At 36.8% G+C, this 65000-nt stretch overlaps 4 protein-coding genes and 1 non-coding gene across 5 annotated transcripts; 1 reads left to right on the forward strand and 4 right to left on the reverse strand.

Moving 5' to 3' along the window:
• Window positions 1–304: 304 nt before the first annotated feature.
• Window positions 305–10816, reverse strand: LOC143556618 (polyadenylate-binding protein 2-like; the record flags this gene model as incomplete). The annotated part of the gene is made up of 7 exons (XM_077045893.1): window positions 10600–10816; window positions 9565–9877; window positions 9295–9462; window positions 1160–1239; window positions 800–1078; window positions 482–717; window positions 305–400 (listed from the first exon to the last, which is right to left on the reverse strand). Coding segments are annotated over exons 1-7 (1389 nt in total), but the record flags the coding sequence as incomplete, so codon positions are not given.
• Window positions 10817–18946: 8130 nt separating this feature from the next.
• LOC143556614 (protein CHUP1, chloroplastic-like) lies at window positions 18947–21170 on the reverse strand. Its single transcript, XM_077045889.1, has 3 exons — window positions 21114–21170; window positions 20329–20997; window positions 18947–19706 (listed from the first exon to the last, which is right to left on the reverse strand). Exons 1-3 carry the CDS (start codon window positions 21168–21170, stop codon window positions 18981–18983), a joined length of 1452 nt encoding a protein of 483 aa, XP_076902004.1. The 3' UTR covers window positions 18947–18980.
• A 14868-nt stretch (window positions 21171–36038) lies between these two features.
• On the reverse strand, window positions 36039–36665 carry LOC143556616 (uncharacterized). Its single transcript, XM_077045890.1, has one exon. The coding sequence runs from the start codon at window positions 36663–36665 to the stop codon at window positions 36039–36041; it is 627 nt and encodes a 208-aa protein (XP_076902005.1).
• Window positions 36666–37826: 1161 nt separating this feature from the next.
• LOC143556617 (uncharacterized) lies at window positions 37827–40397 on the reverse strand. Its single transcript, XM_077045891.1, has 3 exons — window positions 39755–40397; window positions 38939–39693; window positions 37827–38195 (listed from the first exon to the last, which is right to left on the reverse strand). Exons 1-3 carry the CDS (start codon window positions 40395–40397, stop codon window positions 37827–37829), a joined length of 1767 nt encoding a protein of 588 aa, XP_076902006.1.
• Window positions 40398–56397: 16000 nt separating this feature from the next.
• TRNAN-GUU (transfer RNA asparagine (anticodon GUU)) lies at window positions 56398–56469 on the forward strand. Its single transcript has one exon. It is a non-coding gene; the product is annotated as a tRNA-Asn (tRNA).
• The last annotated feature ends 8531 nt before the right edge of the window (window positions 56470–65000 follow it).

The raw sequence follows: 65000 nt of genomic DNA on the forward strand, positions 1-65000 counted from the left end.
CAGGTATATGTTAAAAAGTGATCAGGTATATGTTAAAAAGTTATATAAGCAAATGTATCAATTCAGATTACAAAAAACAATCTAAATCCTTAAGCAAAGATTTTGATACTTGTATAGTTGTATACATTTGGAACGGACTCTGATCAACTTTCAACATGTTGGCCTGGCCAAAATTGGTTCTTTTTGTCCATTTTGCAAAACTTGAATAAACAACTTAATAATCAAGATTAAAAAACTACAATAGTGCAGCAACTCATAACCTAAATTTTTTTACATAGCATAATTATGGCAGTTATGTACACACCTGGTAAGCCTCCTTGGCTAATGAACCTTCTGAGAAATAAGCTTTCAAGCTCTTAAATGGCTTCTGATCCTTGTAATATCCTGAGTTAACCTGTTCCTTATCACATTAGAAGTGTATTTCAGTCGTAAAAACTTAAAAAACAGCTAACAGAAACAAGCAATTTACAGTTTTGCATACCTGATGACTCCATTGTTTAAAATTTGGGAAAATTTGCATACTTCTATAAATGTTTGGCTGCCAGAATGGACCATAGATGGATGTTTTACCATATGACTGCATACCATAATACGGACTGAAATACGGGTTGTGACCAATAATCTTTGCTGATGTGATACGAGCTTGTAATTTCTGTGCACATTCTTCTTTACTCATTGCAACACTTAAATTCATGTGCTTTCCATGATAAAGTTTCCCTACATGAATTTAATGAAGCCAAAATCAAGTTTATGCCAGAAATGAAAAAAGATTTAGATTGAAGAATACATTAATAATCACCATTAAGGGAATCACAAGCTTTCTTTGCTTCATCTGCATTAGAGAAACCCACAAATCCAAACCCCTTGCTAATTCCAGTTTCATAACGAACAACTTTGGTTAAAACCACTTTCCCAAATTCACCAAAAGTGTCTTCAAGAATCTTTTCATTTACAGACGTAGCAAGATTCTTGACAAAAAAATTTGACAAGTTTATTTTGTCATTTTTATGAGAAAGTTTCAAGAACCTTTCTCTTTCCGCTTTCTTCATAGCCTTTCCAACAAACCACTCCTTAGAACCTGTTTACATACACAAATTCAATCACTGAAAACCCTATAAACTTATGAACAAGTTATGAACTTAGGATATGCTGTGTATACCGATCACTGCACCATTTAGACCTTCAATGGCCTTCTTTGCACTATGTGGTGACTCAAAGTTGACAAACCCGAAACGTTTTTGCAGGTTATCAGAAGAACCATCTTCTCAGGGTCTAACCCCTCGTGGGAAACATCTATCTAACCCCCAGGTTACCAGTAATCTGTCCGGGGTCCGGTTAGTGTTTCTTCATTGGCGCCATCCGTGCATAAAGCTAGAACTGTATTCTTCTCCAGTTTTTTCAAACTTCAAAGATGGTTAAAGAAATTCCGGTAACCACAACCCCAGCTACTGGGGGGAATACCGGTAACACAGTATTTACAAACACTACCCCGGTTACCCAAGCCGGGACAAGTGAAGTAAATTTTACGAACACTACCCCAGTTACCCAAGCTGGGGCAAGTGCAGTAAATAATCGCTCACTGGGATTCACCGATACCCAGTTTGAGAAACGAAGACTCCCCCGCCAAACTCTCGATGAAGTTAAGGCATGGGCGGAGGCACGACAAAAGGAATTCCAGGCTGAGTTGGACGAACGCTTGCGTTCCGTACAACAGGCTGACGAATTCGAATACTTGGATGACTCGGAGGAATCCGACTCCGACGCGAACCCTCGCCACAGGGCAAAAGGGAAGCGTAAGGAAACGGACTCCCAACCGAGAAGGCATTTTGAACAAGCCTTCAAACCAAAAAGCACAGGAGGTCCACGTGACTTCTCCAAAGCATTCAGACCAAACGTTGCAAATGCGGGAATGTCCAAATTTGCAAGGGACATTGCGGAAGCAATCGCCCCAAAAAGTGCCAAACAAATGTCAAGCATAGGCACATATGATGGTATCTCTGACCCCGATGATCATTTGAACAGATTCATAGCGGGGGCAACCGTCAGTAGTTGGACGGAACCTACGTGGTGTTACATGTTCCAAATGACGCTTGTGGGGGCTGCTAGAGCGTGGTTCGATCGTCTACCGGTCAACCACATCTACGACTGGGCTGACTTCCAACAGAAGTTTAGCCAACACTTCAGCCAGCAAAGAAAGTATACTGAGGAGCAATGGACAATCCTCAAGTGCATTCGAGAAAAAGATGAATCTTTGCTGGACTTCATCACTCGCTTCAACTCGAAGAAGCTAAGTCTGGGGTAATATCAGCGAAGATCTTGTTCGCGCTGCCTTTATCCAGGGCGCGAACGACCCAGAGCTCATCCGCACCTTAACGGGTAAAGATGGCATGCCATCCACATGGGATGCCATCATGACAGCAGCTAAACGCTTTGCGGAAACGGAAAAGCAACTGGGTAGAGATCTCCCACAGAGCACAAACCTCTACACCCAGAAAACAAGGGAAGAGAACGTCCTTACCGCCCGATTAAACAAAAAGCGGAAGCTAGGCATTTGGCAGTCAAGGGTAAACTTTGACACCTCATCCGGCTTGCAGCATCGGTTAGGCGGAAGGGATAACGTACAGTCCAACAAGAACTCCAGATGGACGCCGCTCACCAAAAGCGTCACCGAGATATTCGCCACCGAGGAGCTCCCATGGCCAAAGCCTCAAATAATCCGACATCGCCACAATGCTGATCGGAGCAAGTACTGTGACTTTCACAGGACAAAAGGCCACAACACCGAAGAATGCATAGACGTGAAGGACATGGTCGAAGCATTCGTCAGAGATGGGACGCTTGCGCACCTCGTGGCGCAATGAACGCTGAGCAGGCTGATGCGTGTAGAACCCCAGCTGGGGAAAACACGAATAAAATTCCAGCTTCAATGTGGAGACTACATGCTGCGTAAAGAACGAGATCCCGAACCAGGTGCGTATCGGCTCGATGGCACTCCCATCCCAACAACATGGAAGGGAGCTCATTTACACAGTTTGCATGTAAATCAATTCCAAATTTGTAAAGAAAAGGCCAAGAGCCACTTCTAATGGAAACGATTCTCCTTAAAACATTGACGCTGATTATTTTACATTTTTATGAACTATCAACACGGATATGCCGGTTTTCACCGCATAAATACGTGGAAAGTCGTTGCGTGGGGAAGGCGGCATGGCCCGCATAAACCCAAAAAACGACAAACCTTCACGCAGGTCAGTTGAAGGGGAAAAGTTCAGTTATCCCATTAAATGAAAGTGCCGGTCTATCCGCATGAATCATGAGAGGAAACTGAACACTAACCTATCAACAACCGCGCGTCGAACGGTTAATTTATTCAACACTAGTATGCCGGTTTTCACCGCATAATTACGTGAAGAGACGTTGGCTGGGGAAGGCGGCAAAGCCCGCATAAACCCAAAAAACGACAAACCTTCACGCAGGTCAGTTGAAGGGGAAAAGTTCAGTTATCCCATTAAATGAAAGTGCCGGTCTATCCGCATGAATCATGAAAGGGAACTGAACACTAACCTATCGACAACCGCGCGTCGAACGGTCCAAAACAAAATTTCTAACAAAAAGATGAGGAAAACCTACACGCAGGTCAGATGGTAAAGTTTAGCCATCCTACTACGTGCAAGTGACGGTCCTACCCGCACAATCACGGAAGAGGAAGCAAAACTTCACACCTATCTACCACGTTCAAAGGTTAACTTATCCTCAAAAGATAAAGAAAACCTACACGCAGGTCAGATGGTAAAGTTTAGCCATCCTACTACGTGCAAGTGACGGTCCTACCCGCACAATCACGGAAGAGGAAGCAAAACTTCACACCTATCTACCACGTTCAAAGGTTAAGTTATTCTAAGACACTTGGAAAATTGCTAATTTAAACTAAAGTATGCAAGTCATACAACGTTTACAAAGCAAGGAACCCAACGAAAGTAGCGGTCTTACCCGCAAAAAGATTTATATTTCACAATGGTTGATTACAAGAATGGCCGGGTAACTACCCGCCTACAAGAAAATAAATCTATACAAGCTAAATCTATCCTAGCAGCGGGAAGGGATCTTCAGGATCAGGCTTCAGGGCCACTTCCACTTGGACCAGCCGCATCAGTAGAGCGTGGCAGTTCAAGGAAAGCTTTGAGGATAGCTAGCCCATCATCAGCAGCAGCAACTTCGTTTACCTTCTCCACCACCGGATGCGGGAAGGCGGCGTATTGATTTACTGCTTGGTCATATATAGCTTCAGTATCCACATTGTATAAAGGGAAGTTGGAAGGCGGGATGCCTTTCTCAACGAACCCTAGACCAAGCAGGAAGCCGGCCTTTTCCCCATCCTCGTGAGAAGCGTTGAGGGCTGCGCTCATAGCATCGTCGTAAAATGTCTCTGAGAAGACCCGATGCACAACCTACAAAGAAAAATACAAGTGTCAAAACCTTTTGCAAAGAAAAGCGTAAAGACATGACAACTTACCTGAGACAACGCTTCTCGAAGAAGCCATTCCTTGGCAACCAGAGCTTCTTGGAGGGTAGCTTGAGCTTCGTTACGGGCGCGTTCGGCTTCATTCTTGATGAGGTTGGCAAGCAACACTTCTTTAGCCGCAGCCTCTTCGACGCCCTTTAGCTTCCGCTCAGTATGGTCAAGCACCCCCCTCTGGTCCAAGATCTCCTGGAGCTTTTTGGCGTCTTCCATCGCCAAGGCATCATGAGCCTGCTGGAGAGCCTCTAATTTGGCTTTAAGTTCTTCATTCTCCACGCGCAGAGGCTCAGCAACAGCTTCAGCCTTGGTGGCCCTCTCGGTTGCGTTCCTCGCAGTTTCCTTAGCCAGCCGAAGCTGTTCATTAACAGCTTGGGCAGCCTTGGAACGGGCCTCGAGTCGTGCCTGAACTTCAACCTCAAGGGCCTTGAAGGCCTTCTCCTTTTCCGCAGCAATAGCGGAAAGCCTTTGGTTTTCCTCCCGGATGGCCCTCGCCTGAGCAACTTCTTTAAGGCGAGCTGCTTTTAACTTGTCGTTTTCACGACAAAGCAGCTCGACGCGCGGCTGCATCCGAGCTAGGAGAACCCGAAGCTCATTGGTTAGCCTACCCTCCTGGTAGCTAGCCATGGCTTCCCCCAACGCACCACTAGGAGCAGCGTGACGAGCCCATTCCACGCACTCCACAGGGGTACGAAGGGTTGTTCCTCGGCGAATGTTCCATCGTGGAACATACACTTCATTGGAATCCGACACTGCAAAAAACAAAAAGCAGTAAGGAAAAGATGATAAAAAATACATGTAAAAAAAAAAGGGGCCAAAGGAACCCTACGCACCTGTAGGGTCAATAACAGGCCGATAGCCGCCGAACCCATCACCTGAACCCAAAGGAAATCCATCCAAGAGGTCAGGCAGATGGGAAGGTGGCAAAGATTGGCGGGAAGCCCCACGCGTACCTGATGGACCGGCCGTCGTTGCCGATGGCGGGGGCATGGTAGCAACTGCCGTGGTCGCCGCCGCGGTCGCTGCCGCAGAATCCGCAGCAATAGTAACCGCCGGCTCGGTGAATGATGCTGTAAAAATCGCACTCACAGCCGGCGGTGACGTCATCTCGGCTGGAACAGTCGGCTCAAAGGAGTGAGCAACTGATCCAGCGGAAGCAGGCGCAGGCGCCTGGGTCGACGCCTCAGGTAGGCTGACCAAGCCTACCGTCATTGGCGGAGAGGTACTACTCGGCCCTTCACCCTGGAATGCGCCAACATCCACGCCTGCGTAAAGAAGAAAAGTGTTAAAGACTATGGATTAAGCTATGAAGATAAAAGCTAAAGGAAACTTGTACTTACGGGTTTTCTTGAGCCTGAAAGTACGGACGGGCGGGGATGAACCCGATGGAGCCGGCCTCTTCACGCCGGTCACCGTTGTCATCCTGGGCTCTTCGGTGACAGTTGTCACAGCCTCAGGAATGGTGATCTTGTCACCACCGGGATTCCCCGCCACCTCTTCGCTCTCGGTCTCCGAATCAGACCGAGGCGCTGGATCGGCAGTGGAGGCCTTCTCCTTCCCCTTCCCGCCGGCAGCCTTCTTCTTCCGCACCAACGGAGGACCATCTGCGGATTCCTCATCAGAACATACGATTAGAGGAATTCCAGCAGAGGTTTCAACATTGAGGGGTCGAGGGTCGAAGAGCGCCTTACCTGGCCGACGGGCGCTGAGGATCTCATGGCCTAGCGGATAGACCTCCACGAACCGATCCGCCGTTTGTTCTAGGATGGGCAACTCGTTCTCATCGAGAGCACGAGTACCCATCCGTGCGGGACCGTCAGCCTCCCGCGGGTTTAGGAGTGACTGCAAGTCGTTCCCCTCTGAAAGAAACAAGAAAAAAGTTAGAAGAAATCCAAAATAAACAAAAGGGAAAAAGGCATACCGTAAGGAACAGAGTTCGAACCGTATTCGAGGACGATCGGAATCTTGCGCGCATCAGCCTCCTTCCACACCCGGCTCATCCCCAACATCACCATCCCGGACTCCGGAAACCGGTAAACCGGAGATTGGACCCGAGATATCTTCGCAAACCATTCCGCCTCCTGGTAGCTGGAGGCGTGAAGGCTGGGAAGTGCCTGTCCGTTCTTGAATTTCATGGCAATGGGGATGGCGCGGGCGGATATGAAGAAGAACTCCCTCTTCCACGCGCGAAGACTGCGCTCGGTCGCACAGATCTTTAAACCCTTAATCCGGGTTGTCAACGTGTACCACCCCTGGATGCACCTCCAAGTGTAGAAGGTCATCAGGCGGTCAACATAGGGCTCAACGCCCAGTATCCGGCACACCCACTCAAAATGGCGAATCTTGGCGATCGCCATGGGGTGCAACTCGGTCAAATGAACACCGTGCCTCTCAAGGACACGGTAAACAAACTTTGTCAATGGGAACCTAAGATTCCCATAAACAAAGAATGCTGCATAAACCCCGATCTTGCCTCTGGGGGCATCGTACACGGTCTGATGGGGTTCAGGAAACTCAGGCTCGAGAGACTCGAGCATGAACTTCCTGACAACATACCGGTACAGATCGCCGGGCAGAGCACACTGGCACTCGCCAGCAGTACTCTTGTCATCAGCTGTAGACTCGTGATCACGTGAAGACATCTTGCAGAAAGAAGAAAACGATTTCGGGAAAATGCTGGCCTGAAAAGGTGAGTATTTGCCGGAAATCGCTAGAAAGATGAAGAGAAGAGTGAAAGTGTGGATTACAAAGAACCCTCTCCCCCTTTATATACTAATCGCAATTAATGCGATGAATTTAATGCGGAGGAGAGAGAAATCGAAGGTGCAATGAAACTATGACATGTGGCAAAAAGAAAGCTGGCAACAGCTGTTGACAGGACGCGTACCATTAATTTCGCGGCCACGCGCCCGAAAAATAGCGCCCACGCGCCTGACAAAGCGTCTGGAATGACCATGTACTGTCACGTCACCATAACTTCCTGCACGTTCTGACACAGTCAGAAGAAACCGTCGCACGACGTTTCAGAGGTTTGGACTGTTCTTATCCTTTCACCAACCTTTCGAATTTCAAAATTCAAAATTCAAAAATATTAAAAAAGTAAGCGGGAAAATACCCATTACCTTGGCGAACAAGTAACCGTAAGACGGATGCGGGTACAGTGTTAAGGCAAAACCCTTCACATACCTAGCACCCGCAGGGAATTGAAGCCAAGTACACCTCGGCAACCAAGTAACTATAAGCCGGGTGCGGGTACAGTGTAAAGGCAAAACCCTTCACATACCGAGCACCCGCAGGGAATTGACGCTAGGAATACCTTGGAAGTAAAGTAACTGTAAGACGAGCGCAGCTACAGTGTTAAGGTAAAACCCTTCACATACCTAGCGCTCCGCTGGGAATTGAAACCAAGAAGGATCTTCTGGGCAATGCTTGCGGAAACGGAAATAATATCCCCGCATAGCGGGAACGTCGAGAACTACGTTGTTTGAAGCTCCAGGATGGAATTGGTGGTTTTAACATAATTGATCACTATGTTCAAAACTACCAAAACCTCACGGAGAATCCAAACAAGTGGGACTCAACGCTCCTGACTTGCGAAGAGGTTACAGCCTACCCGCATCATACCCAAAGACCAAGCAGGAAACTCGGGCATTTCTGCAAGTGACAAGGACTTCCGCGGGAGGAATCCCCATGGAAAACCTTAAAAAACCCTTTTCAAAACCCTTTGCTTAAGTCCAAAAGTTCACCTCACTTTATTAAACACTCATGAGAAGAACATTGGACTGGGGGGACTTGAAGAGGTAGGTCCCAGCAGAGCCCAGTTGAACCCGCAAGACTCACCTTGAAGAAGAACGTATGCGCAGAAACCAACTGGATCCGCAGGACCAACCATGCTCAGAGACGTGACGTCCTTACGCGCAGTACGCAAGCTGGTCCCGCAGGAAATGCCTCCCAATGGTGAAGGACTCCGCCTGTCCCCGCAGCCTCGGATACAAGCCATCAGGGAAGGCCACCCGCGCAGCAAGGCTACACGCACAAGGCACTTAGCTCTCAATCACTCAGTGTCACCTGAAGGAATGAGCGAAGCCGGGAACAATCCCGCACAAGGGCGGGAGGGGGAATACTCCCGCCCAAATAAGCCAGTCCGTACGATATAGGAAGATCTTCTGTACTGTACCTGACGAGGTATGGGAAAAAGATCTGACTAAAGACACGACAGCTTATGGACAACAGTACGGCGAGCAGCATGCTCCTACACTGTATGTCACTATTAGCCGCTGCCTACTCACCAACTACTGCCAGACCACGTGCGTAGCCGGCAGTTGGTGGAAAAGGAATAGTATACAGCAGGCCTGGTCGCTATCAGCCGCTGCCTACCCACCAACTACCAGCAGGGCACGTGCGTAGGCTACTGTTGGTTGAACAGGAACACTGTTGCAGCCGGCCACACCTCCTTGGAAACCTACCTTCGGCTATAAATACCACAAATGGTATGACCATCTTATCATATTATCATCATATTATACCTGATATCTGCTCTAGCAATCTCTTAATATACTTTTATATTTAAAGAGCAATCTAGTCTGATTCTCACGCCGGAGGGTGGTCACAAGGAGGAACCCCCCCCCCCCCCTTCTCAGTGACAAGCTCACGGTGTCTGTTTTGCAGGTTATCAGAAGAACCATCTTCTCAGGGTCTAACCCCTCATGGGAAACATCTATCTAACCCCCAGGTTACCAGTAATCTGTCCGGGGTCCGGTTAGTGTTTCTTCAGTTTTGATCCTCCATTAGCATCCTTCATGATCACAGCACTTGTAACATTCCCATATTCAGAAAACTTCTCTTTCAACAGATTCTCAGTAATATCCAAATCAAGATTCTTCACATACACGTTTGTGAATTTGGGCTCCTTCCTCTCACTTTTCTTCATAAACTTGGCCACATATCTAAACAAAAAACCAAGTTTAAATTAAAATGTTACTAAACCATAAATCACAAATTTATGAACAAATTGATAATATGTGAGGTTGAATAATTAAGAAACCTACATGATTTTATCATCAAGAGTAGTTCCATTTAGAGCTTTGAGTGCATTATTAGCGGACTCTTCTGAATCAAACTGAATGAATCCAAAACCCTTACTCTTTCCATTAACATCTTTAGCAATCTTACACGAAAGAGTCTTCCCGAATTCCCCAAAAACCTCTTCTAATTTCATATCAGTAACTAACAGATCCAGATTCTTCACAAACAAATTCGCGATTCCAGTCCTTCTTGTAATCGGGTCTCGTTGACACCACATGATTCTCATCGGTTTTCCCCTCAATTCAGTATGATTCAAAGTCGACATTGCCACATCGGCTGTTCAAATTAGGTCAAACTTTAAGTCAGAATCATAAATTCACAAAAGAAATTGATTCCATCAAACAATTAACTAAAGATTCCTAATTACCCAAATCATAATTTCACTTTAAATTGATTCAATCAAACAATTAACGAAAAAAGCCCTAATCATTCAAATCATAATTTCACTTTAAATTGATTCAATCAAGCAGATAAATAATAAAAAAAAAATCCTAAATCAGTGAAATCATAACTTCACAGATGAAATTGATTCAATTAAACAATCAAGGAATAAAACCTAATTACCCAAATCATAAATTCACATAAAACCAAACCAGCAACTAAAGAAACTCTAAATCCGTCAAATCATAATTTCATTCGCAGATGAAATTGATTCAATCAAACAAAATTAACAAAATAAACCTACTTACCCAAATCATAATTTCACTTGATATTGATTCAATCAAACAAACGACTAAAAAAGCCCTAATTCAGTCAAATTCAGTAAAATCATAACTTCATGGACAAAATTGATTCAATAAAATCAGTAAAATATTGTTATATCAAACAAATAACGAAAAACCCTAATCAATTAGAGCAATAATCAAATAGATTCAATTAAAGAAACAACAAAAGAAACCCTAAATCAGTCAAATCATAACTTCACTGACGAATTGACTGAATTAAACAAACAATGAAGAAACATAATAAATAAAATCAATAATAGATTAATTGATTACCGTGAGAAGGAAGTAAGAAATTGACGTAAGCATAGCAGAGGGATTTAAAGGAGAGACGGTCTCTGCAAACACGAACAGCTCGCACCGGTCCGATCATCGAGAAGACTAGAAGGAAATCGTTCTCAGTCGTGTGCGGGTCAAGGTCGCCGATGTACAGGGCGGACCGGTGGATTGACAGAGCCGGTGGTGGTAATGAAGTTGCAATCTTCATTGACATGATTGATTGATGGATGGATGGAAGCAAATTGTGAGAGGATTATTATTATTGAAGCTCAGTGGGTGTATCAATGGCGGATGAAGATTGTTATGTAGAGTGCGTTTGTATAGAGAGCGAGTTTGTTAAGTCTGTTATGTTAACCGTTTTCGTTTAAGCAAACTGATTTCCCGCCTTTTCTATACCAAATCACTATATTTCTTTATGTTATTATTATTATTATTATTATTACTAGAGAAACATTTTATAAATAATAAATTATAAATTAATTTGGTTGATGGCAACAAAATAATACCTTAAGGGTGCGTTCGGTTCGTAGAATTTGTTTTGAAGGAACTGAAATTGATATTCGAATTGGATTTGAAATTGGAACTGGAATAGAATGTTTGAAAAATCTATAATGTGTTCGCTTGGTAAGTTGCTTAATAGAATTGGAATTCTCCACATCTCCACTTAAGTCTCAACTCACCGACCCGCCCTAACAGCGCCCCCCCCCCCCCCCCACACACACACACAAGTTAAAGCAATAATATCTTTTTCTGGGATGGGGGATTGGGGTACGCCCCTCCACCAAAATTTTTTTCCTCTTGCTTAAAAGTAAAAGAAAAAAAAATCTAGTGAACTTTTAAAAGTATAAGGTACAATGTGCAATACTTAAATAAACAAGCTTTGTTTAGATTGTCATGTTTAACTAAATAAGTTGTGCTTGGTTAACCTATTCAACTCATTAAATTAAAAGAGACGACCGACCAACCCGATTACAACTCATTTAGCACATCTATTACAACTCGAAGTAATGTAATTCTAATAACTACAATTAGAATTGGGGCTAAAAATTAAAAGACATGTGTTGGATTTCCTTTTAACTACAACCGTCTTCTTCCTTTCCGTTTTCAATCTCACAAGTGACAGTTTCGGCGGTTACTTTTCTTTATTTATAACCGCAATAGTGGTATATACACATCACTTAAGTTTTTATTATTTTTTTAATTAAAGTATTAAACAGTGATATAAATGTTTCAATAAATATATAACTAAAATGAACCAGAGAATCCAGAGAGAATTTGTGTAGAATATTATTGATGATCAAGTAGTTCATACTAACCATAATGTACATATATATACATGTAAAATATAAACTAACCATCAAATGCATTTATGTGGGGTATTGTATATCTGGTTTTCAACACTCGCCATCAGATATACATTATTATACACTATCAACATTATACTACCGGATAATGTTGGCTCAGTTCTTCTGGACCGATATTAACTAATACTGCTGGATTAGTTATGTTGACTCATTAAAACCTTACTAAGAAAACCCAGTGGGACAAAACTTAGTGTAAGGAAAAAGAGTACAACATGTGTATTTCTCCCCCTCAATTGAACATAATATCTAAGTCTTTAAAAATCAATCTTCTTTCGTTGCTGCTTGACTTGATTTTAATGTAGTCATCTCCAATAAGAACTATGCAAGTTGTATTGTCTTCATATATAGTCTTTAGGTCTTTGATTTAGTCTAAACCTCACGAATCTTGTTGTGTTGGATCATTTATCTTCATGATTGAAAGCGTTTCTGAATTATAGTCAATCTCAGTGCAAGTATGGTGGATATCCTGCATAAACATAACATGGGACTTTGTATTTTCTTTATGGAACAAATCCATGTCTCGAGTCATTTAAAGGATATTAACTTATCATTTAATACACTTAATGATGTCGTCTCGTTTAAAAACCTTGCTGGGAAAACCCGGTGGGATAAAACCATAGCTAAGGAGAAAAAAACATGCATCGTGTATTGTACATAACAAACAACATGCTTCAGGATGATGTTAAATCGGTACTTCGGGACCTATAAGATAAGCTAATGCTACTGTATCAGTTATGTTGCCTCATTAAAAACCTTACTAAGAAAACCACATGGGACAAAACTTAGTGAAAGGAAAAAGAGTGCAACGTGGTAGAATATAATCAAATTTCACTAGCACATATATTAATACTGCAGTATTCAATCTCGTAATATTTACAAGATGCATTGAGGCATTGATCTCATTTAACTATGGTACTTCTGGACCAAGTACATCTTCGCCCTCTTCTTGGGGACGGTAAAGATTTATATGTGCATCTAGAGATCAAACAATCTTAAGTGTGCTTAGTGAACCAACTTTATCCGTTATTAAAATATGTTAACATCTTCTGGATGTAATTTGATTAACAAACAAATATGCAATTACACATATACTTGAACAGCTGGTCGAGGATTAATTTAATTGCATCAAGTTATTGCATATCAAAATTTTCTCTTAAATAGTTCGACAGAGTCTCTTGATGATGTAGGACATCATCACTGTAAACTGCGATTATATGAACTTTTAAGAATGAAATTATGATAAATGCATATGACTCATTTGACCAAACTCATACCCTTTATTAAGATGTCTATAGAGTTGTTCGTACCACATACGACTAGTTTTATTGAGACCGTATAAAAATCTTAGATTCATATCTCGGGGTATTGTTTTTAATGCTTCATGCATTTTTATCCATACAGGGATATTCATGTATATGTAATGTTCAATTGTCACGTACAAATATACAGTGATAACTTACATAACTTTTATCTGAAGTCCTTCTGAAATTGCGAGGCTAATTAAAACATCTAATGGTTATCGCATCCGCTAAAGGGGAATACGTTTCCTCATAATCAACTTCTGGGATTTGGGAAAACAACCATTGTGTTACAACTCGTGTCATACATCGCAAATCTCATTCTTTTCATTCCCTTTTATTTTAAGGACACCCATTTATAACTTACTGGTTTGACGTCTACGGGTGTTCGAACTATATGTTCGAAAACGCTTTGCTTGTCATACAATTCTTGTTTAGCCTTAAAGGCATCTTGCCATTTTGGCAGCATCTCTGTGTATATACCCTTACAGAGTTTTAGATTCGTAATCTTTCTCATCGATTACATATGTAGCTATAGCATATGCAAGTATTCATTAGCACGCGTTTCATGTTGGTTCCATATTGTACCTTTGTACATAATTTGTAGAATCTCATATCGATTTAGTACCGGTGTTTCTTCTGGAACTTTATAGATTATATTAGTTTCTTCTAGGAAACTTACCTCTTCCAGGGTTTTATTATTTCTTTGTAGAAATATATTAGTCTCTTCTGGGACATTTACCCAAACATGATATTATATTAATAACATCTTATATGGTTTTATAAGTAACCTCTTCTAGGGTTACACCAACTGCATTACGTTGCTCATTTGATTTTCGTGGGTTTTATCTTTGGAACCAATTTGTCTTTCACGTGATCTTTGTATTGTAATCTTATTTTGATTACTTTAATTCGAGCAAACGAATTTGATACTGGTGATGTGACATTGTCACTCTATATGTGTTTTATGAATTGCATCTAGTAACTCTTTAGTTACTTTTTATAAATGTATGACATATTTGACTTCAGATTTATATTGACCTTTTCCGGGATCTCAAATTGATATTTGTGATGCATTTCATATGATTTCATATATTACCAGGCTTTTCATTCTTATCTCCCCCTAAGACTGGGAATGCTATCATATTTAACTGACAACTAGCATACGGAGGTGCTATAAATATTTCTCCAGTCGATCTTATAAGTGATTCCATTGTGATACAATTTGGTGGCGGTATATAGATCGCACAACCAAATACCTTTATGTGGAACATATTAGATTCTCTTCTTGAGATTAGTTATGATGGGGAATATTTGCTATCAACAGTTGGGTATTGTTTGATTAGTGCGGCTATGCCCTAAAAGTTACCACATTCGCTTCAGGAAATGACCAGCACTGCTTGATAAGTTTGTATGATATCTAAGTGGAAACTTTTTGAAGGGCGACCAACTTCTGGTGGTCAAAATTATCTTTGATTTACTTATTTAATGAGGTGTCGAGGATGACAAACTTATGTCTAGAAAATTCACACTTAATTATGAAAGCTTCATATAAAAGGAGCTTTTGTGTTTCTGTATATTTTTGTAAATAAGCTTCATATATATATTTGTGTAAATGCTTGTCTATATATATACTATTAGCAGTTGGAGATGCTTGTCTTAAATCTGTATATATTTGTATAGATTCTACATTTCAAGACAACTTCCGGCCTCAGATTGTTGTTGTGGATTGATGACTAGTAGTCACGAACCACGATAGTTTACCATTTTCTGCTAAAATTCAAATCTCTATATAATTCATACTAAAACTTGCTAGAAAAACTACCAAAGTTTTAACATGCAAGTGCACTACAGAGGAACTTAAGTTGCTTTATATATTGAAATTAATTTTTTTTTTCGAAAAAAGGCAACAATTAAAAACTAATTTGATTTGAAAAATCGACATTTTTGTCTATAAACAAACTAAACAAAATTTGCCGAGAACTATAGATTATTTCAAGGCATTCATATTTTATTTAGTAAACAAATTTATCAACATGTTTTATGTAATTAAACATTAAATAAAGAAATTGTGAGTGGGGAAGCGGGGGTGGTCCGTTATACACCGGCCATCACGCGTGATGGCTTCACGAACACCGCCGCCGGTCCCCCCATCAGGCCGTGATGGCCATCACGTGGTGAATACCAAGAAATTTGAACGTTGGGGAGGGGGGTGACCGTTGGGGTTGGGGAATTAAAAAAAAAAAATTAAACAATATAAATTAACAACCATTTCAATCCAACTCAAAACACTCTCAATCTTCTCCTACAAAAACCTATTTCTTCACCACTTCAATTCAAAACAAAAAAATATGGATTTTCTGAGCAACTTGTTTCCGCTAGACACCGATAGCTCTTCATCTTCGGACAATGACATTGTTGAATGGTTCCCGTTGTTATATAACGAACTTGAAGGCCCGAGCCGTCCAAAGAAAAAAATGGTGGATCGTGATCGTATACATGCCCATGAAGTGCTAATGAACGACTATTTTGTGGAGGAGCCGAAATACAATGACGAGACGTTCAGGAATCGGTTTCGTTTGCCGAAATCTTTATTTTTAAAGATTGTAGCGGACGTCGAAGTAAGCGAAGAATGGTTTCAAGAATCTTACGACGCGAGGGGCAAACGAAGTTTTACGTCGCTACAAAAATGCACGTCCGCTATTCGTCAATTAGCGACAAGTAACCGACCCGATCAATTCGATGAATACTTACAAATGTCTCAAAGAACTTCACGTGAATGTCTGCAATTCTTTTGTAACGCGATTATTAAATTAAATGTCTGCATTCTTATTTTGGTGTTCCTGGCTCAAACAACGACATCAGTGTTCTATACACATCACCGTTGTTTCAAAGCGTGACAAATGGTACCGCACCCTTCTGTCCGTATTTTGTCAACGGGAGATATTACATACGTGGCTACTTTTTTGTCGATGGTATCTACCCGGCATGGTCTGTTTTTGTGAAAGCTTTTTCGTTTCCTGTCGAGGTTAAGGAAAAGGCGTTCAAGAAGTTGCAAGAATCGGCAAGAAAAGATGTCGAGAGAGCTTTCGGTGTCTTAAATGGTAGATGGTGCATACTTAGTCGACCGGTTCGTGCAATGAAAAAACCCATGATCTCTAGCATGTTATATGCATGCATCATATTGCACAATATGCTAATAAAAGAAGACGGACGTGCAATTTCTTCAGATTGGGTGCCGAATCCTCCTACTCAAGTTCCCGTTCCTGAGAACGTGCAATTAGACTTGCGGAACGAAGATATTCACCATCAGTTGAGATATGATATAGTTGAACTTGTAGGTTCTTTAGGTTTGGAATTTCCGAATTCGGACGAGGAGTAGATTGTTCAATGTAACTTTTATTTTATTTAATTTACTATTGTTTTTAATTTTTAAGTTGTAAAAAAATATCAAAAAAAAAATTCCATCACACCACACCACCACCCCCACCAAAATTCCATCACTAGTGATGGAAAGTGGTGGGGTGAGTTGACACACTTGTATTGGTGGGAGCAAGTGATGGTTTTTAAACCACCCCTGATGTTACGTTAACGGTGGCAGTTCCCTCTTTTTCTCTCTTATTTTTTTTTATTTTATTATTATTATTTTTTCAATGCTTTCAAAAACAAAATCCCTTGATAAAAAAAAACTTTTCTCAAATAAATTCAATTGTACAATTCATACACAATTTGTCTTGATTTGGGATTCTATTAAATGGGAAACAGATGACAAAATCAGAGTGGAGTTATATATAATAATTTAGTTTCTAATTGTTGATAGAAATTTCCATCATATTCACGATTCACATCAAAAACCTTTTTTTTTTCTTTTAAACAAGCATCCAAGGTATTCTTGTTTACTTGATGGTTAGTTTAAAGGATACAAGAATCAATTTTGCATTACGGAAACATATGAGACAAACTATGAAGATAACAATTATGTGTACCCGGATGTGATGAATAGGACGGATGAATTCATGTAGAGAGTAATTCGTGCTGATAATGTAAAATGAACCAGAGAATTCAGAAAGAATTTGTGTAGAATATTATTGATGATCAAGTAGTTCATACTAACCATAATGTACATATATATACATATAAAATATAAAACTAACCGTCAAATACATTTATGTGGGGTATTGTATATCTGGTTTACAACAATAACTAACTTTTAAGTTATGTTTATTTTGGGACTTTTCAAGACACCGTTTAAAAACTCATTTTTTTTATGTCGTTTCTCAATCCTTCAATAACCGCCTTGTAATCAAAATAACCGCTATCTGCCACCTCTCTCAAACCTATAAATACATCTCAATTCCATTCATTCTTCTCACACTCACCCAACTTCCAATATTAATACAGCTTACTATATACGTACGCTATTCGATCAATGGTGGCCGTCGTTGATCATACCCAGATCATGACATCATCTACCCCCATCGCCAACGTGAATTCTTACCATGACGAAAAAGCTTTAAATGCACATGCACAACGGATGGTGGCCAGGTATGGTACAACTGGAGCGCTGGTCGCATCAGTTGATCATTATGAATATGCAACGAAGCGTTACAAGCCCCCGGACCTTCGCCATGCGTACATTGAAGCACTTTGATAGGCCATTTTCTGCATGGATATTTTTATTCAAATGTCGTGTCGTTATGCAATATAACCATCTTTTAACCGAAAATATAAAAAGCGATCGATAGCCGTCGGCCCTCCTGAAGGCTATAAATACATCATCACATCCAACACTCCACACCCCAACTTCCGATATTATCACAACCAAATGATGATCATCATCTTCATGCACTCCTTCCGTCGCCAAAGCATTTTTGTCAAACGGCCACCAATTAACGCCATATGGCCTGTATTGTATTTGGACCAAATAATTATTTTCATGAGAAGTCGTTGACCAAGCATATTCGATGTCACTCGGCATAAGAAAATATGGTGGCCGAAACGGGATAGCAAGAACACAAGCCGCGTTGATGAACCGCCACCAAAATGTTACGGGTGATGAACCACCACCGAAATATTACGAGTCGATGAACCACAGCTGAAATGTTACAAGACACCGGACTTTTACTGGCGGGCTACCGGAAGGTGACGGAGACATTTAAGTGCCTTTGTCGAATTGGATGTATGTGAAACCAAATAAAGGCCATGTTTCTCTTAAAAAGTTGAGGGGCTATTTTATGCTTTTGTTATATGGTTGTGTATGTATCTAACATTGATTACACAATGATTTTATAATGCTGTCAACATATTTACACAATGATTTTAGTATATTTACATTTACAACTCGATTACAACCTGTCAACATGTATTTGACATCTTTTTTATATTTGCAGGGTTAAAATGTGCGTGCTTAGGTTACTGTGTTCTAAGCGTGTCTGCGTTAGGCCCAACTTCTTTTGCACAAGTAAATAGACAACTCTTTTTAGGATTCAACAATTCAACATCGCCAACTCGATACAGTTAACACCCTTAATTTAGGTTAGATACTATTACTTGGCCCCACACTATTATATAGTTATATATATACACGAGATACACTTGCTTGTTGACCTTTGACTGTTTAAACCAATATCCAAACTCCACCTATAATGAGTTTGTGGTTTCTAACACAAAATAACATTTTCACTTAACATGTACAGAACATATAACTAATCAAAAGTCAAAATGAACTAAATGACTTTGACCGCCCACGACATCGGGTCGGTGGTTTCAAATTCGAGTCCTTCAAAACTTCTGCATATTTCATGAGCTCGGATCTTTGACCGTCCGATGAAGAAAACGAACCCAAAAAACCATCATTAATATCATCGCCTTCATCGATCGAATCAATCCTGTTATGTATTCCAAAATCACTATGCCTATGAACCGATATTCGGGAATCCATCGAGTATTTAGATGAATAATAATCACTATACGAATTCATATCTTCAAACGATGAGTTCCTGCTATGACTACACTGGCTGTGATGGCGGTGATGGTGGTCGGGGGTATTTTTGTCTTTCCCTCTTATAAACTTCACGAGCTTCCCGAAAAACTTATTATTGGTTTTACGGGACGATGAGTGATCAGTAAAAGGTTCATTAAGTTCACTAGAACCCATTGACCACTGATCGGAATCGGGTTCTTGGTTAGCGTATTTGAGGATTAGTTTTTTGGCTTTTTCTTCTGATCTTGGGCTCAGTGATTTGCTGAGGTCTCGGGCCATTGTTTTGCTCGGTCCGGGCTGATAGTTTCTCAGTTCGTATCTTAAACATGCATTAACCCATCTCATGTACACGAGTTCTTCCACGTCGCTGCATCTGTCAGCTTGAAGTTGCTCGATTTCCTTGGTTAATTCTTCGTTTTGTTTCTTTAAGTGCTCACTTTCTTTTTTAAGCTTTTCCGTCTGCAAGAAAAATAAAAATAATAAAATATTACTAATAACAATAACAACAGTTAATTGTATAAGAACCAAAAGTTGAAAACGAGAATTTGATGTTCAAACTGATCGCAGAGTCAAATTGAAGCAACCCGGGGTTTGTGATAACGGTTTGGAAAAACAAATGATTTTGAAAAAAAAATATAAAAATTGGGTCAAACAATCAAAACCATCGAACCGACCCAAGCTTAAAGGAGCTCGAACCTATGCTTTACATATCGAGCTGACTAGGGTCACAATCCTATTACTTAAATAAATATAACAGTTTTCATTTAATATAATAAATATATTATTACATCTTGATGTTATTATACATACAATTATGATAAAATAACTAAATAATATATATTAGGTTATAAACAGAAGATTACATTCATAAACATATACAAAAGTAATTATATATAATATATGTATATAAGAAATAACTAAATGAGCAGAGATTTAGACACTTTCAAGCTTGAGCACGAAACGAGCCCAACTTGGCTCATTTACACTAAAAATCAACAAAAAAGTTTGATTTTCAATATCATTCTTTTTCAATTGTAGTCCGGTTCAACCTGATGCAAATAAAAATGAACGAATATCTTACTTCTTGATCTTCTAACACCGATGTAGCAAGAATCTGAGCACGCTCCAATCTCTGAGTCAACTCAGATTTTTCAACCTGCAAATCATGGTTTGTTTTTCTCAATTCACAGACTTCATCTTCCAAATCCTTCAATTTACAAAGTTTTAATTCATCTTCTTGCATCTTTTCAACCCGCTGTTGGAGATCCAAAATCCGTTCTTTGTTCTGTGCAGCTTCTGATCTTAGTTTCTGCTTAAGAACATCAATTTTAGCATGCGCAGCTTCAAGATCTGTTAAAACTTTGTTATAATCCACCACTTGTGATGCTAATCTCTTATTATCCGCCTCTAAAGACTCAATTTTCAAAGCAAGAACCTTAGCTTCCATGGTGTTTAATTTAAGACGGTTTTGAAGCTCAGTGACTGCGGTTTGTTGTTCTTTGAGACCATAATATTCAAGTAATTGAACTTCTAAATTCCGCTCACGTTCCTTAAGCATTTTGACCATGTTTTCTAGATTCTTGATTTCTTGCTCTTGGCTGTCGGTTTTGACCATTGGGTTGACTTTTGGTGGTGAGTTTGTATTTGGTATTGGGGAATCGGGATTTGGTTTTATGGCAGTTGAATCGAATTCTTTCAAGAGGTCATTAAATTCAGGCAGAAGGTAAGAATCTTGAACTGGTAAGATATTCTGCAATAGGAAACATAAAAACAATGTTGTCAAATGTGGGGTCAAACTTAATATTTTTGAGATCTAAATTAGTATCGATATTGTAATATATCAAAGGCAAGTGATTTATGACATGCCGTATATGTTATCAAATTATTTGAATCACAAAGATTTTCTTCAAAATTTTGATGCATCTGTATCTAATCAAAGTTAAAAATTAAACCATTTGACCACGAAAGTTAAATTCCACCAGACAAACAAGGTTCAAGCATGATTCATAGAGTATTAAAAGCACTAAACTTATGTTAAAACTTAATTGTTCCCATAAAAGGGTGTATTAGCAATTTAGCATTCTGTACTTATTGAAAACCGGTGTATTTCCTCTTAAGGGTAAACTTATGATTTTGAATCCATCAAGAATAACAACTTTCAAATAAACAATCTCAAAAGGACTTATATTACCCTAAAATAAGTAACTTTTCCTCATCCAAACACAAACACTAAAATCTATCTTAACATCGAATCACAATTAATAGTCTACCTTCACTTCCAAACACTCCTTAAATCAGTAAATAATATGGCTAGTTGTGGCAATTAGCATAAAACCAATCAATAATCTAAAATCATCAAAACTCAAAAGTACAATCAAGAACCTTACAAGTTTATCAGTTGCCAAAGGATCAAAAGTACAACGCTCACTATCCGAACTCCTCCGTGAAATCCCATCATTATCGCAATCTACAAAACATATGTTCACCAAACACATAACTTAATCGTACTTTTCAAACCAAGAAAGTTCAAATTCAAACGCAAACCTGCAGACTTGGACGAATCAGACGGAGACTGCGAAGGTTTGATCCTTTTGTTTATAAAAGTACAAAGCATCCCACCAATAGAAAAAGCAAAAGCAAGCCCGATTTTCAATATCACTGGGTTCATGTCTTTCTTCCCACTCCCCATTTTCAAATTCAAATTCAAATCAAAATCAACCCCTAATCACTTATAAATCTTCAAAAAGACAGAGCATAATCAACCCGATTTATGCAAACGACATCGTTTCAACTTCAAATCAAAATTAAACTGAAACCCAAATCAATTTTACATCTTTAGAACAAAACAGAGCAAAATCACCCCTTAATTTATCGTTACAAATTAAAATCAATCCCTAATCACATATAAATATTCAAAAAACAGAGCATAATCAACCCAATTTATGCAAACGACATCGTTTCAACTTCAAATTCAAATCAAACTGAAACCCAAATCAATTTTACATCTTTAGAACAAAACAGAGCAAAATCACGGCTTAATTTGTCGTCGTTATCTTCTTCTGCGTCTACTGAATACGAACAAAATTCAGGAAACCCGTGATTGTTTTTGCGTGAAAATGATGTGGATTCGATAAAAACAGAGGAGTAAGTTACGTGTGGAGAATTGATTCTGAATTGAATCGTGGGATTTGGGAGCAGAATTGAATTGAAGTGGTTTGTGGGACTGTTTGGATTTTGATAAGTGCGTGTTAATCTTTGATGCCTTTTAGCTTTGTGTAATCGATTAAGGTGTCAAGTGTTTTTGTCTTATGTCTTGCTTTTTTTTTTATTAAACACGTTCTTTTATGTTAATGCTTTTGCACCAAAAAGTCTTTTTTTTTCTTTCATTGGGACCAATTTTTTATTTGTTTATGGATAAATAATGAAGAAATAGTATAATGTGATTCACAATTGGATTTGTGAGGATTCTTAGAGTTATTGTATCTAGGTTATTAACCTGTATATTATACGGGTGGAAACTAGTAAAATCGTTAAGTAAATATGTATGCTTATTTATTTGGAAATATACAAAAATTTGTATTAATATGAATGAATAAGTGGCTAAGTTGGTATTTAAACGGGTCTAAAGAAAACATGTATTTTAAGGCTAATCATGACAATTATTAATCAGTTTTATAAGATAGTCAAAATTTTTTATGGTGAACCGACAATTTAGTTCATTCAAATCTAAATTTAAATGAATGCAATAATTATTATAATTACTCTTACAATTTAGCATTATTTAATTATCTATAAATCGTAACCGCCTTATGCTTTAACGTTACTTGAATTTTCATTTAGTTATATAAATCACTTACTCTGTAATAATCATCCAATATTACGAATAATTTTTAGAATACAAAAAATATTGAATTTAACATATTTAATTTGTTAAATTTGAAAACCACATTTTCTAATTATTAGCTCATTTAACCATTTATTAGGACTTGGAAAGAATAATGAATTAAACCGCTATTGACAATTAATGCTATATTATTAAGTCATAAGCACAAGTTTAGATAGTCTCTTATAAAAAAAACAATATTAAGTTTACAAATTTTGAAAACAAGTTTCCCTATCTAAATACTTGTATAAAAACATTAAATTTTAGGGTTTTCCAAAAATCGGAATGGCTTGGGTTTCAGGTTCAAAAATTGACGAATGTCACACTTTACAAAATCATACAATAGAATACGAATTATCAATATCAGTTTTATTAATTATCCCATATAACTAACAAACGGATCATGAAATATTAATATTAAATGGTTATGAGTTATAACATATAGTAAGGGAGTTTATTCAATAGGTTTTTTTTTTAATTTAATATATAATTATTTTAATAGTAAGAAATTCTAAGGTTACAAGTTATTTATGGAAAATAGTTAAGTTAATCAATAAGAAATGGTTATGTGTCCCAAAAAGTTCTTGTTTTAATATAATAAGTAGATGGGGAAAGTGAATACAGTGTTGTCATATACCTAAGTTTACACGTAAAACCTTTCAAAACCATGTTATTTTGATTAAAAGTTACCAAAATTAATTGGAAATCTCTATATCTTTTACTATTAGACTAACGGGAGTGGAGCTTGATATGCCGCTGAAAAGATGAGTTGGCTAGCGGTGCCGACGGCGAGCACCGCCCCAACCATCTTGCTGCCGCCAAGCGGTGAGTTTGTTGGTGAATTTTCACCGCCCAAAATGCCGCTGAATTTGTATATATCTATACTATATACAATACATAAGACAAGGGTAAATTAAGACACTTAATTTTAAGAGTTTAAAAATACCAATGAATAAAGTACATGTGTAAAAAGAGGTAAACTTGTCTTTTAAACACAATTCACCTAGCTTATAAGTTTGCCCCCTCATCTTTAACCATATGATGTTTTTAATTTTAATCTTAAACTAACTTCCCACCATGATTTTTAAACGATCATAATTTTTTCGTACGCTAATATTTTTGTAAAAAAAAGTGCACCATAAAATCGAGAATTTTATTCTTTTTAATTTGAGTATGATATTGTTATAATTCTTTCAATTTTAAAAAATTAATAAGTTACGTAGGGCTGCTTGATGTCGGTTTTTTATGGTTTGTAAGTTATACTTGTGAACCCAACCATTAGTAACGATTTTTCGTCGTCCAAACCAAAATTGAATCATTGAAAATTGAAACCGAATCGTTACCAACTCTCTTATATATAACAAAATAGGAAAAATGTTAATTTTAGCTACATAAATGGTAAAGATTAATGGAACACCTAGGATGCGAAATTATAACTAGAACGAAGATTATAAAAAATCATACTGGAATCAGGTTAATTTAAAGTTTTAATAGTTATATTTACTTGTATTAAAAAAGACTTTTTCAATTATATCCTAACTATCTATATCTATACTATATATAATACATGAGAAAAGGTTAAATTAAGACACTTAAGAGTTTTACAAATCCTAATACATAAAGTATATGTGTAAGAAGGGGTAAACTTGTCTTTTAAATATAATTCACCTAACTTACAAGTTTGCCCCCTCATCTTTAACCATATTATGTTTTTAATTTTAATCTTAAATAACTTCTCACCAAAATTTTTAAACGACCGTAATTTATTCGTACGCTAATATTTTTCTAAAAAAAGTGCACCATAAAATCGAGCATTTTATTCTTTTTAATTTGAGTATGATATTGTTATAATTCTTTCAATTTTAAAAATAAATAAGTTGCGTATGGTGCTCGATGTCGGTTTTTTATGGTTTGTAAGTTAAACTTATGAGCTCAACCATTAGTATCGATTTTTCATCATCCAAACCAAAATTGAATCATTGAAAATTGAAACCGAATCGTTAGCGACTCTCTTATATATAACAAAATAGGAAAAATGATAATTTTAGCTACATAAATGGTAGAGATTAATGGAACACCTAGGATGCGAAATTAGAACAAGAACGAAGATTATAAAAAATCATACTGGAATTAGGTTAATTTAAAATTGCAATAATCATGTTTACTTGTATTAAAAAAGACTTTGTTTATTTATATCTTAACTATATCTAATACATATAACAAAACTTGTCAAATACTAAATAATAAAAGAGATTAAAAGCATACAACATTTAAGTTTGGTCTGATTTCATATGGCCGGTTTTCAGCATAATCCGTGAACCAAACCTTTAGCTACGGTTTTAAAATTTTGGAACCAACCAAACGAGTGAAAGTAAAAAAAAAACCAACCATGAAATCAAACTGAAGACTGGTTTAAAAGGTTTAAAAGCTTTAAATCGAACTATGAACACTCTTAATTGTTATGTGATTCGCAGGGTTTGCGTTCGGACACCCGCCGCATTGCGCGGGCACCCGCCTAGTATATATTCAAAACATAAATTTGGTGTTTCTATGAAGAGAGAGTTGAAAATCTGAAGATGCTTACATGAGGTGGGTCTTGTAACTTTTAAATTAAATAAATCGGCTTAAAAAAATAAAAACGCTTTACATAAAAACCAATTTTTTTTCCATTTTTTTACACAAAATATAATATAATTAAACAGTTTTTTTATTAGTTTGGGTGCGAAAGTGTGAAAGCCTTTCGAATTACCACACATTTATTTTTTTTTATATATAAAAAATAGAAACAAGATCAAATACATTTTATTCTTAATATGAAAATAGTAAGAACCAATTTGCTGTTATTATTAGGTTTATTTTTATAAGTGTTTTTGCTATTATTTTTTGTTCGTGTTTGCTAATTTTTTATTATGAGACGTTATAAGTATTTGCTTATTTATATTTGGTTGTTATTGTTAGATTTTTTCTTTTACTGATATAAGTATTTGTTGGTATTTGTTGTTATTATTTTGTTCTTGATTTTGATTCTTTTGTTGTAATTTTTAGGTTTTTTTCTTTGTTATTGTAAATAATTGTTTATGTAGATTGGTATTGTACTTGATATTTTTTCTTACGTTCTCGTTTTTATATAAATTGATATTATTTCCTATGTTCTTATGTTAAGACTAAAATGCACATGAACATTCCCCATAAAAAATATTAAGTTTATATTTATCAATTATGTTTCAATGTTCTTAAGTCGGATTTAGCGAATCATATTTACAAGCTATCAACGAATTAGTTATGTTTTTTATTTACTATTTTAAATGTAATGTAATATTTTTAAATTTATAATATATTTTGTTATTTTCATTTAAGTATAAAATGATTTACATAAAATAAAGTTATTATTTTATTTGAAAAGGAAGGAAAGTGGTGAATTGGTGACCATTTCCATAGTATTGGAGAAGATAGTGAATTAGAGGGGGGGGATGATGTGACGTTGATGTGACATTATCAAGTGAAAGGTAAAATGGTATCCATACCCTTTAGTCTTAGAGGGGAAGGACACTCATGGGTATTACCCATGCACCGACCAATCATACACTATTATTTCATTTATACCCTTAAGTACCCACAAATCTCAAAATAACTGGAAACAACTACCCTAAAACTTTTTTTTATTTTTTTTGTTAAAATTTGAAAATAAATAAAACAATTAAATGTAATTAAAATTAAAAATATTACATAACTGAAAACCGGAAAAATAAAATATGATGATCAAAACAAAAAAAAAAATACGAACATCGGAACTAGATGATCCTTTAGCCAATTATATTTTTCCGCAATTTCTAGTTTGCGGGTTATAATGATTTTCTTCACCTCGTCCTCTAGATGATAGTGTGGCCAAGTATATGTCTTCGTCCTCTAGATGAATATCCCGAGATCATCATTTGAAAAATTTGCCATTGGGGGTTTGAGTGAATAGAAATGGTGAAAGTTGAGTGATAAAATGATGAAATGTTTGAGTAAATAAAAATGGTGAAAAGTTAATGGTATTTATATGTAATAAATTGAGTATTAATGGGTGTTTTAATTTCTTTAGAAATCTCCAATGGTCATTTAAACACATGGTAAACCTTTGCCATAGATTGTAATTTGGCAAACTGCCTGTATAGTTAGGAGTGGGTTTGCCATGTGGTAAATTACCCATAAACCTTGCCCACACTAGTGCCCCTTCCTCTCTTATGTTCTGAAACTAATAAAAACAACATATGTTAAGTAATATTATTAAGTTGGACCTTTTTTTGGGATTCGTCATGGTTCTTCCATCATAGTTGAGTTGCTAAATAATTAATGTAAACAGGAATTACGAGATCATTTAGATCTTAGACAATATAATTTTGACTACTTTCAATGAAACTGAAAAAGAACGGAAACAATAAACAACCAAACCCTACAGGAGTTAGATACGAAGTAGGAAGCCAAGTAGGACTGGAGAGTGCTCGCAGCCATAAATTTGCAATTCTTAAATTAGAAAAATATTCATACTTAATAACTGTATTAGACTATTAGTTCTTGTAGTTTCGATCGAAATTTTAGGATTTCGTTTTTAATTGTTTCCAGTTTCTATTAAAACAAAGTAATTAAAATAATTTCATTTTTTAGTTACCTTTTATTTTCTAGATTAATCAGACCAAAACAGTTAGGGAAAAGAGAGATAGACATTTCAAACTAATTTTGGTAACTATTAATCAAAACAACGTAGTTTTGAGAGGTTTTATGTGTAAAGCTAGGTGTGTGACAACACCGTATTCACTTTCCCCTAAGTAAATATCTAAAAAGTTTAGAATAATAAACATAATACCGATTATTATTATAAGAAGAGTTAACTAGATGTTTCATGCATTCATGACATATTGATTTAATGATATCGTGTCCCCTCATGCGAATACGAATGTGAAATTTGATAGGTTGTTTTGCCTGAAAATTTTGTTGTTTGCTGTTAAAAAATTAATGTTCCATGTGATTTATTCAATTGCTTCTATAGTTATATCACACCATCACTTTACTCTTTTCTTTTTGAATATAGTGTTGACTTCAAATTTTGATTAAAAGTTGGTGAACTATGAGGTGCTCCATAGTTCTAACTTTTAAATGAATATATTTGTGAACTATTGGAAGACTTTGATTAAAAATGGGTCAACTATTGCATACTTCGATTTCTAAATTATATGGTTTTTTTAACATTGTTGTTGATGCTGAGACAAACATTTTTAAACACCGGACTAAATCGTCTTGAAAAAACGTTTGCGTGAATGTTTGTGCCTGGTTATGCACCTATTAATCGCCTTCAAACATGATAACGCGTTATGATGCTCACCAATTGAGTCAGCATACTAGCTTATTACATAATAAGGTGTTATTAGAATAAGGACTATTAAGTCAATAGCATATAGTTGGAGGGTCTGATTGTACTAGTTATTAGTTGAAGGGTTTGATTGAACATGTGGTTGTTAGGTTGTTATAGCAACAGAGTATGTTTTTTATTATCCAATCTACCTATTCTATAAAGTAAAATAGTTGTTAACATTTGTCATATTTTGGTTAATTCTCACAATTCTTTTTTCTTCAAAACTAAGATCTTAATTTATCATAATACCAGTCTATATACCCGTGTGATACACAGGTTGGAAAAATTATTTTTAAAACATGTTTATAAATATAATTATAAATATTATCTGTGAAATTTTAAAAGTCAAATTATTTTTAAACTTACATGTATAAAACATTTTATGTTGTATTTGAAATATTACCAACACTATCTAAGATAACAATTTTGAGACCGTCTTGTCTTATAACTCAATAATGCAACATACAATAGATTATGTGTAAAAACTGCTTTTTTTTCATATACAAACCAACTCTTAATGGTGATTGTCCTTTACTTTTGTTTATGGTAATTGCAAAACACACTGCAAGCAAATATTGTCTTCTTTTGTAACTTAAGGTGAAGTTCTTTTGCCCGTAGGTATCAAAGTTTTTACATCAAGTATGCCCAAGATTAATAAATTAACAATCAGACTTGCATATGCTATGTTGAAACTAATAAAACTAACACACAAACTTGCATTACGTATGCATTTATTATAATATTAAAACAATAACTATTTCTATAAATAACATTTATTCTCATAATTTCTTACTAATAAAATAATTCAAAATTAAATTAAATTATATTCAACTTAATCACATTCAATATATAATTCAATATAAATTAAAACTATTAGGTTTTTCTTTTCAAAGTTTCATAATAGTTATTCTTATTTTGGTTTCATTTCGGTTTTTGGTTTTTGTTCGGTTTTAGTTTTTATAAATTTGTTTCGTTTCAGTTTCGTTTTAGACGGGTTTAACTTTATTCATTTTTTGTTTCATTTTCTACAATTTTTGTTTTTGGTTCGGTTTCAGATTTATCGGTTTTAGTTTTTCAGTTTCATTTCGGTTTTTGTTTTAGTTTTATTGGTATTTGGTTTTATTTAGGTTTTCGGTTTTAGTTTTTTTTTTCAATTTAGTTTCGTTTCAATTTTTATTTAGTTTGTTCGGTGTTTGGTTTTAATATCTATTGAAAAAAGAAATAATATGGAGGGTTCACAAATTAAATGAAAGGTTCACATGTGTTTCAACTTTCAAGTGTTTTGAAGTTATTGAATATTTATATTTTTTTGAATCTTCACAGCCACTAATAATGAATTCGCATTTGGTATAAAGAATTTCAAAAGCTAAGAACGTTGTAAGTGTTACATTTCATTTTCTTCTTAATCCGTAAGTGTGTTATTATTTTCATTCATGAAAATGGGTCATTTCAGAAAATGTTTTTTGATTTGCTTTGGCTCGGATCAAATAGGTCATTTTAAAATGGTATCAGTTTAGTTCGGGTCAACGAGTCAATATAAAAAGGCAATGATTTCATTCTGGTTTCAGCGGGTCTTTTAAAATCGCATTGATTTGGTACTGGTCATACCAAGTTAATTTAAAAGATATCGATTTGGTTCATGTTTACATGGGTCATTCTAAAAGCATAACAATTTGATTTTAGTCAAAACATGTCATTTTAAAAGAATTTAGATTTGGTTTTAGTTATTAAATGAGCTTTGAATGTGCTTCAGTTTATAAGGGTGCAGGACTTTTCACATAAAATGTAAAACCAGTTTTCGTAGTCAGTTAGTCACTATGTTTGTTAGATTGATATATGAATGTTTATGTCGTCAACTGTATTCACGGTCCAGGAATAAAAGAAACCCGAATCATTCTTGGATGCTTATCGAGAATCTTTTCTGAATGCTTATTTTCTGATTTGCTTGCTTTCCAGAATAATGTTAGTGAAGTTTATTTGTTTTATATTAATATTAGTTTTTAAAGTTTATGAAGTTTATGTTTTAAAGTTTTAAATTTTCTTCGTAGACATTCTACTATATAAAGTCATTTTTTGTAAGTTTATGTATTTAAGTACTTTGTTTGCGTATAAATATGAAATGCAATTAAAAATCATGTTGTTTTAAAAAATATATTAAAAAATAACTTGTCGTTTGATATTGTATATATGTTTACTTGACGATTTCTATATTTTCACCTGTGTCGTGCACGGGTCAATAACCTAGTAAAGCTAATAAAATTAATAAACAATAGCATGAAAAAACATAACCCTGTTTCTTGTAATATACTCATAAAAGTGATACGCCTCAAAAAGAAATTAGACTAAAAGAAGTTATTCAGGCTGGAATATTATTAATGTTATTATAAAAATACACAGTTGATAATAAAATAATCGGGGTCAACATAGTCAACCAACCCAACCTTTCTGCACGGTAAAACGTTACCTAAACTCCAGATGATTACTCAGCCTGATCCATACATATTATACTCGTATATTATTTTGGCCTCAAACAAATGGAACCTTTTTTAAAGCAACTTTGTTCAGACGACAACCAGTTACTTGACCTAATCCGAACACCATTAACCAACTAATAATTGGGTCATGTTATATAACGTAGAAGATTCATGATGAAAAAGCAAAGAGATAGGAGAAACGTCAGCAGCCTCCTTGCTTGACACATGTACATGGTTTGTGAGAGGAGGAGGACAAGCGTTCCAACAGTTCTTTTATTACACAAGAGGTTGTATAATAAACCAATAATTATTCACTTTTTAAAAATTAACAACAATCAAAGATTGAAAAGAATATAATTTCAAATGTTATTATTAACATGTTGTTATTATTAACATATTATAGTATGTATATTGTAAAAGATTGTAGAGAAAAACAAAACTCAAATATGTTTTGATTTTACAAAGTAACTTTTTTATCATTAAATTATTCATTTTTTTTTTAAATCAATCAGTTTATCTTTTATTATTGTAAATTGTCATATAAATTTATAAATTATAAATATATGCTTCAATCTATACATTTATTTTTCGGTTAATTTAGTAAACTGTATATGTGTTACAATGTAAAGAAAATATATACCAATCATTTTCAGACATAACAAAGTTTATCATATTTAATTTCTTAGTGTTTTTTTATCAAGAATTGTTTCGGGTTTTTTGTGGAACTTAAATTTGATTTTTATGGGTCAAAAGTTGGTAAATAGATTGTTTGGTACAAGTTAACTACATTTAGATCAAAATTTGTTACGGGTCAAAAATAAGAAATCTGAGTATTTTTAAAAGTTTGAGAATGCAAATACATTTATCATCAAATTTGGTACGGGTTCAAAGTGCTGTCTTGAAAATGTCAAACGGATGAAAGTTAGAATTTTAAACATGATTTGGGTTTCAAAATTATTTTCAAGGGCAATTTTGGAAATAATCAAAAGGTTTGGGGTTTGGCAAATTGACTATTTTTCACTCGACTATTAAAATTTAAGAATAGATAGCTAACGCTTTCGACATGCCACCCCAGACCTATCAATGTTTTTGACTTTTATCAAATTTGAAATATTTGTGTAAGTATTAACTTTTCCTTCAATGGTGATTAGAACGTTGTATGGGAACCATGTCATGCAAAACTATGCTCAAATGAAGCAAAATATTCACAAAATTGAATGCGTTAATATGTTATTTTTTATGTTGTTATTATGACAAAGTCGAGAAGCTCCCCGAAACTTATCAATATTTTTTTCATGTTGTAGTTCAGAAAAACATAGTTTTCTTGAAAAACATCTGTCGTTACAGTTTAATGTTCTCATTTTCTTCGATTGTGGTAAATTGATACATATATCAATAAAGGCAACACTTATTCTATATTTAGGCTGAGTGGTTAGAACTACTATTGTATGAGAAGCCTTATTCCCGAAATCGGTTAATAACCAATATTCTTTCAATTATACATATATGACACTGAGAATGAAATTTTCAATAGAAAGAACGTTCTTAGGTACGTTTCTACACATGCATTTTTTTTATTAAGTTCATTTAGAAAAAATCATTTTGTGTTATAAATAAAATTAATTTATGTACACATAGTATAGATACAAGAATAGATGTAATATACTTTTTAATATAAGTGCAATTATTTACTTTACTTATAATTTTATAATTTGGATCATCATGTGTATGACACGGACTTTAAAGCTAGTTCGATTATAAATTACTTCTCTCTTTATATCTTGTTGGATTATACACAGCTTCATATGATTAGATCAATATTGACAAGATGGACATATATAAGTGGAATAGATAGCGGTGAGAGCAAGTGGTGGCGAGAAAGAAAAGGTGACTTAGGTATCAGCAGTGGTAAAAAGGAGCAGGTGAATTAAATGCTTATTTTGATGAAATATTGGGGTTGGAGAATGTTGGGTTTATGGAGGCTTAATTGGGCCCTGGTTAGAAGACATCTTTAGTGGCAGATTAATTGAATTGAAGACTAGTGGCAAGTCTGACATGTATTATTTAATTATGGCCCATTATTAGCTTTATTAGATGGTAAGTTGTAAACCCTAGTATCTATATCTATATCTATACTTTCTAATAAAAAGCTACAAGTTTTGTCACTTGTCACTCTCACATTAAACCTCACCATTTTTAACCAATTTAGGGATTTTTACACATTTTCCCTTTCTAACTTTTGAAATTACATATTTCCCAAAAATACAAGTTTTTAATGCAAAATGTACAATGCTCTTTAAGCATGGTTTGGAGAAATATGTAATTTCAAAGTTTAGGAAGGGGAAATATGTAAATGCCCAAAATACAATTTATAATAGTAAAATAATATTTACCATTCTTAAAATTTATGCTACAAAATTTGTTAATTTTATATTTGCTTCCTATTTTTTTTTTTCAAATATTTGATATTTATAATAATCTTTTACTTTAAAGTTGTTTTTAAGACTATTGTACAACGACTGTGTATTAATAGTGTTTATTAGGTTTATTGTTTCTTATATATCGATTATTTATTAAATATTGTATTTTCAAGAACTACCCGTATAGTAGACGGGTCTCAAACTAGTGTACTATATATATACACACCAGTTTTTATCCCCCGTATTACGGGGGGTTGTTTTACATTTTTTGTTTTTTACTATTTATTTTTTTGATTTTAATTTTCTTTATTGTAAGAATGTTAATAATATACTTAGGGTTTAATGATGAAAGAGTTTCACAAATAAATGATATGTTATAACCCGTTTAAAAGCTATATGGATTTGGTGACCCATGACCCGCTTTTTTTTACTATAAAATTATTTCTTAATTATTAATAATATATTTAAAAAAAATCGGATATTAATTTTTAGTATATCCCTATTTAATAGGATTCTCATATCAAATATTTGGTAACATTAATTTTTAATTTAATGAGATGTTATACACCGTTTAAGAGCTATATGGGTTTGGTGAGACCCATACCCTTGAATTTAGGTCAAATGCATGAGAAGCCTCCATTTGTTCGAAACGGTGCTCCAAAACAACGAAACAATGCTTCAATTCGGTTGTTTGAACTTACAATTAACAAAAACAAGTCGTTTGGAGCACCATTTCGAGCTAAGTTTTACATAAATCGACTCGTATCCTCATTTCGATCAAAAGCCCTAAAACATTAGTTTGAAATTCAGAAAAAAGTATAACGCCGTTAAGTCATTTTTAACGGGGGACCATTGGGGGCCAACTTTTTTAAATTTGGGACCGCCAGCGGTGATAAAATGAATAGGGATTGTTATCGTCCAATACCAGTCAATATGGATTATTAAAATCCAATATACCAATAATATAATATGATTCACATTTGGATTTGTAAGGATTTTTTTGAGATGTATGTAATATCTCAAAAGTTTAGAATAATAAACATAATAATGATTATTATTATTAAAAGAGTTAACTAGATGTTTCATGTATTCATGACTTATTGGTTTAATGATATGGTGTCTTCTTATACACATGTAAAATTTGATAGAATGTTTTGTTTGAAAAATTTATTTGTTATTAAAAAAAATGATGTTACACGTGGTTTATTCAATTGCTTCTAGAATTCTGTCACACTGACTATGCTCTTTTCTTTTTGGATGATGTGAAAATGTAGTCTCGATTTTGAATTTTGATTAAAAGTTGGTTAAATGTGAGGTGCTCCATAGTTCTAACTTTTAAATGAATATATTTGCGAACTATTGAAGACTTTGATTAAAAGTGGGTCAACTATTGCATACTTCGATTAAAAGTGGGTCATACAATGCTCACCAATTGAATCGGCATATTAGTTTGTTACATAATAAAGAGTTACTAGAATAAGGACTAGTATGCCAATAGTCTATAGTTGGAGGGTCTGATTGCACTGGTTATTAGTTGAAGGGCTTGATTGTACATGTGGTTGTTATAGTCAATTGAGGAGGTGTTTGAGATTACTTATTTTCACCAACTTATAACTTATTAACTTTTTAAAAAGTAATAAGGTGTTTGGGATTGCTTATATTATGAAGGGAAAGTTTCATAAGTTATACTTTTATACCTTATTAACTTATTGATAAGTTACAAGGATATAAAATAAGGAATCCCAAACACCCCTTAAATCTATATCTTTTTGATTATCCGATTTGGTTATAAATTACTTATCTCGCTATAGCCTCTTTCTCTCTATATATATCATGTTGGATCATAACATAGCTTCATATGACTAGGCCAGTATTGATAAGAGGGGCGTATGGAAATGGAATAGGTAGTGGTGAGAGCAAGTGGTAAAAGAAAAGGTGACTTACGTATCAGTAATGGCAAAAAGGAGTAGGTGAATTCAAACGCTGATTTTGATGAAATACTGAGGTTTGAGAAAATGGTGAGAGTGCCGAAAGGGGAGAGATCTTGAATGTGAGGTGAGAACTAAAAGCCCGATAATCAACTAATAATTTCAAGTCTTTAATTTGTGAAAAATGTGTGTTCGAAACACTAAAAATGTGTTTGAAACAGTAAAAGAAAATTATAATGGATGCAACAACAGGTACACAATCGAACATCCTCATGCGGGAGCATGACTGGCAAATTATAAACTGCCTTTATTTAGTATGAGATAATGTCTACCGTAGCAAGACTTTAATTTAACCTAATATATCAATATATTATGTATGTAGTTGATGTGGTTTGATCGGCTAAGTAAATAGAGGGAAGCTAGAAAGAAATATAGAGAGAAGTATTGGGACAATTTTCTGCATAATTCCATAAAACAATCAAAGTCCCTTATAAAGAATACAAAGAAACTTCATCACTAATTCACTACCTACTAAAATGGAAAAAAAACATGTAAACATGGGAAACCAGACATGAGCCACGATTCCTTTTATTTCCTCACAACCTATTGACTTGAAAAAGTAACAAACAAACTGTTAAAACAAATCCCTACGTGCAACTAGTTGAATGGGCTGCATGCATGGGTTGCATGCACTCTACTCATCCATGGGCTTGTCGGGCTTAGCGGGTTTATAATAATCCACCCCGCTTGCATTCAACTTGTCCGCAAGGTTGAAATATGGATAAGCTTTGGCAAACCTCCTCTTGGTTTCCCACGTAGCCTCTTCCCGGTTTTTACCGACCCATTTGACAAGTATCTCAATTTTGGGTCTATACTTACCTTTGGCTATCACCCACTCGTCCAGAACATACTCAGGTTCCTGCACCGGAGGAGTAAGAGCAGTTTCGTCCAAAACAACCGGGTTTAACGTTAAAGCTTCGCCTTCACATCTGCGCAAAAGACTAACATGAAAGACATCATGTATAAGAGACCCCTGGGGTAGCTGAAGTTGATAAGCAACCGACCCGACCCGCTTCAAAATTTTATACGGTCCAAAATACTTCGGAGCTAGCTTGTTCGACAACCTGTTGGCAACCGAGATTTGCTTGTACGACTGTAACTTCACAAAGACAAGATCACCTTCACAAAACTCGACATCACGATGCTTCTGATCCGCCTGAATCTTCATTCGATTCTGAGCCGCCAGTAAATTTACTCGTAATTGACAAAGAAGTGCATCACGATCACATAAATATTCATCTACGGCTTGAACATTTTTCATCCCCGGAACATATGGAATAAGTTTAGGAGGTAATCAGCCATAAACGGCTTTAAACGGGGACATCTTCTTAGACGTATGGACTGATGTATTATAACTATACTCAGCCCACGGAATCTAATCCAACCACCGCTTAGGTTGATCCCCCGCAAAACACCGTAAATATTGTTCCATCGTGCAATTAACCACCTCTGTTTGCCCATCCGTTTGAGGGTGGTAACTTGAACTCATGAAAAGATTAGTGCCTTGGAGCTTGAATAATGACAGCCAAAAAGAACTAATAAATACATTGTCACGATCACTGACCACCGTTGCGGGAATACCGTGTAACTTGACCACTTGGGTGACAAACTCTTTAGCGACTGCCGCAACCGTAAATGGGTGTTTCATGGGAATAAAATGGGCATATTTTGAGAGCCTGTCTACTACCACCATAACCACCATTAACCATTTTGAGTTAGGAAGACCTTCCACAAAATCCATACTTATATCCTCCCATATCCGCTCCAGAATCGAAGCGGTTGCAATAGACTCGATGGTCGCATGCTATCCGATTTGAAGCGTTGACAAACTTGGCAACCCTTGATAAAAGCTTTCACCCGTTCCTTGAGGCCGACCCACCAAAATGTTTGCTTGACCTTTGCTAGTGTTTTAGAAAACCAAAATGGCATCCCTCAGGTGATGCATGGAATAGGTTCAAAACAGTATCTAATAAGGGTGATGCGGGGCTTTAAAGAATTGCCCTTTTTCGAAGCCAAACTCCATCACGTAAAACCAAATCCAGCTGACCCACGTGCCCTGAATCAGAAAATAAATGTTGATAATAAGGGTCAGTTAGTACCTCTTGCTGAATATCTTGCCACATTGTAGTACACGGGTGCGAAATGGCCATGAATTGGAAATCGGGAAGTCTTAAAAGAGCGTCGACACCTTTATTAGAAACACCCTTCTTGTACTCAATAGTATAATCAAACCCCAGGAGTTTGGGAAGCCACCGAGCTTGGGCCGGAGTGGTGAGACGTTGCTCAAGTAGGCACTTCAAGCTCATGTGATATGTCTTAACGACAAAAGGTCGACCAAGCAAACAGTGCCACCATTTACACATGGCTTTCACCATTGCTATCATTTCCTTTTCATATGTAGATCACGAACGCATTGAACCCTTCAACGAAGCACTAAAGTAGGCAAGAGGTTCGCACCAATCCTCACCCCGCTTGCGTCACACTCAATAGTGAAGGGTTGTGACCAATCTGGAAGACCCAAGGTAGGAGTGGTAGTAAGAGCAAGCTTCAAAGATTGAAAAGCATATTCGGCCACATCATTCCAAACGAAGGGACCTTTACCTACCATCCGATGCAATGGCGCCGCTATGCTCCTAAAACCCTTAATAAATTTTCGGTAGTATCCGGCCAACCCTAAAAATCCCCGAACACCCTTAGAACTCTTCAGAGTGGGCCATGAAAGAATCGATTGAACTTTGGATGGTTCTAATGCCACTCCTTGCACCGAAATAAGATGGCCCAAATACTGTACCTGTGAAACTCCAAAACAACACCTGGATTGCTTTGCATAAAGATGATTAGTGGCCAAAATTTCCAAAACAAGACTTAAGTGCTCCACGTGATCAGCAACTGATTTAGAGTAAACCAAAATATCGTAAAAAAACACCAAGATAAACTTACGAAGGTACGATCAAAACAAGTCATTCATCAAGCACCGGAATGTTGCCGGAGCGTTTGTGAGACCGAACGGCATAAAAACAAATTCGTAGTGGCCATCATGCATGCGAAAAGCCATCTTATGAATATCTTCATCACGAACCCGAATCTGGTGGTACCAGGAACGCAAATCCAACTTAGAATAGATACAAGAGCCATGCATTTCATCAAGTAGTTCATCAATAACCGGTATGGGATATTTATCCTTCTCTGTAATATCGTTCAAGGAACGATAATCGATACAAAGCCTCCATGATCCGTCTACCTTTTTGACAAGCAATACCGGGGAAGAAAACGGGCTATGACTTGGCGGATCAACCCCTGCTGAAGTAGCTCGGGAACTTGCCTCTCTATTTCAGACTTTTGGAGATAGGGTTGGTGATAAGGGCGGGCACTGATCGGACGAGACCCCGGTGTAATGGGAATGGAGTGGTCATGTGAACGTCGTGGTGGTAAAGAATTAGGCTCCGTAAAAACCCTAGTGTATCGGCTAAGAACCTGACGTATGGTAGCACAAGGAGTGGGCTCAAGGGTAGGTTCAGAAGACAGTAAACTGACCTGCAAAAGGAGGCCCAACCCATGCATGGCCATTGCCTTATTCATCTCGAGGGCTGCCCGTTCCGAACTACGCAGGCCTTGAAGTTTGTGCAACGATCCAGCAAGGTGGAAACCCAAGGTGAGTTTCTCATAATCAATCTCGATTGGACCGAGGGTCTTTAACCATTGGATCCCTAAGACCACCGGACAAGCCGCTACCGGTAAGACAAAAAAATCAGTGGAGATGATGTAACCTTGGATGGTGAGAGTCAGCCCGTGGACACGATCCAAACAAGAAACATGGTCACTATTAGCAATCACCACTTTGAAGGGAGTATCTTTGTCCACCGTTAGCCCGAAACGGTTCACTAATGCCTGGTCAATGAAGTTATGCGTGCTACCTCCATCGACCAAAATAACCACATCCTTATTCTTGATTTGCTTGGGCAGTCGTAGAGTTTGTGGAGTAGGGGTGCCAGTGATGGCGTGAAAAGAGATTTCAGCCGGCGGTTCATCGCTTAGAGCTTCATCTGGGTCGTCCACCTCAACGGAAGCATCTTTGATCATAAAAATTTGGGGTTTACTACACTTGCGACCCGGGGTGTAGCGTCTGTCACAGTAGTAGCAAGGACCCTTCTCTCGGCGTTCTCTAGCCTTTTGATGGGAAATCCTACGAATAGGAGTTGGGGCTGGAAGGTTTAATTTTAGTGGTTGGGCCCGGGCCCAACATGATAGCTGAAGAGGTGGGCTTGGGATAGGGAGTAGGCACATGGGACCTAGGGTAAGAATAGTTATTTCGTTGCAATTTAATTTTATCTTCCACCAGTCGTGCAATACCAATGGCTTCTGATAAGGTACGAGTTTTTTTTATCTTAACTTCCAATCGAATTTCATCTTTCAAACCATCGATAAAACAACCTAGTAGAAAAGCACCGGGCAGACCATCTACGTGGTGGGAGAGTCGCTCGAATGCTTCTTGAAAAGCTGAGACCGTGGTGGTTTGCTTGAGTCGAGAGAGGGATTCCAATGGGTCTTCGAAATCTGTTGGACCAAAACGTTGGAGTAGAGCCGTAGTAAACTCAATCCAAGAGAGCGGTCCACGAGATTTGGTGTACCATTTATGCCGCTTCAGGGCCACCCCGTCCAAGTGCAGTGAAGCAAGGTGGGTTTGTTCCGCATCAGGAACCCTTTGAAAATCGAAAGACCGTTCAGCCTGGTAGAGCCAAGACGTGGGGTCGTCGTCGCTGAATCTAGGGAAGTGAAGCTTGAGGTAGGGTTTGTTGTCGTTGCCGAAAGCAATGACGGTTCCACCCCCACCGAAACCAGAAGGGCCGACAGTGCCTGTGTCTTGTTTCGTATCCACTATCGTCTGCAAGGTCCGGAAATCCCCAAAAAGTTTCTCAAACATGGCGTGAAACTTGGCGAAGGTTTCTTGTTTATCTTGTTGGAATTGCCATGTAGTTTTCTTTCGGGTATCCATGGAGATCACCACCGCTCTGATACCACTGATGTGGTTTGATCGGCTAAGCAAATAGAGGGAAGCTAGAAAGAAATATAGAGAGAAGTATTGAGAGAATTTTTTGCATAATTCCATAAAAACAATAAAAATTCCTTTTAAAGGGTATAAAGAAACTTCACCACTAATCCACTACCTACTAAAATAGAAAAAACATGTAAACATGGAAACCATGCATTACCCATGATTCCCTTTATTTCTTCGCAACCTATTGACTTGAAAAAGTAACAAACAAACTTTTAAAACAAATCCCTATGTGCAACTAGTTGAATGGGCTGCATGCACTCTACTCACCCATGGACTTGTCGGGCTTAGCAGGTTCATAACAGTAGTATATTATTATTTTTAACTTTATGTAGTTTGTAATTTAATGTTATCAGAAGTCTTTTTAATAAATTTATATTTTTTTTTCATTTAACCCGTGTATTAAACGAGTTTCTAACATAGTCATATGATAGAACAATTAAGACATTTGTGAACGTACTTTCCTGTAAGGGGTCCATGTGGCCACCTTTATAAGTTGTTTTATTTTTATTTTTAATATCAATATTTTATTATCATAATTAATTTTAAGTATATTTTGTTTTCTACTATACAAACATATGGAATATAATTTATATAGAATCATGAATATACCGATGCGATGCTTTTTATTTTCGATGCAAGTTTCATTAATAATAGAATTGCGCGTGATAACGCACAAGTCATCTAAGTATAGACAATAAGTCATTAAAACATTTTTTAATTTTCTTCTTGGTTATTCTTTAGCATGTTAGTGTTTTACATTTTAGCCTAAATTTAGTTATTTCACTTTTTAATGTGACGTGACACGTGAGTTAATATCCTGCAATGTGCGTCCGAGGTTCAACGTTTTAACGTATGATTTTTTACGGCTTGGCGCCCCCAATGCAACACATGGTCTTAACACTGATTAGAAAACAATAGCAACTAGTTGTGTGATAGACAAAATATTCTTTTCGTTAGTCCAAGAACAATAAGAATGTGTTCTTTGTTAAAACTTAAAAGTATAATTAAATAATGTTTGACCGATACGAGAGATGCAAAGTGCCATACCATTATCGACAATTACTATCTTCGAACCAGAATAAGTAACCACGCACGTTATGAACCATGGGAAATTGACGCCATATGTTAGGGATGATAAAATGGTATTGGGTACCGGTATCGAAACAAACATTTTTGATACTGGTATCAAGTTTTTTTAAAAAATTAGGATTAGAAATATCAAGATCGATGTCGGTATGGCATCGAGGTCATCCCTACCATATACGCCTTTGCACTAGAATCAGGAGCTCAAGAGTCAACCATATCACATATACTAAAAAGAGTTAAGTACAATTTGCACCCTTATGATTAACACCCTCGTGTAGTTTGAGAATCTATGTTGGCCCTTTTGCACGAGAGCACATGAAGTCTACATTCCCTCAAAATGTGAACACAACCATTTCCCCAACATTTACAAATTGTTAGAATCCGTATGAAAAGACAATTATACACTCATACAATTTGCAACCTTGTGGTTTGATGCTATAAAAATTTCACCCTCTCTTCTTTCACTCTCTAGTATCAGTTTCCATTGTTCTTAATAACAATCAGATTGATCAACCAACCGTCAAAATGCTCAATAAAAACTTTAAATCCATCTCACAAAACAGTCTCATGTCTATATTATTCAATTGCATAGAATAATCAGGAACAAGACAATTAATTCAAATCGATCTGATGAGCATCAAGAAAGTAACCTACATATCCATATAAAACTTGTCAATAACAATATTTGAAACCGATTATAATCACACTATTGGAATTATAGACCGGTTCGGGTAAGTCAATATGGCCAACCGGGTTATGACCCGTGAGAGTTACACTATGAGGTAACGAGCCATTGACCCACTTAAGTTAGTTAACCGGGTTAGATACTTTAACGAGATGAAATTACATGGAGTGGGCTTTTGAGCAAGAAGTGGACTTGTTGGCCAATTGGGTTTATAACTAACTAAGTTAGTTAAACCTAATTAAAGGTTACATAAACACATGATGCTATTGACATAACCTTAACCCTAAGCTAATCAACAAGTCCATCTCCTTTCTTCCTCCATCCCATCGCCGGCCAACCTGCACCACCGCCGCTGCCCGACCACCGGCGCTGTCCAGCCACCGCCACTGCTCATCGCCGTCGCTCGCTGCATGCCGCTGCCGTCGCCGCCGCTTCTGCCGCTGTACGCCTCCGCTGTCTGCGGGCTGCTGTCCTCACACCACCACCGCTGCCAGGTTTCCGTCGTGCACTGCACCGTAGGTCGTTGGATCTTGTTGTGTCACCTAGCTCGGTTCGTTAGCCTTCGGTGTCTCAACCAGTTAATTATTAACCGGGGTAAACTTAAATATATTGTTAGTTTATATTTAATGTTTTGACTCGTACTCATATTGTCTGTAACCGGATCCTGTCGGGTTTTGTTTTCGGTGCTAATTAACATATATTAATTAATGTAATTAATTATTATTTGTCACGTTTATTGAACCAGATTTAATAAACAAAATTTTAACTGATCACCACTGAAACCCAACAGTGGTATCAGAGCCTTGGTTACAACATACTAGTCGAATCCAGTATTTTCATCGGTTCTGCATCATAAACTTCAATGGAGTTGACGTTTATGATCTAGATAAAATATTAGGGCAATTTTAGTTTGGTCAAAATTTTATTTATTTTATTTGACTAAAATATTGCCCGACTTATTCTTCTTTGAATATGTAAATCTTGCCTAACCTTGTTTGTTTGGTTGAATGATTTTATTTTGGCCATATGGATGGTTCGAAAGTTGTATTTAGTTTTCGATTTTATTTTATGGTTTTTAGCCACCTTGACGGTTCAAAATTATAATAGATAGGGTTTAGTTTTTCATTACTTGTATTAGTGTAATTTTGTAACGAAGAAGACCCGAAGAAAACCGAGGACGAGGACGAGCTCATGGAGTTCTTGAAGTTAGTGGGAGTCACCAAAGATGACGGGATGCACCAAGAGTCCATCCTTGTGGTTGTTTTGTGTTGTGACCCCTTGACCCGATTGATCTTGCTAATAGGCTCTAGCAAAGATCAATCACTAATCATGGCCATTTAAGATTTACATATTTTGTTTGCTATTTTGGTTGCTTGCTTGATTATAATAGGATTATAATACCACCAACCTAATACCAAATATATTAAAATAAATTAACCAATCAAGTTTTGCAAAATTAAACTAAATTTAATTTTCCATAACTAATAACTTAATAGGTAAAACTATTAACTTAAAATTTGTTGGTATTATCGCGACCAACTTAGTTTTAATAGGTCATATAAAACTAAGTGTCCTGAGAGATGAAAGGGTTCATCAAGTTGTCTCGATCAATAAAGTAAAACTGGACTTTTACTCTATTCGGTAAATATTTAAAAATTAATCCCAATTTAAATCAATAGTCTATGCCATCCTACTATAAGTCACATTTGAGGCATACTGGGAAACTTCAAGTGTTTGGAGCTACAGCACCGCACTTGATTTCTAGCCTATCCTTCAAGGTGAAAGGGTTTCGTTGACACATTCGGCTCTTTCACAAGTGACTATACTAGGGCGACTATTACTTTACTCTCTTGTTACGTGCTACAGCTGTCTGGAGGCTAAGGTGGGCATAGATGAGGCTAAACGTATCTGCTTAGGCAAATGTTGTCTTAATAGGCCTCATAAACGAGAGTTGTGCTCTATTCACAATTGGCAATTGTTGTCTGTCTGCCTAACCACTTACTAATGTTGTGTGCTACAGCTGCCATTAGTAACTGGAAGCCAGATTCTCAATTTCCTATTTACTAATGTCATTAGGTCATTAATAACATGATTAAAACATCAAAAATACTAATAAAATTTACTTTGCTTAATTGAACAGATGTCTACTGATAATAACTCCTCATTCACCCTCAAAGCTATCCTTGAAAAAGAAAAGTTGAATGACACCAACTTTCTTGAATGGCACCGCAACTTGGGACTTGTTCTCAAGATGGCAAAGAAGCACTATGTTCTCGATGGACCTGTTCCAACCGGGCCTGAAAACAATACTGCTGATGCCAGGGGGGTTCTTGAAAAACATATGGACGACTCTACTGAAGTCGCCTGCATCATGCTAGCCACCATGTCTTACGAGCTTGCTGAAGGCTTGGAAGATTTTGGTTCCTATGAGATGCTTGAGCAACTCAAGGGCATGTTCCAGAAACAAGCCCGTCAAGAACGCTATGACACCATGAAGCAGCTCATCAGCTGCAGAATGGAACAGGGGTCACCTGTTAGTGCGTATGTCATCAAGATGAAAGGGTACATCGAACAGCTAAGGAAACTTGATTATCCCCTGTCAGATGAAATGGCAACGAATTTCATCCTGAACTTTCTTCCCAGCTCTTACGACCAGTTCGTAATGAATTTCAATATGAATGGCTGGGTGAAGACAGTGTCGGAGCTTCATGGAATGCTCAAGACGGCTGAGATGAATATTCCCGCTAAAAACAATCAAGTTCTTATGGTTCGATCTGCTGGTGTCGTCAAGCCTAAACCCAAGAACCGGGGTCATAACGGTAAAGGCAAGAAGAAGGTTACTACTGCTGCCAGATCTGCCACCAACACTAACAAAGGTGTTGCAAAGGTACCACCGCTGCCTCCTGAGGAGCGCCAGTGCTACAAGTGCAACAAAATGGGACATTGGAAACGTAACCTACCTTGCTGAGCTGAAAAGTCAGAGGACCAATGGTGAAAGCTCCTCTAAAGGTATTTCTATTTAAGTTATTGAACTTTTCACTGTCTCTAGCAACACATGGGTATTTGATACCGGATGTGGCTACCACATCGTTAATGTCTTGCAGGAGCTTGAAAACTGGAAGAAGCTGAAACAAGGCAGCATGGAACTCATCGTTGGTGATGGGAAGAGAGTCCCAGTTCTTGCAACTAGAACATATCGTTTTGCTTGTCCGTTTGGCCTTGTAGTTACTTTGGATAACTGTTTGTTTGCACCTGGTTTGACCAGAAACATTATTTTAGTTTCTTTATTATTTGAACAAGGATTTAAGTACGTTTTTAATAGTAATGCTATTTCTGCCTACTTGAATGATATCTTTTATTTTGAGGCTAAACCTCGAAATGGTATTTATGAGGTTGATGTTCAAATAAACAATAATGTATATAATCTTTCTAAACGTATCAGATCTGGCATCAATGATACATTTCTATGGCATTGCCAACTTGGCCACATAAGCAAGACACGAGTTAAGAGACTCCAATCCAAAGGGATTCTTGAATCCACAGGACCGGACTCTTTTGATGACTGTGAATCCTTCTTAGCTGGCAAACTCGCCAAAGGCTCCTTCACTCATAAGAATGAACGAGCAAAGGATCTGTTGGGAATCATACATACTGATGTGTGCGATCCTTTCAGAACCATGTCTAGGAGTCATGAAAGATACTTCGTTTCTTTTATTGACTATTACAGTCGATATGCCTATGTGTATCTCATGAAACATAAGCATGAAACCTTTGAAAAGTTCAAAGAGTTTCAAAACGAAGCGGAAAACCAACTCGGGAAAACTATTAAAATGCTTCGATCAGATCGAGGCGGAGAGTATCTCAGCTCAGAATTCATACATCATCTGAAAGAGCGTGGAATTGTTTGACAGTTCACTCCACCCGGCACACCCCAACACAATGGCGTGAGCGAGAGGAGAAATCGAACCTTGCTAAACATGGTCCGATCGATAATGTGTAGAACTAACTTGCCTCACTCCTTTTGGAGCTTTGCACTTTTGATCGCCGCCCGCATTGTCAATCTGGCTCCAACTAAAAAGGTAAGCAAAACCCCATATGAGATATGGCATGGGCGAAAACCCAATTTGTCTTTCCTTAAGAGTATGGGGATGTGATGCTTATGTCACTAGTGATTCTGACGATAAGCTCGATCCTCGCGGCGTAAAAGTTGTTTTCGTTGGATACTTTAACCAAAGTGGATATGATTTCTTTCATCCTGATACAAATGTGATTTCTATCAAAAGGAAGGGCCACTTTCTCGAGAAGGAAATTATCGATCGAGGAACTGGAGATAATATTGTCGATATTGAAGAAATTCAAGAACTAAAAACTACCGCTGAGGAAGTTGGAACGTCTGATCAACAAGTTGTTGTTGCTGATACATCGGACACGAACACAAGCGTTAGCAGAAGTAATAGGACTCGCGTACCAAACTCTAAATACCTATGGCATCTAGATAGTCCCGAGGTCCTCTTAGTAGCTGAGTCAAGCGACGAACCTGCTAATTACAAGTCTGCTATCTTAGATCCGGAATCTGAGAAATGGCAAGATGCCATGAACGCCGAGATGCCATCCATGCGTACCAATCAAATCTGGAACTTGGTTGAGCTACCCCCGAGTGTCGGGCAGTAGGGAGCAAGTGGATATTCAAGAAGAATATCGACATGCATGGAAATGTACAGACTTATAAAGCACAGCTAGTCGTGAAAGGTTTTACTCAAACTCAGGGTATTGACTACGATGAAACCTTCTCGCCCGTTGCTATGACTAAGTCGATAAGGATATTACTTGCCATAGCCGCGTACTATGACTACGAGATATGACAAATGGATGTCAAAACTACTTTTCTTAATGGACATCTTTTTGAAGATGTCTATATGGTTCAGCCTGAAGGTTTTGTCGATCCTAAATATCCTAGCAGGGTGTGAAAACTAAATAAGTCCATTTGTGGACTTAAACAGGCATCTCGCTGCTGGAATCTTCATTTTGATGAGAAAATCAAAGAATTTGGTTTTATCAAAAATGAAGATGAGCCTTGTGTTTACAGAAAGGCTAGTGGGAGCACTATATCATTCCTCATCTTGTATGTTGATGATATACTGATCATTGGAAACAACATCCCTATGCTTAAGGAAGTTAAGAACTGGTTAGGATCTTGTTTCGCAATGAAACATCTTGGTGAAGCTGCTTATATTCTAGGAATTAAGATTTACCGAGATAGGTCTAAGCGGCTTCTAGGGTTGACTTAAAGTACATACATAGACAAAGTAATGGCACGCTTCTCTATGGATAACTCCAAGAAAGGAGCTCTTCCCATGGCTAAAGGAACCGTATTGAATAAATCGCAATCTCCAGCAACAGAAATTGAAATTAAGCACATGCAAGCGATTCCATATGCTTCAGCGATTGGTTCTATCATGTATGCTATGTTATGTACTAGACCTGATGTCTTGTATGCACTGAGCATGACTAGCCGTTTTCAGTAGAACCCTGGCATTGCCCACTGGACTGCTGTGAAGAACATTATGAGGTACCTGAAAAGGACGAAAGACATGTTCTTGGTGTTTGGAGGAGTGGAAGAACTCACTGTAAGGTGTTACACTGATGCTAGCTCCCAGAATAACCGAGATGTTTCTCGCTCACAATCTGCTTGGATGAAGAAATTCATAGTCCACCTCGATCTGGTTCCAAGTTTTCTGAAACCGATCGACGTAATCTGTGATAACACAGGAGCCATTGCTCAAGCCAAAGAGCTCAGATCTCATCACAGGGCCAAGCACATCCTAAGTAAGTTCCACTATATACAGGATATACTGGAATGAGGAGACATCATAATAAGCAAAGTAGACACAGATCAAAACCTAGCTGACCCGTTCACTAACCCGATGACTCAGGACAAGCATGATCATCACAGAGATGTTACCGGTCTTAGATTACTTAGTAGTTTATTTTGATTTAGTATTTGGATGTGTGAACATTTCAAACAGTTATACTTTAAGTTCTCTTTTGATTTAATGGTTAAATGCCAATGTTGAATGATATAACTGTGTTCGTTTTAATACTTGTAATCAGTGAATATTGTATTCTAAATTATCCGTAGTCGGTCAGACTCGTGGGAACGACTCTGAATTAAGACTATTCTAACTTTGGACTCAAGGAGTTGACTTCCAAACTCACAGACCTCATTATGAATGACGTTGGATGTAACTCGCATCAAATCATCTTCATGGATCTTAGTCATAAGATGTTTTGATACTGGTATACTCATTTAGTATCCTTAAACCTGAGGTACATATTAGAACTTTCGTTTACTAAAGGCTATTCTTTGATCAGTGTCAACCGCTGTCGCGTAACTGCCAGCTATAAAGGCATTGGTTGGGAATAATCTAAAGTTCAGTGGAAGTTGTAAGTATTCAAGATGGGATTCTGTACTCTTACATGATATGTAACAGTTAGACATCTTGGCGCCCTCGTTGATTCAAACTGGTAAAGTGTGAGGCCTCACCCAAACTAACTGTGTGTTTGATTGGACCACTTAAACTCTTGATCGAGAACTATAATGATTGAACGCCATATGAGATTGAACCTGATTCATGTCTTATACAGAAAGGATAGATGACAACGATTACCATAAATTCGTTATCTTGAAATAGTGTATTCCAAGATTATTTTGGTTAATGAATTTAAAATATTATAACCTGTTGGGGGCAGCTATGTGTAGCTATAGCACCGCTGGTTGCCAGTATTGAGTAACTTAACTAGAAACCATCCAAGTGGGAGACTTTTGGAATTATAGACCGGTTCGGGTAAGTCAATACGGCCAACCGGGTTATGACCCGTGAGAGTTACACCTTGAGGTAACGAGCCATTGACCCTCTTAAGTTAGTTAACCGGGTTAGATACTTTAACGAGATGAAATTACATGGAGCGGGCTTTTGAGTAAGAAGTGGACTTGTTGGCCCATTGGGTTTATAACTAACTAAGTTAAACCTAATTAAAGGTTACATAAACACATGATGCTATTGACATAACCTTAACCCTAAGCTAATCAAAAAGTCCATCTCCTTTCTTCCTCCATCCCATCGCCGGCTAACCTGCACCACCGCCGCTGCCCGACCACCGGCGCTGTCCAGCCACCGCCGCTGCTCACCGCCGCTACCGTTGTATGCCACCGCCGCCGCTGTCCGCACACCACCACCGCTTCCGGGTTGCCGTCGTGCACCGCACCGTTGGTCGTTAGATCTCGTTATATCACCTAGCTCGGTTTGTTAGCCTTCGGTGTCTCAACCGGTTAATTATTAACCGAGGTAAACTTAAATATATTGTTAGTTTATATTTAATGTTTTGACTCTTACTCGTATTATCTGTAACCGGATCCTGTCGGGTTTTGTTTTCGGTGCTGATTAACATATATTTTCCGCTGCGTATATTAATTAATGTAATTAATTATTATTTTTCACGTTTATTGAACCGGATTTAATAAACGAAATTTTAACTGATCACCACTGAAACCCAACACACACCAACAACAAAAAGGCTTTGATTCAATTCTCACATTTTAATGATTTCGTCATTGTTAAAGCTTGCTGTGGGGTAGGAGAGAGAGGAAGAGAGTTTGCATGATGATGTTGGAGTGATTTAAGCCACACCTAATAAGTCTTCAAGCCCTCGAACACACCGATTTTGGTGATTTCCAAGATTTGTAAAACCATCGACGCACAGTGGTGTTGTGGCCAGAGATGACCCGAGTAAAGGGTTGGTGTATGAAGATATCATGAACAATGGAGTTTAGGTACTTAGGTTTGGGAGATGAAGACTAATGACGGTGGGACTATTAGGGGTTGTTTGGGATTTCATTTTTAACTCCTTATGACTTATAACTTATGAAAAGTTAAAAAAAAGGTGTTTGGGATTAGTTATTATGTGAGAAAATAAGTTGATAAGTTACAAACTTGTAACTTATTACTAAGTCATAAGGAGGTAAAAATAAGGAATCCTAAACACCCTCTTATTATTATTATTATTATTATTATTATTATTATTATTATTATTATTAGGTTTACGTGTAAGATGATATTGCCTCTGGCCCCATCATTTTTTGATAGTCAAATAAATGTTGACTTAATGACTGGTTCACATTACAAGGAAATGCAGACTCCAAGTGCTCCTCGTGCAAAAGGCCAAAGGGCCACAACAAGCTCTCAAACTACATGAGAGTGTTGACCCTAAGGGTGTAAATTGCATGTAGATCTATTAGAAAAATTAGTGGTAAGCCAAAAGTGAAGATGACTTTGGTTGCTAGAAGACTATGCTAGCAGATTGAGTGGCCCAAAACTGTTTTGAGCACTGGGCTTAACATAGGCATTAGCCCACGTATAAAGCGGGTTTATTTAGGTTTTTATTTTTAACTATTTTGTAATTTTTTGTAATTATTTGTTTAAATTTAATTTATTATATGGAAGTTTGTTATATTCATTTAGAAATCATATACTTGGACCTCTTTGATTCATTTATGTTTGTTTATATTTGGTCATTATGTTCGTCCATGCTCAATTTTAAATGAAACATTAAATAAATCATCAACTTAGTGGCTGTTTGACAAGTGTTGAACCAATAAGATATCTGACTGGTTACGAGGCTCTAAGCCAGCAAGTGTTGTTTGGTTTGACCTTGAAATAACTGTGTAGAATGACCATTTTACTCATATGAATTATTTGTGATAAATGATATTTATGAATTTGGTCAGATTTGGTTGGACGCTTAATGTCATTTGCTTTAATGATGACAAATTTAGTCCCAAATTAGGGAATTAACAAAATAATTAAAATATTGAAAATATGTTATACGAGCCAAAATCTGGTCGCAATTGGATACGTCAATCCGTAAATGAAACGAGGTACGTTAAAGGTTGATCGATACATTATGATGAATACATTAATGATGAATACATTAGAGCTGGAGAGATCCGGCATGGTAACGTTACATTAGGGGATAAATATGACACAAATCTCTATGCTAAATGAATAGGATCTGCCTATTTATAGGCCTAGGCTCATTCGTTAGACATTAATAACGAATGAGTGATCTCGTTAATGAATGAGCCCCATTCGCTACATTCAATAGTGAATGGGCATCCTTAAATAATGAATGAGCCCCATTCGCTACATTCAATAGTGAATGGGCATCCTTAAATAATGAATGAGCCTTTATTCGTTAAATACATAGCGTATGAGCTCTTACTTTAACGAATGAGTAGCTAGTCTAACGAATGGACCTCATTCGCTAAACATGCTTAGCGGATGAGCCATTTACATTAGATATAAAGACTAAACTACCCCTAGCCTATTCGAACAGTTGCGGACAACAAATCATGCACTAACAGACTCCCTCTTTTCCGTAGCTGTCGAATACTTTAACGTCGAATGCTTTAACGATGAATACTTTAACTACGAATACGTTAACGACCAATACTTTAATTTCGAATACGATAAAGTTGAATACTTTAACTGCAAGTCATCAGCCGTAATACTTTACCCCTGGCATTAGTTTTACGTCTCCAAGCTTTATCAGCATCAATTTTGTACACACGATCAGCATCTTCACTCCCCTTTAACTCGAATACTCTGCCATACCATAAATTCACCATCTTGAGAAGATTCAAGGATTGAAAAATCATCACTCTTATCATAACCGCAGTCAATCAATAAATTCCATCAATAAACTGTAAAGTTTATCTTGTATTTAGCATTTGAGCACAAAATGTATGAACAAGAATGTGTAATGGTGAAAACATTTTTGTAGCACGACAAAACAATTTGAAAATGTGAACTGCTTGTTTAAAGATAAAAAATAAATTGGAAAGAAATCTCTTTGGCTTTTACAAACTTTATGCTAAAACACACCCAAAATATTTTTGATTTTTCAAAATTTATACCAAAACACACATAAAATATTTTTGTATTTATTCAAAATAACGAAAAGAAAAATTAAACTAGTAAATGAAAGCAGTACATATTTTTGTGAGAAAGATCATGACATGAGATCATATTGACTAGTAACGTCCTAAACTACGCTTTAATTTTGACATTATTATGCACATAATCCAGCAATGATTTCATATATAATTGTCCGCCTTTAATTTTATATAGATCCTTCAGTAACTTTACGATACGTATTAAGGTTCAATTAAGCACAAATCTTATGTGGATCCACCTATCAGACACAATTTTTATATCTTTTATACAGTGAATTTCACATTTACATACTTTTCCTTTCTTGAAATGATTAGCTGTGACTCATGCAAAAATAAAAATAGAAAATAAAGCAGAAAATTAAAATTTTTCCTTAAGATCGGTATTTCTACACTTTGATAAGGTTCCATTTTAACAAAATAAAATGATAAAAATAAGTTGAAGTTGTATAAGGCCTTAACAATCAAGTCGGATAATACCGTATTTTCGCGCGGAGAAAGTCCAAGGCTTTATACGAAACATCAAGAAAATAAAGCAGAATATCCAAATCTTAACTCTCAGGTCGGATATGACTATCACATAGTAGAGAATCCAAGATTTGAATAAAAATAAAGAAAAAAATAAAGTTGAATTTCTTTGAAAAATAAAAGAAACATAAGCTAAATTTCTTTGCAAAAATAACGTATATACACACAACAATCTTAACTTTTTGGTACTTAATACAAATATTAACTATGCATCAGGATGTAACACCACTAGATTTGGCAAGCATTTAGGTTTATATCTTTTCAGCACTTATACGATCTGTTAAGCCTATCATACACATCATATAATTGATCTTACGACACTTTTAGTCTAGTTTATCCATGTGTTAGGCCCGCTAAGTCAATGCATTATCATTTCCCATATATGTCGGATCACATTTATCAAGTTTTATATTTTTCAAAGTTAACAACATATTTTTGTATTTTTATATTTTTTATACAGAAAACTCAATATTTTTGATTTTTTTTTTCTAATTTTCTCTCCTAAAAATATAAACAATAACAAAATTTGTAGAAAAAATAACAAAAAAAAAAAAAAACGAAAAGTCAAAAACGATCTTCCAACATTGATAAATATTTTGAAGATCTTTTTCACCAAAAAGAAATCTTGCATTTTAAAAATTTGAATGATGAATAAGGTTGCTGATTGAAAATTTTATGAATTTTAAAAAAACAATTAAATCAAACAAACCAATATGCCGAGATAATCCACTATCAACAAATTTGATTTAGCAACATCCGTATAACGTTGATAGATATTCTTGGATATCCCTTCATAAAAACTTGATAATTTAATGAGAAACTGGAACCCAGACCATAGTCTTAGGTCGACTAGTATCCTCAACATGATCAGCACATGCAGTTGGAATCTTTGGGTTCCAAGCTGGTAATAGTTTATCAGCTTGTTGTCTAAACAATTTAACATCGTAAGAACTGTGAGAATTTTCAGGAGATTTTAACAATGAATTAATATAAACTCTTTGTTGTTTATATTTTTGTTCAGGTGTCTCAAATTGCCCAAAGTTAAAGAAACCTTGTTAAAAGCATCAGGCAATTTGAGTCTTTTCCTGTAAGGATAATCAATAATCAAATGTCCTTTGACATTGCAATAAAAATATTTTCTCAATTCAAGTTGCGTCGAAGATGATTATTTTATAAGCTTATACGCGGAGGGTTGAATTTTCTCACTTTTTTTTTTGTAGAAAAATTCAAGTTTTGAACACTATGCAAAATTTTTCAATACATCAAAACCAGTAGATTTGACAAATTTGTTTCATTGAAATAAAACTGGTTTGGATTCCTTTTGGGGCTTTGATTTTAACCTTTTTCTTTACCCAATAGGCATCACTGATGCATCACGATTAAGAAAAACTGAGTGATCACAATCATAAACATTTTCAACACACTCATGTTTAACCAGAGCTATCAGAAAGAGCTCATCAGGAAACATCTTTTCAACACTTTTTAATTAATAAACCTTCCCGTTTTTATCCTTAACACTCGGTTTTGAAAATGATTTTGGTATCCTTTCGTAAACAACTTTCTTCTCATATGTCCTTGGTGTAACAATCGTTTTTAGTTTACCAGTTTTTGATTTCTCAGCTGTTTGTGGTTCACAAACAATATGATTTTCAACAGGTATATTTTTATTCTTGTGAACCACCACTGGTTCAACCACATCTTCAATAAGAAAATCATTATTAGTCTGATAGAAAACCAGATTGCTTTGAATATGAGATTTTGGAGCTAAACAATTTGTTTCTTTCTTAACAGTCGTCTTTGGATTAACTAGTTTAACTTTCTCCTCATTGATTATTTTAACCTCACTAACAGTCACAGGAGGATCTATTGTCAGTCGTCTTTAGATCAAATGGGTTCTGTGCAATTTTTTATCGAAGTTTCATTTATGATTGAAGAAGAAAAAAATTTCTTCTTTCTTCCACGATACATACTATTCAAAAAGGGATCATACATTTTCGCTAGGCAATTTTTTTTGTTTTTCGTCTCAGCATTTGACAATCTAGTCTTTGTTTTAAGTATATTTAAAGAAAAAAATACTGTCTCTAAGGCCTCAATTCTATTTATCAATTCATTATTTAAGTTGTTATTTTTATCTTTATTGGTATAAAGCCGCTCGGCATATAGTTCATCAGGGGAGATTTTTTCTAATGTAAACAACAATATTCTTCTTGCTATTATTTCCCCAAAAGTTGACAAACTCGGAGGATATGTAAAAGTATTCTTTGTTTTCCATCGCTTTGGCGTGTATAAAAATATATTGTGAGACTTCTTTTCTTACAGAGCATTTCAATTTTTTATTTATCTTTCTTATGTATCGTAATGGATGAGTCCATCGGTTATAATCGAAAAAGAAAAGTAAGAATAGGTTTTCCAAAAAAAAAGTGTTTTTCTTCATTTTTTTTTCTTTTTTTCAAGTATTTGAACTACAAATTTTCTTGATTCCCATACATATAATCAACTTCTTCTTCTTCTTCTTCTTCTTCTTCTTCTTCTTCTTCTTCCATTTTGTCGAGCTCGTTCAGTTTATCACTAAAAATAGGTGACGGTATTCTGCCTAAATAGTAGACATAAGTAACTAATAATAAAATACTAAAGATACCAGCCATCTTTTTTTTTTTAATTCTGACTTTTTAAATTCTGACACAGGGTATTTATTAGATCTAATGTAGTTCCGAATAGATTGATTTTTCTTTATCCAAACTTATAGCAATCCAATCCATTTCATGAACAAAATGTGACCAATTATCCAACCAACAAAACTACTTGTTACAAATAAAATCTTGCTGTTGCATCGAAACATAAAAATGTTGACTAATCTCGCTAACATTGAACTTGGTAAAATGAAATGATTCAATAACTGAAAAAGGAGATTATTTAGGAATAAACAATGAATGTTAAGATTACGCATTGAATTTCTGGTAGTAGATCTATAATAAAAGAAGTTTTTGTGATTATTGCAGAAGAAATGAAACAAAAGATACGGTAGAGCTAGGACAGTTATTGTATGAGGTCTACCCAGTGCTAGATGCAGAGACGCATAATAGATCGATATGAACATTATGAGCTGTCCCATAATAAAAATACCCTATTCTCGGATCCTTCTTCTCCTTCTTCCATAACGTGAGCTCGGAGAAGAAAGAGATAGGAGGGTCCTATGGAGAATGTGGTCAGAAATCCATAATAGAGTTCGACCACAACGACTGAATTGATTATCTTCATGCATAAGGATACTAGATTACCTAGTAGAAAAGATTTCAAAATCATCACAAACCTCCCCTTTTCTTTTCTATTGCAATTTCTGGATTAGTCTATGATGATTTTGAAACTTTCTATATATAGAAAAGAAATAGAAAGAGATAGACTAGAAATGATATCTGTTATGTGAATGACACCAAAAGTATATTAAATGAATGAAATTGGGATATGGATGGAATATAATAAAATATGCCACTTTTAGGTTCAATATGAAATGAGGCATGGAGGGGAGCCACTACGAAGAAGTTCCGGGACTTACGATGGAAGCTTTGAGTTCATATTGGTCATGGGTTGAGAACGGGAATGGAACTCTATGAGATCGAATCTCCCGTTGTTCCTTAGTAGCTCAGTGGTAGAGTGGTCGGCTGTTAACCGATTGGTCGTAGGTTCGAATCCTACTTGAGGAGATTTGAAAATCGCCGTCAACACCCCAGTGTAGTCTGAACCCGCATCAAAGCCAAATCTTGAAACCCCACCATCAAGCCCCAATATTTACGATGTTGTTTGTGAAAATGCCAAACTAGAGTTTGAAAACATAATGTTAAGAGAACGAAATGCCATTTTGGCTAAACGAATCTCAGCTTTGGAAGCTGCCCTGAATGAAGCATTAACGAAGATTCGAACCCTTGAGGGGCAGTCTGGTCCGAGATAATCCTTTGTTCCATAGCCCCGGGTCTATTTACAACTATCCAATTAAGAATTCTCAGATGTACTAGTACTAGCAGTGCATCAAAGATGCAGCCATCGATTATACCGAGAGGCCACAATTGCTGCGAGCAAACATATTAATGATGAGGAGCACATTTTTGTTATACTACTAATACTTGTACTTGCTCTGCTATTCTGCCCCATCCTGGCTAAGAAAGTGTTACAGGTACGGAAAGCAAAAAAAATAGATGGGGGACGGGCATACGTATACTATGTGTAATGCGTCACTCATTTACGATAAATAATAAATAAAAAGTCCATTCCATTTTGACAAAAGACCCACACCCAAGTTCCATAGCTCGTTATCCCGATCATGATTTTCCAACCCCCAGAGGGAAAGGCCCTTCCCTTTTGGGCCGGTTGCGGGCAAGGGTGGATTCGAACCCCCGACACCGTGGTTCATAGCCACGTGCTTGAATCCTCTGAGCTACATGCCCCACTGCGTCTCCGCTGGATCTGTTCCTGGAAGTACCCAAAAAAATGAATCTTTTCTCTCCCCATCCATTTCGGGCTAAGAAGATGTTAAAGCGCCCTTATCTCTACTTTATCTCTACTTTATCTCTGTAAGAATGGCACGTTCTGAGGTGTGAAGTTGGAGAGAAGGGATGTCGTAATTGGGGTTTTGAGTAAGACGACCTTTTTATTTTTCATTTTTTTTCATATTGTAAAAGTATGAAGAATGGGAGGTGTGAAGTTTTTTATCATCCTGGCGTCGAGCTATTTTTCCGCAGGACCTCCCTTACAGTATCATCACCGTAGTAGAGTTTAACCACCAAGTTTGGGATGGGTTGATGTGGTTCCTCTATGCCTAGGACACCAGAATATCGAACTATGAACGAAGAAAGGTATGAGATAAAATAGTGATCGCGAGGCCCCAATTCTTGACTGGGGGACACCAAAGGACTCTGCCCTTCCATCCTTGGATAGATAGAGAGGGAGGGCAGAGCTTTTGGTTTTTCATGTTGTCAAAGAGTTTAATAATGAAAATAGATGGCGAGTGCATGTAGGAACAAGGTTCAAATCTACCAGATGCCTCAGCTGCATACATCACTAGACTTCCACTTGACACCTATCGTAATGATAAACAGCTTATCTCGCCGTAACTTTCTCTTGAATTCTCAAAACTTCTGTCGCTCCATTCCTGCAGGGGCACAGAACCCATTGCTGTCTCGGCTGTGCTACCGGAGGCTCTGGGGAAGTCAGAATAGGAGAGCACTCATCTTGGGGTGGGCTTATTGCTTAGATGCTTTCAGCAGTTATTCGCTCCGCACTTGGCTACCCAGCGTTTACCATGGGTACGATAACGGGTACACCGGAGGTGCATCTTTCCCTGTACTCTCGTACTAGGAAAAGGTTCTGAAGAAGAATTTCAACCAAAAGCCACTCCTAGATTAATCTCTGGAGATGATATCTTAGACAAAGATGACACAATTGATGCCGACATGGCTGAGGTTGAATCGGTGAAAACGGTTATGAAAATCTTAAATGAAGAGAGAAAGAAAGTATTTGTAGAAGAAGAAGAGGAGGAGATTCCTCAGGATGTATTGGAAACATTGATTGCAATGAAAGAAACAAAAGACAAGGAAGAAGAATTAAGAAAAGTGGCTGATGAGGCTATAGGGGCAGCTATGGAGAAATTGAAAAAGAAACAATCTGAAGATCAATCTCCAAGAGCACAAACTGAGTATAAGTCCGAGCATGCACAGTCTGAGCCTGAGCCTGAATCTGAGCTACCAAAGAGGCAAGAGCTCGGATTGGTTCCAATAAACCCAGAAGTAAGTGAAGAAGAAACAATAGAACTTTCTTATGGAACAGTTGTCAAGATTGTTGTCTTAAAAACTCTTACAGAAATTCTGGAGAATCCTACAAGACATGCTCCTGATATTGTGGTAGCTGCTAAAAAGGCTCAAAAGAAAATAGAACAAAGATGCAGTAATCCACAAACTAACAACATACCAGAACCAAAAGTTGAAGAATTAGTTGAGACTACAGAGCCAATAATTGATGAGATTGTTGATGATGATCCTTAGGTCAAAGAGCCCAAAGTTGAAGAGATAATGAATAATGAACAGGCAAATGTTACTTATGAGCGTATGGAAACTGAACCGGTTATCACCGAGTCAAAGCATGAGGCTGAGGGGGGCATGAAAAGAAAAGAAACATCTAAAATAGAGATCCCCAAAGCCAAAAGGCAAAAGTTAGTCTACAAAAGAAGACATCATTCCAAGGTTACTATAGAGCCTTCTGTTACTCAAACTGAAGAACCTATGATTGAGGCTTTACATAACTTGGATGAACATTTGGAAGTCGAAGAAGATGAAGAAAAGGCAAAGAAGGCAGAAGATAAAGACAATGAAGACAAAGCCTACTTATAAGCCTTGAATATATTCAAAAATTTTACAAAGAATGTCAAAGGAAAGCATTGCCCAAGAAGCGTAAGGATGGAGAACAAGAGAATCAAAAAGAGCTTTCTTGCTGCAAGCTGGAATTCGACCCTCCTTGCTCAATTTGTAATCCTTTGACACATTCGACCTAATGTACAAAAATGCATTGGTGGATGATGTGGCAGATTATGTTAAGAAGATAAGAAAGAGAGATGCTGAAGGAAAAAGGTTAAGTGAAGAAATGAAAATGAAGCATAAAGATTTCAAATATCTTCAAAAGCATGGATGCACATATGACTTAATCAAAGACCTATCTATTGAAGAAATAAAAGAAAAAGTCAGGAAATTGGAAGAGAGCCATGAAAAACAAAGAAAGTATGAAGAAAGAGAAAACAAGAAACTTCAAGAGATGAAAGAAAAGGAAGCCCGTGAACAAAGAGAATATGAGGAAGTAAAGGGCAAACACAAAGACATCAAGTTCTTGCAACTGCATGGATTTAAACACAACAATCTGGTTGGACTGACTCTTGAAGAATTGAAGAGGAAGGTACAAATGGTCAAAGACTCTCACAAGGATCAAAAATGCACTGAGGATTGCAAGAGAGAGAATTTATTAAGAATAAGACTTGAAAAGGAAAGACAGGAAGCAGAAATGAAGAAAGCTGAAGTTGACAAATGGTTTAATGATCCTGAAAGAGTTAAAATCTTAAAGGACATTTTGCTACAGAAGGGAATGACAGAAGCTGAGTTCAATAGCATGCCTCATGATCAATTACTTGACATATATCAAAGAGAGCAAAGGCTATCTTTGGAAACTCAACGAGAAGTATTGGCTGAAAGAATGAGGAAACAAGAAGAAGAAAGGGCAGAAATGATAAGCATTCTACACAAAAGAGGGGCAAATATGCTAAACCTGGTAACACAGTCTGATGAAACGATTAGAAATTGGTTTGAAGAGTCAGAGAAAGAGCATGCAAAGAAAAATCCTTTATCAAGCAGAAGTGTAATCAGATCAGAGATTGAAAGGCCTGTTGTTCCACCAAGAAACTTAAATTTGCCCACACATCTCTATTTTGATAAACGATCAGAGACTCTGAGAGTTGTGACTGAAGATGCGCAAGAGACACAGATCATATTCAGAAATGACTTCAGAAACTTCTCCAGGGAACAACTTGAAAGAATGGCTCAGCTTGATCTGTATGACAATCAACACAGAAATATTAAGGCTGGCCAACAAAGGAATGATCTCTCAAGATTATTAAAAGAACAATCTGAAAAGAGATTTCCATTCTTGAATCAAAAGCAAAGAGAGGCTCATTCTGAAGCAGAGAAGGAGAGAAGAAGGAAAAGGATCAGTGAAGTAAGACTATCTGAACTTTCCCTATGGGAATCAAGGAGGAAGCATAATCAAAAGGCAAGCAGTTCTAGCACAAAAAGAAGAACTTTAAAGGAATGCTTGGTCATGAGAAAGGAGATGAATGAGCCAAACTCACAAGTCTAACAAAATGGAAGAATTGCTTACCTCACTTACAACAGAAGGAATGACTCTGTATCTTTAAGAACCTCTTTAGGAGCTACTATCGCTATAGTGGAACATGATGAAGATTTACAGTTCATACATATCCAAGATCTTAAGGACATTGTCAGAGCAGACGTTCCTCTAGATTCCAACGATTCAGTCGAACTTGAAATATTTAAGCAGAAGGCTGCCTTGGAAAGACTTAAGAAGAAGAAATCTGATGGAAGGAGCCAAGACAGAAGATAGTAGGATAGAGCATATGGATGATTAAAATTACCATGTTTATCTTTTGTATTTGGTTTGTATTTTGAAAATTATGTAAATTAATTTGTAATGCCTAGGTGGTAGAATTCCCTTATGTAATGAAATGATATTTATGCTTAAACTGACTATCTTTAGAAAGCTGATACATGTGTAACTATATGCAGATATGTTATGATGCATCTGAGTTTGTTCCAATCTAGAGGGTGATGTGTTGAAACGGTCTATAAAATATTAACCTAACCTAGACACTCTAGTTTTAAATTTATAAATCTAGACTATCCTAATGCTAGACCACTAGACAGACAAGTGTACCTATCGACTGTAGTAAAGCCAAATGAAGTCCGGATGTCGAACCCACAGGACACTAGCGACACCTAAACTAGACTCTGACTAATAACTTAAATAAATAGATTTAATTGATTTTTGTGTTTTTTTTATATTAACTATAAACTAAATAATACTTAAACTAAAACTCGCACAAAAACACAATCGGAACGAAACTTATATAGGGAAGCAACTACCTAGGCAAGGAATCCTACTAGTCAACTCGTAAACTCTCGGAATTGGATTTATGATTGGTAACTGGATTCTAAAAATATGAAACTTAAGGAATAACTAAAGTATGCTAGATCACCTCCCGGTCTCACCAACAATACCTAAGAACCCTAAATATCATGTAAAGCTCAACGGTCTAATGGTTCGGATCACCTCCCGGTGTCACCTTACTTAACTATGCTAAGGTACCCAAAGATTAAATCACCTCCCGGTCTCTCTAGTCACAATATACCCTAAGGCGTAAAGGGGTATTCTTATTAAATTTGGTTATAAATCTGATTTGTAAGAATCTAAAGAAGTCTAGGGTAACTCACTCCCATGCAATCACTACCCAAACCCACAAAAGACCAAAACAAACGATACTTAATTACCTCCTGGTCTCTCAAGTGGCAGAATATAAGGTATCTCTAAACTCTCAATACCGTTCCTATGGTAAACGTTAACAATAAACCATAAACTAGTTGTAAAGACACAGTAAAGAACCTAATACGCATCCATACATGAAAGACGTTCACAAAGACGCAAATGGAACAATAAGTTAATCATAAATTAATACTAAATACGCATACGCATCATAACCAAAGACAATAAAAACTTTTACCAAAGCATGAACCAATCAATAAACAATCCAAAATAAAACGAGTCTAACAAGTATTCATCCGAACCCAGGCAGTATAACAGTGTAGCCGCTCATAATAATTGATGAAACAGAAATAAAATATATATTGCGGTTCATCGTAAAACAAATAATATTAATTAAGCTACCTGCCTGTGAGCTTAAATTAATTGAGCTGTGTGTCTACTTGCTTATTAATTCGCTTTTTGGAATATGACTTTTTGAGCAACTAGCGTGCTTGCTTGGTTGATTTTTTCGGCCGTGAGCCTTTCTTTCAGCAGCTAGGCTGCTTGTTTTGTTGTGATTCTTCCTGTGGACTTCTTATTTCTTTTTCCTTGATTTTGTGGTGGCGCTAACCTTCTTAGCCTTGCGCCAACTCCCCTCAAACCTTTTATATCTTGCTAATACGTTTTAACTTTAATAACCGACATTCAATAAAGTTGCTTCAGCCCAAGCCCAACTAAGTCAACAAGTCCATTTGAATTTTATGCCATGTTACCTGTAACAAATCATCACAAACGGAAATCCATCAACTAACTTCATATGCTATGATGATTAAAATTTAAGTATCCAACATCAAATATGATTTCTAAATCGTTTTAGCTCGTTGCATCTTAAAACCTTTAAAAATCAAATATGAGCTAATTATGAGTAATATTTAGTGACAAACAAACTTAAAACCAATTAAAAGTGTAGGGAAATAGTTATAATATTTATATATAATTTAGCCCACATCAGGGAGATTGTTGAGTCAGAATTGTGCAAGGAAGATTGGAATCTTCTCAACCTCCTCAAGAAATCGGCTAAGTATGGACTTCGAGCAAGCTTGGATTATCGAGCATGGATTACTACCTTGAGCAAGGTCTTCAGGACCATTTTAGTAAATTCTTCTAAGTGTTGAAGACTTCGAGCAAGCTACACTTCTCAGGGCAAGAGTGTTCTTCTGTCGAGTACGGATTGCCAATCGAGCAAACGACTTGATCATTCAGGTTTTAGCCAAGTGATCAGAGCACATTGGTGTCGAGCATGGATGCAATAAGAAGATGTCATATGTTCTAAGCATAGACTTCTAGCATGGTTCTGCCCCCCCCCCCTAAGCAAGCTTTACATCCGAGCATGATAAAGATTGCTGAATAAGTCTCAAGACCGGATTGAAGACATCAAGAAGAATATGCTTGCTCGATGGACAAGTTCGAGCAAAGCAAGGATTAGTCAAGAAGGATGAAGCATGCTAGAGGAGAATATTTTCTATGTAAAATATTCTAAGTAAAGTATGCTCGAAGACACTCATCGAGCATACAGTACATATTGAGTGTGCTCGAGCAAGATACACATCATGCTCGAAGACTCTTACACTTGTATTTTTATTTGTCTTTCATTATGCAATGATTCGGGGATTCTAGAAGGAATGTCAGGGTCTATAAATAGCATCCTAGGTTTCCATTTAGGGCACGCTGGCAACGCACGCAATACGAGAGCAAAACATTCTAACGAATATTCTCTTTGTCTCCTCGTACCGCCGCCGCCGTCATGAAACCCTAAACATTCCATTTTACAGTTACATTAAATGATATATTAAATGCAGTGAATCTTTGTCTTTGATATTGTTCGTATTGAATATTTATTGTTGTTTCGTTTATTTGTTTATCTCACGACTTCACTCCCATCCGTTGAATATCTTGATTCCACCGAGATATTCAATAGGCCTTTGGGTTATTGATCTATGTGTTCTTATCAACCTATTAAGGTTTGCACCAGGTCCGGTCCTGACATTAACCCTAATTTATTTCAGTTTTATGTCGGTTCGCGTCGCGCAAAGCTGTTTTCACCCTTTCTTCGCGTCGCGCGAAATTAACTAACCTCATATTCAGATATGTATCATCGAGAATCCCGAAATTCATATATTATGGATTCCGTAACTCATTTTCTAGGCCGAGATATGCCCGTTTTACTAAAAGACACTTTCCTGGTAACTCGTCTTGTTCAGTTTCGCGTCGGCTTCAGGTTTCTCATCCAAACCTTTCCCGAACCCTTCTTAACCATCCATATATGTTTCCTATGCTTCCATCTTCTCGAGGCTTGCTTAATCTTTATATGGATGGCTCTGAATTAGCTTGTTTAAGCTCCTTAACTTCCAATGTCCTGAAAACACATAACAATGATTGAAGTACCAATGTTCATTCATTTATTTACCAAAATATAACTAATTAATATATAATAATAACTAACTTTTACCCAACAATCACCCAATAGTGCACTTACAGCACCAAACTTTCTATTTATTATACAGTAATAATTAGTATTTTAACCCCTAAAACTCTGGCTTTTAGATGGCTTTTATCATCAGTTAGTGTGACTAAGGGGTTGGGCCAGCTTATAAAGCAATAAGTTTGAAGGTATTAGATTCAAGTCTCTAGGAATTAGATTCAAGTCTCCTAAATGACAGAACTTCTCTTTCACCTTATACTCTTAACAACACCACATGACAACCACCACCGCATGACCACCACCGCTGCCACCGTCGCCGCCATCACTACCATCTCTACCACCACCCGACCATTAGCGATACCACCGCCGTCACCGCCACCATTGTCCATCGTCGCCATTGTGTCGCCACCACCACCATTGCCACCACAACCATTATCTCCATCGATGCCATCACCACCGTCGCCACCGCCGCATGACCACCACCACCACTATCTCCTGACCATCGTCGCCACTACCACCACCTGACTACATATGCCATCACCGTTGTCACCGCCACCACCACCACCATCGCAATTGCAATTTTTATTTTGGTAAATTTTATTTATTTATTATGAGATATGAGTGTTTTTTTATCATTTTTATATCATTCTCGTGGTTTTTATTTTCTACCAAATAACACTGGGT

Source organism: Bidens hawaiensis, unplaced genomic scaffold, assembly GCF_021521415.1.
Source record: "Bidens hawaiensis isolate Kalapana, Puna unplaced genomic scaffold, B.hawaiensis_p1.1 tig00018658_1, whole genome shotgun sequence".
NCBI lineage: Eukaryota > Viridiplantae > Streptophyta > Magnoliopsida > Asterales > Asteraceae > Bidens > Bidens hawaiensis.

Coding starts and splice junctions, on each gene's coding strand:
- LOC143556614 (XM_077045889.1), bottom strand. CDS start 21,170: ATGCATCAAAATTTTGAAGAAAATCTTTGTGATTCAAATAATTTGATA. Junction 20,998..21,113: donor ATAATTTGATAACATATACG/GCATGTCATAAA, acceptor TTCCTATTGCAG/AATATCTTACCAGTTCAAGA. Junction 19,707..20,328: donor CGGTGTTAGAAGATCAAGAA/GTAAGATATTCG, acceptor TTTTTCTTGCAG/ACGGAAAAGCTTAAAAAAGA.
- LOC143556616 (XM_077045890.1), bottom strand. CDS start 36,665: ATGAAAAATGTTCAAGCCGTAGATGAATATTTATGTGATCGTGATGCA.
- LOC143556617 (XM_077045891.1), bottom strand. CDS start 40,397: ATGGATACCCGAAAGAAAACTACATGGCAATTCCAACAAGATAAACAA. Junction 39,694..39,754: donor TACCTTATCAGAAGCCATTG/GTATTGCACGAC, acceptor TTCTTACCCTAG/GTCCCATGTGCCTACTCCCT. Junction 38,196..38,938: donor GGTTGGGCCTCCTTTTGCAG/GTCAGTTTACTG, acceptor GGAGTTTCACAG/GTACAGTATTTGGGCCATCT.